General features: G+C 40.5%; 1 protein-coding gene across 3 annotated transcripts; it reads right to left on the bottom strand.

The window, feature by feature from the left end:
- Positions 1-41,416: 41,416 nt before the first annotated feature.
- Positions 41,417-47,486, bottom strand: LOC116208892 (solanesyl diphosphate synthase 3, chloroplastic/mitochondrial-like). 3 transcript variants are annotated; one of them, XM_031542460.1, is made up of 12 exons: positions 47,176-47,486; positions 46,832-46,933; positions 45,842-45,922; positions 45,638-45,709; positions 45,324-45,458; positions 45,114-45,200; positions 44,695-44,766; positions 43,981-44,066; positions 43,050-43,182; positions 42,452-42,541; positions 42,164-42,262; positions 41,417-41,971 (listed from the first exon to the last, which is right to left on the bottom strand). In XM_031542460.1, exons 1-12 carry the CDS (start codon positions 47,323-47,325, stop codon positions 41,792-41,794), a joined length of 1,287 nt encoding a protein of 428 aa, XP_031398320.1. In that variant the 5' UTR covers positions 47,326-47,486; the 3' UTR covers positions 41,417-41,791. The 3 variants fall into 3 exon arrangements, with proteins under 3 accessions (XP_031398320.1, XP_031398321.1, XP_031398322.1); XM_031542461.1 differs by having other exon boundaries at positions 46,832-46,919; positions 47,176-47,482; XM_031542462.1 differs by lacking the exons at positions 46,832-46,933; positions 47,176-47,486 and adding an exon at positions 46,762-46,784.
- Between the last annotated feature and the right edge of the window lie 24,603 nt (positions 47,487-72,089).

Raw genomic sequence — 72,089 nt, 5'->3', positions numbered from 1 at the left:
CAAAAAGTTTGGATCAATAACAATGATTAGATCATAACAAATTTATAACAGTGCAAAAACTCCTATGTGGGCTCTTTCATCAGAGAAGCTCAGCTAGCTCACTTAACCGCTCGAGTTGGTCCCACTACAATACATTCAGATTCAATCTTTAAAAACATCAAAATAGTTCATTTCGTTCAACTATGGGAGAGTACAGTTACTACATAAGCACAGACCAAACTGACACAGCAAAATACAAGAAAGATGATCAGGAACAACCATTCAGAAGATAGTCCACTGCACATGTCAAAGGTTCTATAGAACTTTCAACAATCATGCCAAAGTCCATTGCTCCATTATTAGCTACCAGAAATGAGACTCAAATAATCTACTAATCTCAATTCAGGATATTGTAACAATAAACCATTCTGTTGCGAATAGAGCTTCAGAATCACAGCATTGCAAGCCAAAGCTAAACTTCATCATCCACGGATAAGTCGCTCGCATCGTTGTCTCACTCTCAGCTATCAACTTTCAATTCCTCCATGCAAATGCAACTCAATGTCAAAACCAACCAATCATGCCTACCCAATATCCCAAATTCAACAGCAAAGAAGAGCGAATCTTGAAACGTCGAAAGTCAAGAATCAGCACGAGGTCCGAGTCAAGATCAAGGCTTTCAAAGCATGGGGGACAAAAGAAACCGCATTCAAGAAATGGGCAACGGAAAACGACCCAACAAGCTGTACCCCACAAACAACCATAGAAAACAATGACATATCTGAGGAGACCGTACCTGCAAATCCTCTAGCCAAAGTTCCGATCGGAAGAAGCAAGTGGTGGACCGTCAATCGAAGCTCGTAGAAGCAAGCAAGTGGATGGAAGATTTCGTCGAAGATTTCGTAGAAGCAATCGGACTTGAAGGAGGGAGAAATTAGGGTTCATCCGACGGGGAAGAAGGAAGAAAGGGCGGAGAGGGTTTCGGGTCTGGGCTTTCAAGTCTGAGCTTCGGCCCGATTCTGCGATTCTACGATTCAGCGCGCGATTCCACAATTTCGACTCACCCCATAGAATCTGAATCAGTAACCCCCCCTTGAATCGTAGAATCGTACGATTTTACGATTCGAATCGCGATTTTAGCAACCATGCTTACGAGTTTATTGCACTTCAAAGGTTGCCTACAACCTCACTAGGGCATTGGAGGCCAATGTTGGCCCCTCTCCACCTTAGATTCATCTGCCTAGCTCTTCTCTCCAAGAGAGAGTAAAGAGGGAGATCAAAATTGTGCCGACTCGATATTAGCGACCACTTCTCGAGTTCCGTCCCCCCGTCATTCGTCTCGACGTCTCAAAGCAGTTTCTCGAGGTTTGTCCATCTTGTCGATTCAAATGCCTCCAAGTCTAAGATCTCGGGCCTAAATTACATCAAAGAACAACATTCACCTCAGTGGAGGACATCCTCGGTGCTTCGCAGTTTGGGTTTGATTATATACTCGTGATGTACTTTATTGACTAATGAATGAAATTGAAATTTCATTCTCTTGTGCGTTTCACGAATTCATTATATTTTTGCTTTCTTCCTCAGCGCGAAGTCCTCGATCTAGAGGTAATGCTAAAAGAATCTACTCTAAGGATTTGAAGGGAGCGCGTTTCCTGCTCTCCGGAATTCGCCTTTCTTAGATCACCAAAAATCCAAACACAACATTAAAAGTTATTTTCCTTTCAACAAGTGCGTTTTTGAGACCCGAACTTGCATCCTCCTCTACGGGGGTTGAAGCTACTTAACACTCAACAATCATTTTTTTAGTATATTATCTATATCATGAATGTCAAAAACTTGATTCTGACTCTTAAAACCTTATGATTTGTCAATTTTACTTTCCATGGGAGTCAATTCTTTATAAAAACTTAAATTTGGTAGACTTGTGTAGGAATTTGAGTTTATTTAGTAAAATCAATCGAAAGTCGAGTTTTTTTCAGTTTCAATGGAGGTTCATGGACTTAAGACAATGAAATAGAAATCTTAATAACTAATAAAGGGGCACGAGTAATCTCATCAAGTATTGAACCTAGAACTTCTTGGTTACTAGGCGAGAGCATGCGCTACACCTTCTTTTGATGTCAAAACTTGAGTTTACCAAGTCAAAAATTGAATTTATTTATTATCAGTTTCATCCCAATTTAAAGGGATAGATTAACTTTTTAATTCTTCCATGTTAAGAAATGGATAACTAAGCAAAATAGTCTAAAAATTACGACTAGTAGGAAATGTATGTTGATCTTGAATTTGAAATTAAATAGGGCTATTATCCATAAAAATATGCGAAAAATTATTTTTGAAACATTATATTCATTATTCATAAAATTTACAATTTTACGATTCGATTTCACGTTTTAATTTTATGGACCCTCCATCGTTTTTGCTTAGAAACTCGATTTTGAGTACCTTGATCTACATTGTTGTTATAAAAGAGAAGCAAAACTTTTGCCTACCTTTTTTTTTCATTGCCTACCCTTAAATTAATAAGTTATAAAAATGGCCCATTCACTCATTCATCTTTTTATGTTTCCAACTTTTTCTCTCATCTCCTAATTCTTTATGCCTGGTTTGGTTTGTGAGTATAATTTTAAAATCACAACTTTAACCTAATTCTACCCACAACAAAACAAAATAATTCATACAAAGTCAAGGAGTGGGCCCCATTTATACCACTTTTTTTTCACAACAAAACAATATAACTCATACAAAGTCAAAGGGTGGGCTCCATTTATACCACTCTTTTTCAAAATCAAAATCTGATTTTAAAATCCTACTATGAAACCAAACGCAACATTAATTTGGATGTTACTTTTTCTTTTTCCGAACAAATGTATGAGCAATTTATTTATTATTTACATATAGAACGAAGTCAAAATTTTCATTAACCAAGGGCAAAATAGAGTATAAAAATACGCAATTCGTATCTAATGAGGTTAATTTTAGACAAAATAATATTTGAGAGTTTTAATGACGTCAACACGTGTCAAGACCATGTGGCTCCGTCCATGTTCACATATAAGGAGATGAGATGAGACAATTTCTATAATTTTCATTATGTAGTATTTAAATTTGGAAATTTATTTAAAGTAGCAAATGCCAACATTTTTTTTAAAATTCATAGTTGAATATCGATTTCATGCATTGGCAAATAAACAAATAAAATTATTACTTTTAATGATCTAACACATAGTGCTGGTCATTTCTAGTGTATATGCAAAATGGAACTTCGAAAGGTGCAAAGCATGCATAGTTTCCGCGGGAAAATGAATGGCCCCAAACTTGTTTCTTGAGCTGGACCACCAAACTTGCCTAACATATGTATTCATACAAGCAATTTCCTTCTTTCTTTTTTTTTTCTCTCGAAGAAATAATTGCCTAGACGCAAGACTTTCGTTCCCCATGATAAGGGGGAGCTTCTTGCCACGTGGCACGCCCTCAATGCTCGTAACGGCACGGCCTTCTCACGGTCTTCTTGTCTCAAGCCCCATCCTCCTAGCTTCCTCTCTCTCTCTCTCTCTCTCTTTTAAATATTTAGTCCTAACTGCATCCATTATACTTTCGTTAAAACATAATGGGACTTCCTCCTTTTAAATAGAATAAATGGGCAATTTCATCTATGACTTTCGCAAGTTACATCAATTTCGTCCCTAACTTATTTTTTGCATCAATTTCATCCTCGATTTTGTACTTTTGCATCAATTTCGTCAATGAATTTTCAGTTACATCAAATTGGTTCCTGACTTTGCACGATTATATCAATTTAGTCATCGACTTTGCACGGTTACATCAATTTGTCCCGAATTTTCGCAACACAAGTCCCTAAGTTTTGACGTAATATCAAATCGATCCTCGATTACATCAATCTAGTCCGAGTGGCTAAGGGGCAGATGATGTTATTGTTCCGTTAATTAGTTCATGGACTGAATTAATGTAACTCCTAAATTAAATGATGTTCGTTACATCAGTTACAACCTAAAAATCTGAGGGTATGTTTTAGCTCTCCCGCGACCCAAAAACCCGACAACTTTCATTTATTTCCAAAGATACGTTAAATGCTTATATTTCCAAAACAATCCTAGAAAATTACTGAAAAAGAAAATTGAAATACGAGTTATTAGGCACAAAAATCAGTAAAAACGGAGATCGGAGCGTGTCACGCGAGTCTCCCGAAGTTGTTGGGTGTCACAAGCACGAACAACACTGGACAACCTATCAGGTCAACTTCGAGAGAGTGTTTCTATCTCCACAGGACTCGGATTTCTGTATTCTAGGTGTCTGTGGAAACCTCAAACAACAGACTACAGTTTATAATCAAACGAAAGTGAAAAATATGGAGAAAACATTATGTGCTTCAGATTGCAGCCCAACACGTATTCAAATTTTCGGGTCCAAACGCGCATCCTAGAAGACTCCGGAACAAGAATTTAGCTTAATTAGATATTAAGTTTTATATATTGCTATAATATAGTTTCTCTTAATTAGATATTATTTTCTTTATTAGCTTGAGTCAGTAGTCTTAAGTTACATATTTCAGATTGTTTCCTTATTCTATTTTAAGAAAGTAATCTTGAGAAGATTAGATGTTAGTTTCCTATTCTAGAGTTAAGGGAGATGCTTTCCCTCGATATATATATATATATATATATATATATATACTAGGGGAAGATCTCAGAAATACCAATTGATGAATATTTCGAATGAAATTGCCTAGAGCGTTTCCTCTATTTTCTTATCTAAACAAATCTCTTGTTTAGTGGCGAAAACTCGATTCTTATCGTTCATCCTTGAGCGTGGCGAATCAAAATAACTTTTCTTACTTGTGGTTAGTTATCTTATCGAGTGAGTTTAGTTGGTTCTACCCTCCACCCTTCTTTCTTATTCAGTTATGGTTCGTGAGCCTATCATTTGGTATCAGAACGAATGTTCTATTCTTGTTGGCCGAGTGAAACACATGAAGGAGTGAACACACATGTGATTGAATGGATTTTGCTAAATATGCGAAAATAATGGCTAAAGGCAACCCCGAAAGAGTTCTAAGAGGGCTTACTTTCGAGCAAGACCTGCTCCTCACATTCCAACGAAGAGAAGATGAGATTTTTGCATGGCTCGAGTGAGTGACCCAGGCCCTCGAGACTTGCGGTGGAATAAGAAGACACCTATAGGTGAATGAGGATTATCGCCCAAAGAGAATCCTGACTTTCAATGGAATCATGAGTGCTGAGGAATTCCTGGCGTGGATTTCGGATGTGGACCGATTCTTCGACTACTACGACATCCCCGATGATGGAAGCCGAGTTCATAGAGTTGTTTATCGGTTAAGGGGTAAAGCTTCTACTTGGTAGGAGAAATTGGAAAATAATCATCTTCGATATTGAAGGAATTTGGTATTTACGTGGAGGCGTATGAAACAACTTTTAAAGGTCAAATTCTTTCTTTTGGGATATGAAGAACGCCTCTATGAATCTGAAGATGGTTTCATGAAGTCTACCTATCCTCTTAAGAATGGAAAAAACTAATGCTTTTCCTATGACGATTGTTGATGTTGAGAAAAAAAGTACAGCTTGAAGAAGCTTCTATGATGGGTGACAAATTAAAAGAAGAAGAAATGGAGTCCACGAATGAAGCAGCTCAAGCGTCACAAGATAATAATGTTCTGGCCGAGAATGATTTAGCGATTGGCAAGATTCTTCAAGAGGAACTAATTTCAAACTCTACAGAGAAAGTCCAAGCTGAACTGATTTTAAACCAATGCTAGATGGAGGTTCAAAGAGAAATTGCCATGGAAGATTTACTAGGGGTCTTAAGTCTAATCGAGCCAAAGTTAGCCGAAGTATATATGACTCAATCGGGAAAGTAGCAGCAATTCAACCAAAGATATGGTTGGCGAGGAAGCAAAAATAAGTTGATCTATGATAGAGAAGTTGGTCATTAAGTGGCAAGCTAAAAAGTATCGAAACGCACACATGACCAGGAGAAGATCGACAAAGACTCGAGGACACGTCTTTTTCCAACCGAGAAGGGATGATGTGATTCAGATTGTAGTCCAACACGTATTCGAATTTTCGGGTCCAAATGCTCATTTTAGAATACTCCGGAACAGGAACTTAGCTTAATTAGATATTAAGTTTCCTATATTACTATAATATAATTTATTTTAATTAGATATTATTTTCTTTATTAGCTTGAGTAAGTGGTTTTAAGTTTCCTATTTCAGATTGTTTCCTTATTCTATTTTAGGAAAGTAATCTAGAGAAGATTAGATGTCAGTTTCCTATTCTAGAGTTAAGGGATGTGCCTTCCCTCGATATATATATATGTTAGGATAAGATCTTAGAAATACCAATTGATGAATATTTCGAATGAAATTGCCTCGAGCCTTTCCCATTTTCTTATATGAACAAGTCCCTTATTTAGTGGCGAAAACCCCGATTCTTATCGTTCATCCTTGAGCGTGACGAATCAAAACGACTTTTCTTTCTCGTAGCGAGTTATCTTATCGAGTGAGTTTAGTTGGTTCTACCATCCACCCTTATTTCTCATCCAGTTCTAGTTCATAATAAGACATATTACAAATGCATTATATTTTAGTTAAAATATAATGACACTCCATCCTTTTAAATAAGACATATCACTCTTCTTTTTGCTGATGCAACAAGTTACTTGGTGCCTCGTATGTTCATTTGTTAACATGTCGTTATTTTTATCTTTATTTATTTTCCTAAAATTTAAAACTATTTGAAAATTTTTGAATAAATGGGAAGTCGACAAGTTCCTTCCCGATGAGAGGGCGGGAACCCTACTTGTCGGTACTAGCTTCGCGGGTGAGGTGGCTGGCAGGCAAGTCCCTAACACCCAAATATTGAGAGAACTGAGATCTTGAGCGACATCGGGTCTCTCTCAATCCAGGGTCGAGGACACTCCCCATGGCCACCACTCCAAATTGATGAGGTCGATGGTGGCCTTTGATGGGTAGGTCCTCGCATTCCAGGATTAAGAAGATCTCAATCCAAAGTCCCTCTCGTTCCTGGGGTTTAGGGCTTACTCGCTAGCCTGCACCCTCACGGGTGGGGTTGGTGGCTGGCGAGGACTACCCCTTTCCCCCCACATTGGAAGGGAGCTGCTGACTTCCCAACACTTTTTCTTATATTTTCAAGATAATTTTTTTTGGAAAATAAAAGATAATGACATATCCTTACTAAAAAAATAATTTCATATCAGCAAATGGACACATGTGGCGCCAAATATCTGCCACGTCAGCAAAAATAGGTGTGATATGTTTCCTATTTAAAAGGAGGCGTATTCTTTTCTTTTAAAGAAAGTATAGGAGTGTGGGTTAAATTTACCATTTTTCCTCCTTGTCCCTACGCTTTGCACCATTATCCAAGTCCAATAGAACCCGGTTAATTCAATGTGAGTTGAGTCAATCAGTTAGAGGTAAAACTCTCATAATATAGATTTTATCCATAAGCGAAACTCAAACTTGTAACATTCTTTAGAGGGAAGACGTATCAAATAACATGAACCAATCCAGATTGATGTTCCTTTTCTTTTTGCAAATTTCAAGCAAAAAATGCTTTAGTATCTTTCCTTGATATAACATAAAAAAGAAACTTGTCGGAAATTAAGATATATAACTTTCAAAATCGTGATGTTTACAGTCACTTTTTTAACTTTCATTAACTTTTTCATTATTTTAAAAATGCAGAAAATAATTTTAGAAAATAGTAAACTGAAAAATTAAAAAGAAAAATAAAATGAAAAGAAAAGATGATCAAAGGGAGAGTGAGGGGCCACAGTGGGGGCTCGACAACCATCACCACCATCTGGGTTTGTCTATTTCTCCTGATGGAGAGAGGGAGAACAAAATCATGGCATGTGGAATTGGGCTGACCGGACAATCAGAAGAAGTCATTTTACGGGCAATTCTTGGATTCAACGGTTGATTATTCAGTCGGGAACCTCATACGAAATATTATTATTTCAGTATGAAAACATTTCGTACAAAACATTAGTTAACTAATTTGTACATTCAGTCGACATATTATTTTGTATGAAACGTTATTTTTTAAGTACGAAAATATTTTGTACAAGGTGCAGCGACTGAATATTCAGACGCTTGACTGAATAAATATTGTGTCTATTGTTCCTTTGTGTCTTCCATTTATTATTTTTTTACTCTTATTTTTCTTATACTATCGTTTAAAGAAAACAAAGAAAGGCTAATGAAAAGTAGATGGAAAAAAGATTTTTTTTTGGAAAAATGAAAAATTTAACAAAAACAAAAAATTGATCCTAAACAAAACAATTTTGAAAGGATACGATTAAATTCCTAGCTGTTTTCGGATTTTGCTATATTTAGCAAAACAGAATGAAATAATTTATCAAAATAAAAGAAAGTGAAATAGTTATTCTTTTTCTCTTTTAAATTAACCGCCTTTTTTAAAAATTTCTTTTCTATCTCATTCCTTTTTTGCATTTCCTCATAAGGGAGGAAAAATAATTTATAGTCGAAGCCTTTGTATGAAACGATATTCTCCAAGTATAAAAAACATTTAGTTCGGGATGTAGTGACTGAATATTCAGCTGTTGGACCCAATAACTATTGTGCCCTACTGTTCCTTTGTGTCTTCCATTTATTATTTTCTGACTGTTATTTTTCTTACACTATCGTTAAAAAAAAAACAAAGAAAGGCTAATGAAAAGTAGATGGAAAAATCAAAATTTAATGGAAAAATGAAAAAATTGACAAAAACACAAAATTGATCATAAACAAAACAATTTTGAAAGCATATGATTAAATTCCTAGCTGTTTCGGATTTTGCTATATTTAGTAAAAGAGAGTGAAATAATTTACCAAAATAAAAGAAGTGAAATAGTTATTTTTTCTCTTTTAAGTTAACCGCCTTTTTAAAATTTCTTTTCTATCTTAATCCTTATTTGCAATTTCCCCATTAGGGAGGGAAAAGAAAAAGGATGCGGTTAGTGGATTACAGATTTATATGATGAGATTTTTTTTATTGATTTTTCATCATATAAGATGAAAACTTTTTCAAATAAAAATTAATGGACTTACAATTAGGATGCAATTAGCGGATTAAAGATTTATATGATGAAAACATCTTATTAATTTTTTGATGATATTATTAAACCAAAATATTTTAAAGAAATATAGGATAATAATAACGAAAACGTATTAGAGTTAACACCTACTCGCACCTTGATGTGCTTCAGATTACAGCTCAACATGTATTCGAATTTTCGGGACCAGACACTCATTCTAGAAGACTCCATAACAAGAATTTAGCTTAATTAGATATTGAGTTTCTTATATTGCTATGATATAGTTTCCCTTAATTAGATATTATTTCCTATATTAGCTTGAGTCAGTAATCTTAAGTTTCCTATTTTAAATTGTTTCCTTATTATATTTTAGGAAAGTAATCTAGAGAATATTAGATGTCAGTTTCCTATTCTAGAGTCAAGAGGGGTGTCTTCCCTCTATATAAATAGGCACCTTATTGTAAGAGAGGAAGACAGACGAATTTGATGAATATTTGAATGAAATTGCCTAGAGCGTTCCCTTTATTTTCTTATCTAAACAAGTCCCTTGTTTAGTGGCGAAAACCCCGATTCTTATCGTTCATCCTTGAGCGTGGCGAATCAACCCGACTTTTCTTACTCGTGGCGAGTCATCTTATTTAGTGAGTTTTGTTGGTTCTACCCTCCACTCTTCTTTCTTATCAAGTTCTGGTTCGTGAGCTTATCACACCTTAACCTGCTGCCAAATACATCAATTAATCATTGTATATACTCCCAAAAAAATATAAATTCTTAATCTTCGAAATTTTGAATAATCCATAATCTTCACTCAAGAGGCTCTACATACATAAAGTTTCTCCTTGATTCCCCGATGATTTCCATGACAGATCGGTTTATTATTTTTTTCGTTCATTCTTTGTTTAAATTTGTGTTGGTCATTTATGATGAGCAATCATAACTTCAATATCTTTTCCTTTTTAGTAGGATCGATGATGAACGATCATAATTTTAATTTGATCTACTCGAACAACTCGTGGCAATCATAATCAAGTCAAACTAAAATATTGTTATCATCATAACCTCTATATTTGAGGTTAAAAAAGAAAAAAAGGCTATTGTGATTATATAGTCTAATATTTACTTCATGAAGAAGAAACATGCAATGCAATGTTCAAGGTATCAGTGTTCCCTTGAAGATATTGACCCAAAAAAAAAAACAAAAGATTCTTTTTAATGAGAACATTAAAGTCTAAAAGTTGCATCACAAAGTCCCTTTTTGGTAAAGTCTTTCTATTTTAATGTATATTAGAATTTATCTTAATTTATGTATCCAAAGAAGTCTTCCTATACATTTAGTTTGACCTGATAGTATTTCCAGCAAAGGGGGGCAAAAAAGGGAGAGACCTAATAGTACCAACGTGGATTGGATTATACTAAGAGGTTTGAAAAAAGGATGTGGGGGAGGTTAAGGGGGGAAAAAACTTCATAATTTAACTAAAAAATCTATTTAAGTAGAATAGGATACGAGAGCATATACACCGAAAAAAGGAACTTCATAATTTAAACTGAGAGGTTAAAAAAAAAAGTAATCTCAGTCTTCCTCCCTCTGAATCCTTCCATCCAAATAATCATGATACTATTGACGTACATTCAAAATAAAATAGAATGTCTATGCATGCACAAAATCCATTAAATGGGGAAGTGTAATATACTTTTGATATATTTTTGATAGGTTTTTTTTTTGATAAGTTATATACTTTTTATATATTAGATGTGGGAGAGCTTTAGAAAATTAGAATAGCTATACGTAGAACTAGCCTTTATTTTCTTTTTAGCTGAGAAATAAATGGCAATTTCCAACCGACCTGCAAATATCCCTCCCCCCGCCCCGGTCTGACCCGTTTGGGGCAGGTTGAACCCGACCTGTGCTAGGATCATGGCGGGCCTGGGTATTATCTTTAAATAATAATTGGTATTTATTAATTACTTTAGTATTATTCTTAATTCTTAAATTATCTATCTAATATATATTTATAATATAACATAAACATATAGCTGTTATTTTCACCTAGATCTTGCTATATGAGTAAGAATATATATATATATATATTTAAAAAAATTATTTTGCTCTCCAAACCGGGGCGGGCGGGTCACGAGGCAGGCCACAGGCGAGGATGAGGCTACAGGTGCAGGGCATTAGATTCCCACCCAGGCCATTGTCATTCCTAGATTTTACTTCTTATTTCATCTTCTTTTTTATATTTTTAGTTGAAAGACTCAAATATATTCCTTTTAATTACTTGTTTATAGTGTTGATCCTATTAAATACTTACGATTTTTTTCCTTTAGACTCCTTTACTAGATACTTGAGCATAATCCGCACTATGCGTGAATAAAATATAATTCTAAATTGAAAATCATAGCCACTTATATGAAATATTGCATAAATTATTTTTTATTTCATGACTTACTAATTTGTACATGAGCTACATGTGAATTTTTTATATGCCAATTTTGTTGTAAATAATACAAAAAAAGAAAAAATAAAGAAAAGTGATTTTTCGGTAAAATAAAGGAAAGTTATTTTATATTATATTTAAGTTATGAGGGGGAGAGGACCTTACCGGAAAAAAAAGTTATGAGGGAGAGAAGCGTGAAAGTGAAATCTAATGCGAGGGAGATGTGAAAGAGACGGAATGAGAGAATTGTGGGAAGTGGGAGAAAATTGCTAAAAGAAAATGAGAGACAATATTTAGTGCAATAACATTAAATATTCAAAATGAATTTCTTTCTAATTAAGTGATTACTTTTTAAAGTGGATAATTGAGTAATTTCATAATTTTTTTTCATCAGTAACAGTTATAAAATATAACTCTCCCTTAAATAAATATATACGTATATATATATATACAAGTAATATATATTTATTACATTTTAGGAATAAATATATGGTCCTTAGATTTGCCTCGATATGCAATTTCATCCTCTCTTTTTTTCCAGTGGCCTTAAAGGCCATCGGCAACCTCGGACGATGGCAATTGCTTGGGGTTGCCCGCCGCCAGCCCCTCTCCCTCTTGGCGGCTTTATCGACATTTTATTATTATTATTATTATTTTGAAAGTTTTTATGGAAATTAAACATAAAGAAATAAATATGCTATAGATACAAAGGGTTTTACATTTGGCATCAAGTTAGCAGCCACGCTAGAGAAATTCTACTGCTATATTGATTAAAGGATCAAATAAAACATTTATCATAACCTGAAAAAATAAGAGTGAAATTACAAAGAAAAGGCAAAAGGAAGAAATTGAACATCAAGCCAAATGTAAAGGACATACTGTATACTTTTCTTTTTTCTTTTTTTTTTGCTGAATGGACATACTGTATTTCATTGTATTTAGTTTGATGCTAACTATTCTTTAAAAACAAGGGAATCAGATTGATAAAAACGAGAAATACGAGGGAGATAATAATAGACATAATGGACCGCTGTGAATAGAAAGTTAAGGCACACACAAAATAAAGCAAAAGAAAATCAAGATTTAATTGGTCGATTTAAATATATCATAACAAAAGAAACTATAATTGCATATTCTTCAATGATGAAAAATGGGGTAAAAGAAACTAAAAAAGTTCTCTACGTCTAGGTTCAAGCTTCAAGCTTCAACCACCCCCCGCCCCAACAAAAGGAAAAAGAAAAAAAAAAAAGAAGGTTCCATACGACATTATCTCCATTCTGCGTCAACATGCAAACAGGCTGTACCAAAAATTTCTTAATTGAAAAATCAAATCAAGTTGCGTCGATTTCCAATTTCTCTGCGTATCAAGGTGGTAATTTGCTGTGCCTTCACAAGGGCCTCAGAATAGTGTGGGACCAATTTGAGAAGAAACTTAGATTTAGGTGGGCCCCGAAGGAGACCAAATTGAGTTGAGTTCCCTTACAAGTAGGGCAAGGGAGGAGGGGACCGACAACATCTTTGGTTCCAATTGGGTAGGCATCAATTCAGAATTTGGGCACAAAAGCCTTATCAAAGCAAATGGCAATGGGGCACTAACCCTTTTGTTTTTTTATCTTTTTTTTTTTCCACTTTTCCGGTGTTAACTTTATTATCCAAAAGTCTAATAGGTTCTGATTAATCTAATTGAGTCGAATAAGCTCACTAAAAAGTAAAACTCTCATAATTTTTTCATTAATAAAATTTGAATCCGAAACTTTATTTAAGAAGAATAAGTGTCTAATCGCTTAAATTACTCATGTTGGTGGGGCACTAACCCTTTCGCTTTAACCCCACTGAAGTTATTATGTTTGCTCAAAGACTAAACTAGAAATAACCCTTTTCCTTTTTCTCTCTCTTTTTTTTATACTACAAAAAAATGCTGACGATGGTAATAAGAAATAGGAAAAATAACAAATAAAATGATAAAAAATTTTACATTGGTGAAAATTCAATATGAAATTTCTTAATTTACCGCAAATTACGAATAACTGCATCGGGTACACTACCTTTTGTCAACATATAAGTCAAATATAACTTTTACTTAGAGAGAAAAATATGACTCGTCTAGCAAAACGTTAACATCATCGGAAGTGCTTGATGCCTGCATCTTTGCTGGATATTGCGTTTGGCATATAAAAAGTAAATTTCAAACCTACCATGAATATGACGTGTTACATACGAAGGTATTATAATTTTCTTCTCCTAAAGGCTGTGCGATATTGTGTATAGGTAATTAGTGACAACTTTTTTTTATATATATTTTTGGCCTCTAAAGTTCTAATTTATTTGACTCATCTTATTGGGCCACTTGCACGGTCTATGACTAGATTGATCTATTTCGTAGACTTGAAGGGTATTCATATGAACAGTGGGATTAATTGGACAAAATTTGAACACCTTCTTCGTAAAAATAAAAAAATTAATTCTTTACTTTCACTTGTTATTTTCACTATCTTTCTCATCTATCATATTGAGATCAACCAAGGTGTCGCGAAGAGAGAAGAATTTGCATGTAATTTATAAAGTATGTACGTATATATAAATATATATATATATATATACATAACAAAATCCTAACTTTCCGTTTGGACGGTGGGAAATTGAGGTAAAGGAAGGGAGGGGAGGGAACTTTGTATCTCCCTTTCCCGCCATTGTCCTTCTTTCCAAGCATACTATAAGGAAAATATCCAGAGGAAAAGAAGGTTGGCTGCGACTTCTTTTTTGGTAATAATGATGAAGAGTACAAAAAAGGGGGAATTATCTCATGGCACGAAGGAGTAAACTAATAGAGCAAACTCGAACTCTGAAAGGATCTCTTAAAATCACAGAAAATACTTGCCCACTCATTTCATGAAAGCTCTCAATACATGTATATAGAATACCGATTTTGTCTCAATATAAAAGTTCCTCTTCTTTCTCTGTTGATAATATCTTAAAATGCAATATTCTCGAGATATCGGCCACCCAAAAGAAAGATTTAACTCCATAGAAAAAGGGAACTGAATTCAGCTTAAAATTCAAGATACAACTGAATCGGAGCACCAACCAGACCACAAAATACACATCATCATCTGAACCCCTTGTTATCTTCTCTAAAGCCAGACATTGATCCTTGTGATGTCTTCAAACTTTGACGTCGAACTTCATTGAAGTCCTTCAGATCTGAGCCAACCGTGAAAAAGTGTGGTATGCGAAATATCCTAAGGGATTTGGGAATCACCACCGCCTATTGTTTGGAGCCTAAACCAAAGGTCGATTGGAAACCTACATTTTATTGACTCGGTCTTGAACTTAGAATCAGATTTTACTATTTTGTTATATCAGGAATAGCTTTTCCCGGATACTCTTTTGGTACTCTTGTCTATGTCCATTTTATTGATTTGACGAGTTTGTTTCATAATTATTATTACGAATTCATTTTTCATGATTCCAAGCAAACAAACATTCTATTGACTTCATTTCCACGTTAAAACGGTTTTTGGAATGAAATTTAGTCCATCCTTTATAACGTTAAATGATTTGGAAGAAATCCTAATTTAATTCCTTTTCAACGTTATATATTTTATGAAACCAGTTTTGTTTAAGAAAAATCAATCCGTTCAAGGTTAATCAATCAGTTGGATTTAATTAAAAGTTTAAAAATTTATTCATGTTAAGACAGTCTTTGATGGGTTACTAATCAGTTCACATAACACGATATCACCCGTTCTATCTGGGATATATTTCTACATTAAAACGGTTTTCAAATGGGTTAATCAGCCGAGTGATTTTAGGAAATTCATGTTAAATGGTTCAAATATATGTTCTACTTCCACATTTACAGGTGATAGATTTAGGGCTTTTTACCTTTGTGGGCCGGCCTATTAGGCCTTTTTCTCTTTAGCCCAGCCCTCTGCTCACAAGCCTGGTCCATATCAAATTTGCTTAGCCGCTTTTTATTATTTAAAAGCAACCTTTTCTTTGTTAACTAGCGTTCAAACCCATGTGTTGCACAGACTTATTTTTAATAATTACTTTTCCCAATTTTTAAAAATAAATTTACTTCTTATAATTAGAAGAATTAAAGAATTTCCAAATAATAATCTTAATAAATTAGGCATTGTTAATATATGGTACATAACTAATTTTTTTAGCCTAAAATATTCTAATATCTATTTATTTTTTTATTGAGTTAATTTGTTGTTTTAGGATTATGACATATTTTTTAGGCGAATAAAATTTGATATGATCATAAGCGATTTGTCAATTTTTTTTTCTTATTATTTATACTTCTATACTATATATAAAAAGTACAAGGAGTTTCTCCAATTTTTATTATTTCAAAAATACCCTTATATTCTCGTGACTTTTTTCTCGCACTTTTTTCGACTCATGTCTGTACACTTTCTCTTACAATTTTATGTTTTGATGTCCTTTGGTTCACGCTTATGCACCAATTCACTCTTATGTAAATAATTACAACCCTTAGTTCTCTTTACCTCACTCTGTCCCATTATAATTTCTGTCGCATATATTTGGGTACAAATTGTGAGAATTACGAGTAAATTGTGATTTATGAAAGAAAGCCCTTGTACTATGTAGATAATACAAAAGGTTTCAAAGAGTTTATAAGAAACAGACTAATATATAATTGTTCATTATAAAAGGAGAATTAAACTGTTAAAGTTGTTTTTTCGAGAGAAAATATGAAATAATTCTTAATCACCCACCCACACACACACACACACATATATACATTTAATTAAATCGTCACATATTTCAATTTTCATTATTTCAAAAATACCCCTATACTCGTGATTTTTTTCACACTTTTTCCACTCGTGACTTTTGGTCGTACACTTTCCCTAATAATTTTATATTTTCGTGTCCTTTCTTTCACGCTCATGCACCAATTCACTCTTATTTAGAGCACTACAACCCTCAGTTCTCTTTACCTCACTCTGTCCTGTTATAATTTCTATCACATATATTTGGGTATGAATTATGAGAATTACAAGTGAATTGTGACCTACGAAAGAAAGTCCTTTTACTACATTGAGAATACGAAAGGTTTCAAAGAGTTTATAAGAAACGGACTAATATATAATTATTCATTACAAAAGGAAAATTAAACTGTTAAAGTTACTTTTTCGAGAGAAAATCTGAAATAATTCTTAACCACTAACATATATATATATATATATATATTCAATTTAATCATCACAGATTTCAATTTTCATTATTCCAAAAATACTCCTCTACCCTTGTGATTTTTTTTCACACTTTTTCGACTCGTGACTTTTGATCGTACACTTTCTCTAACAATTTTATATTTTGGTGTCAAGTTCACGCTCATGCACCAATTCACTCTTATTTAGAGAATTATAACCCCCAGTTCTCTTTACCACACTCTGTCCCGTTATAATTTCTATTTCATATATTTGGGTATGAATTATGAGAATTACAAGTGAATTGTGACCTATGAAAGAAAGCCCTTTTACTACATTGAGAATACAAAAGGTTTCAAAGAGTTTATAAGAAACAGACTAATATATAATTGTTCATTGCAAAAGGAGAATTAAATTGTTAAAGTTGCCTTTTCGAGAGAAAATCTGAAATAATTTTTAATCACCCACATATATAAATATTCAATTTAATCATCATAGATGGACTAAATACAAGTAATTTTGTATTAATTTATTTTTATAGATCATTATTGTTTCATCAAAGGATGTGTTTGTGCCCTAATGGGGCATAGCTACTCGAAGAGTTGTGTTTGTTCTTATTTATAAATATTGCAATTTTTCAAGAGACATGAAATAAAAGAAGAAAAGCAGTTGAACCCCCCTCCCTATCTAAAATTCTTTCCCAAATTAGTTTTTCATAAAATGTCTCGAGACAAATTCTCATACTTTGCAGTTGAAAATCTCAAAGGTCATGTCATTCCCATATGTAATGTTATATTAGTTGATCTTTCAACAACTTTTCAGTATTAAGGGGACATTAAGGTAAAAAAGGTAATCTTCACGCCTTTGACTATAACTTCCCACTCCAAAAGATGTGTCCTTTTCTTTCCTTTCTACTTTTTTTGCTACATGGCTTGCTTGATTGTTTATTACCCCTCAATAATTTTCTTGAGTGGGCATTTGGAAGGAGCACAAGAATGGCGAAGTACGACACATGGAATATTGTCAACATGCTTTTCCATCCCTTCCCCTGTTTCTCATTCCTCAATGGGTGTTGAGTTTTTGTCCTATTTGATCAGGTTTCCCATATTGATTAATCAACTAGCAACTGTCAAAATACATACATGTCTAAGAGTACTTTGTTTCAATAATAGAGAGACAAATGGAATATATGTTATGAATCTTTGTTTCAGGATTCGAAACATCTAGAGTGAAACATAATCATGAAAAGAAGCCAAGTGAATTCTCTATAAACTGCAAAAGAAAGGGATCTCATAAAAGCATGCAATTTGATGCGATTTTAGAAGCAAAGTATGTTAGGAAGAGGTTATGACATTGTCGATCAAAGATCAACAAGAAATTCTAATGGAAAAATCAGAATTCCTCTGGTCCCACCTCCAATTGGCACCAATCCCTTTTCCTTTTCAGTTAAGTTATTTTTCCCCATCTATATATAGATATATATAGACATAAGATTTAAGCCTAATTAGACCCAATTGACCTCAAATTGACCCCAAATTAGACCAAATCATCACATGACTAGAATACTATCATGACTAATTAAGCATGATTTAATCCAATTACTACCTAATTAGCACATGTATAAGTTAATTACAATTAATTACAGCTAATTACACACAAATCAACTCTAGTAGCACCAAATCGAGCTCACGCAACATGCAATTAGTCTTTTCTTGAGTACAATCAAGATTAATTAGTCAAGTTTGATCCTAGTTAAACAAGATACAACTCAATTAATCCTAATTAAACTCTAATTCACACAATTTACCAACCTAGTCATATAATCTATACGTATTTAAGCTAATTAAGCACATAAACAACAAGACATGAGTTAGAGAGCTCGGCCTCAGCTATGGACAGAGGTTCAAGACCTCCTCTCACTTTAGTTTAGGCAATGGTTTGGACACCCGAGCTTGCAAATAGGAGAATAGGGTTCAAACTCTTCAAATCCCACTAAACTCTTCACCTTAGTTACTAGGGATTTTGGGGTTATTTTGTTAGAGTTTCAATACATGAATTGTCAAAAGTCTTTTAATGCTGAAAATGAACTCTTATTTATATGCATAGGGGAGTCGGGGGCTGTTTTGCAAGTACTGACCATTTAGGGACTAAAATGCCATTTAATTTTTAAAATTTGAGAGCTCCGGACTGGTCCAGCTGTTCGAATCTGTTCGTTGGGATAGCTGGCCCACAGACGCGGTTACCAACCGCGTGAAGCGACTAGTACCCACGCCTCTGTATAGGGACGCGAGAACAAACCGTGCGCCTGTCCTAAATATCCACCTCGGTGAGAGCTCACTTGAACTAGTTGAATGGAACTGGTTTGGTCAGGAAAAAATAACATATCTACCCTCAAACTTTCAAAAACATACATTTTCACAATTTTGGGGATTTAAAAGTACATTTGAGCGGAGAAAAATTATCAAAAAATATCCTCGAGTTTAGAAAACATTTTTAACTAGGAACCCCCCGACATGAATATTTTTGCCACGTGACAATATCAATTTCTTCGTCTTGAACCCTTGTTCGGTTGGATAAAATATATAAATAAAAGGGTTTTAACAAAAGAAAATTTATCGTGCCTTTTTACGTGAAAAAATATCGACAATTATGTTTAAAATAAGGTCTTCGAAGAATGAGTGTCACAATTCGAAATCCGTTTTACGCGCGTATCCGGAGAAAGAAATATTGTTAATTAACTTATACAAATTTTGAAAATAGACATATTTAGTCGAAATTAAGTACTCAACACTCGAAAACTAATTTATTTATTCCCGATAGTCCGTCTTCTACAGCAATTCTCAGGTGCTTGGTCGATTCTCGGATTTGACGTGTTTTCTGAACGATAATCCTAGCCCGGGCCGGAACGAGGTGCTTATAGCTGCCCTTCTTTGGCTCCCCGTTCGTGGAGCGATGGACCAAAGATGAAAAGGACCCGTTCCAAGGGTCGGGCTGGGCTGGTCATCTGCTCAATATTCCCGTGTCCCTTTTCCTTGAATGGAGGTATCATTCCTGATGGACTTTTGAAAATAAAATAAGAAAGCACACGTAGCGATTTTAAAGAGACTTAATTGAGTAATTCAAGTATGGAACGATTTGGAAATTTAAGTGAAAATGGGCTACGTGTGAACACGCTTTTAGAGAGTCACGCACAAGGGCGATTTGAAAAACAATCACATGTGAAAACGATTTTGGAAAAGTTGCAAAGAAAAAAAACTTTGATTCATGTGTGAATCGCGGTTTTAAGATCACATTCACGCATCAAACGATTTGGTCATGCACAAGGGCAGTTTGAAAATTAGCCACGTGAAAACACGACTTAAAAAGGGTCATATGAGAATCATGATTTAAGTTACGTTCGAGGACGGTTTAAAACTTAGTCACATGTAAACACGGTTTAAAGGGTCACGTGAGAACCAAGATTTAATCAAGCACAAGGGCGGTTTGTAAATCAATCACTTCTAAACACGGTTTAGATCACATCCAAAGACGGTTTTAAAAAGGTCACGTTCTTAGAAACGATTTGATCACGTCGAAAGATGGTTTGAAAGTCCCCAAGTCTTGATCATGTTTTCATAAATGGTTTGGTCACGTTTAAAGATGATTTGAAAGTCCCAAAGTCTTGATCACATTTTCATAAACAGTTTGGTCGCATCTAAAGACGATTTGAAAGTTCCCAAATCTTGATCACGTTTTCATAAATGGTTTGGTAACGTCTAAAGATGATTTGAAATTCTCATGCATAAAGTGATTCTTTGATCATGTTGCGAAAAATGGTTTGAATTTCTTTCAAATCCTTTGTCATGTCCAAAGACGATTTTGAGATCCTAGTCACGTACAAATACGATTTTGAACACACAATGTGATTCTGTCAGATTGGAACACAATTTTATCACGTTCGAAGATGATTTTATCACATTTGAAAACGATTTTATGACGTTCGAAAATGATTTTGTCATGTTCGAAAATCATTTTGTTAAGTTCAGAAACGATTTTGTGAGTTTGAGATTAACTCCCTTGAGGTTTTCAAAAGATCTTTGAATCTAAATCTTCTTGGGGTCGATCGCTAGAGCTTTGATGATTGTTAGTGAGAACGCCTTTCCTTGGCGAATCCTGACATGATGATCTCTGACCTGTCGAACTTATTTGTGAGAGTTGCAATTCCAGTCAGACGTGAGAGTGGACTGACTGGTCAACTAGTCAAGACGGAAAATCGACATGGCACTCACGGCGTCAAGAATATAATATTTTATAATCCCGTCCATGTAGCTCAAGCAAAACGACACCGTTGCTCAATCTTCCATGCACCCTCATCGGACGACGTCATGTTTTGCCACACTAATACCATAAAAAATGGCACCGTTGCTCTCTTTCCCCTAATTCCCAAATTTTGTTTAATCAGAAACCCTAATCCCTAAATCCCGACATCAAAGAGCAGGGAGAGAAGAACGGGGAGAGAAGAGAAGACAATGCGATCGACAAACGCCATTATTGCTCTTTCTCCCCTAATTCCCAAATTTCGTTCAATTAGAAACCCTAACCCCAAATCCCGACATCAAGGAGCAGGGAGAGGAGCATTGCGATCGACAAATTGGCGATGACCACGAGTTGGCACTCTCAATCACCCCGCCAGTGTTGTAATCGAGCTTGTGGGTGTGATGATTTTGCTAGAGATTCGACCTCTTACTCAACGAGATCTCCCTATAGCAGTTCGACCATCTCCAATGAAGGTATCATCTGTCACTGTGGCCCGAGAGCACTGAGGATTACTTATAGGACAAAATTGAATCATGGAAGGGCATTTTATAGATGCCTACTATGGAGAAATAATGCATTGAGCTGGGGCTATTTTCTTTGGGAGGATCAGCTAAGCTTCTCAAATGAGAGGTTGATCGATCAGCTTAGGATGAGGAATGTTTCCAACGGAAAAGAGCTGAAGGCGCTTAGGGTTCTATGTTTAATTTTGTCAATATTTGTTGTTGTATTAGCTATGAAATTATGGAATTAGATAGAGTTTGGTCTTTTGGCAGTGGTGGAGATAGTGGTATGTTGTATTAAAGCAATTACAGTAGGATTGCTGATGATAGTTGTATGCAGTTAGTTGCTGAAATGAATTGATTGTTGTGTAAACCTTGCAATTTTATGTAATGAAGTTTGGGTTGGCATCATTTGTTCAATATCATTGTTTTTGGTTTATCGTTCTATTGGCCAAAACATTTGGCATAAACTTTACTTGGCAAACCTGACATCAACATTACAAATAGAAGTGTTCTGACTGCACAACCTGAACATTACAACTTTACTTGGCATCAATTTGGTGTGACTGCATAACTTCAACAAATAGAAGTGTTCAAACTGACCTGTTCAAACTGACTGCATAACTTGGCAAATTGACTTACTAACATGTTCAACTTTACTTGGCAAGTTGAACATTATAAATAGAATTTACTTGGCTTCAACCTGTTCTAACTGCACAACATATACAAATAGAAGTGTTCAAACTGTTCTGTTTTCATATATTGATAGTCACAGATATAAGTGTTCAAATGGTCAGATAACCATTTATAAGACCTCAAAATGAAGCACCAACTAGTCTACAAATGACCACTTGACCATCACTACAGTTGCACTTTCACCAAGTAATAGATAGTGACTTATACAAAAGTAGAAGTAACTAGAAGTATACAAAATCACTTTTAGTCACTTCATCCTGAGAATACCAAAAGTTGTTTGCACATCAAAGTTTTCAATCTATACCAAAAAGCAACCAAAAAGTGTTCATTAACTCTATCGTTCTACTTTTGCTTCCTCTAAACTTCTTTGTTGCATGACTCCTGAGTTGAGATGTTCGTTTTTGCTTTCATACTCCTTATCACCCTTGAAACTCCCTGGAATGTCTGTCTTACACCAATTGAAATAGATGGTGCTGGAGGTCGCATTACTGTTGAGGCATGAGCTGGAGGTGGTGCTGGTAGCTGTGTGATTGGTGCACATGTTGGAGGCCTGCTTGGAGGGGGCCTTACCGCAGCTCTACAAATAAAGCTATAAGAGCTTTGACCCTATTTGCCTATAGGAGGTACTAGATGAGCCATATTTGCCTACAAGTGAAGGTACAGTGTATCATAAACCTACTTTAATATTACATTTCCAATGGAAACTGGTTGTTGTACACAAAATATCAATTATACCTCTTGTTGAGCAGTAATGGTAGGAGTTGGTATGAAGACTGGTATGTACTCTGATGGCTGCCCTGTATTCCAAGTATGAATGGTTGGAGTTGGTGTTGAGATCTGATCGGTCTGCACCATTGGCTCATAAACCTATTGTGACTGCACAATTGGCTCACTAGCAACTCTATCCTGTCCTTGACCTTCGGTCACAGATTTGCCCTACCCAAAATAAACAAAGAGGAAAGGTTATGTCCATAGGGTCCGAACCATCAATCTAGCTTGTTAGTGATTGTGATACCTTATTCTTTCTTTGCTTCTTCAGCTTGTCTATTATACCCAGTACATGATGTCTTATTATGGCCTTTTTTACCACACTTGGAGCATGTGGTGGCTTTATACTTCCTTTTGGCCTTGAAAGGATTAGGAGGGACATCCTTAGATTTATTGCTTTTCTGTTTAGGTCTACCACCACCCTTGCCAAACCGTGGTGGTAGGATTGGCTCCTCTCTAGTCTTGTCCCAATGGATTTGTCCCCTGATTGGCTAAATGAAAGGTCTATAAATACGTTCCCATGCATCCTTTGAGTAGTATGCATGAACAAATCTTTCTGGTTGTAATCCATTGTGGGATATACAAGCCACTGCATGACTACAAAGAATACCACACATATCCCACTCCCTGCAAGAACAACTAAACTCATTCAACTTCACCACATACTTCTCACTTGGCCTAAAAATATGTATCACTTGGAATAATGCACCATCTGGATCCCTAACCCACATTGGATGCCACATGTTGGCATGCAACTTGGCCTTCTCAAGCCTGTTCTGAGCTGCAAATGTGATTGGTCCATTGTAGCTTTCAATCTCCCTCCTTGACTTGTTCATTTTTTGCATCAAGTATTGCCTAATCTCTTTTAGCATTGTGATGATAGGCTTTCCCCTTAAACTTCACTATTATTGCATTGAATTGTTCCGATATATTATTCACCAACACATCATTCTTCGAGACAGGACTGAAAGTTGCTTTGGTCCAATGCTTTGGATCAATATTTTTTAGGTAAACCCATGCTTCTTCATTCAACTCTTTCACCTTCTCTAGATTCTTGTTGAATTCATTCAATGTCAATGACTTGGCACAAGCCCACAACAATCCTCTCAGTTCCTTGTTTCTCCAGTGGCTCCACAAGTTGGCCTCCAAATGCTTTACACAATACTTGTGTCTGGTTCTTCAGAGAGCTTTTGCATTGCTGGCAATAGACCCTACAATCATAGATACATATATTTGATTAGAGTCATAGATTTTATGGCTTATTTATACAAAAGTGAATAATAGAAATAAATAAAAGTACCTTCTGCATATCAGAAATGAACTCCCAACCAAATTCATAAGGATATCCTATGTCCTCAAATAGTCTTGTTAAGAACCACTTCCATGTCTCTTTTGATTCGAGCTCCACCACTGCATATGCAATGACATAGAATGAGTTGTTTGGATCTTGTGTAACTGCTGCCAAGAGAGTGCCTCCATAATATCCTTTTAAAAAAACATCAATCAAGACCTATGAGGGGTCTACAAGCAGCTAATGCCCCTTTCTTGAAAGCCTCAAAGCATACGTAAAATTTATCAAACCTAGCAGGACCACTCTGATCTATCATTTCAACACTTGATCCTGCTATTGTCCGAAGGTTGCTTCTCCTTAACTCTGCACAATAATCCCATAGCAGAGCATATTGCTCATTCTCAGAACCTTCTACTACCTCTCTAGCAATGTCCAATGATCTATACAGTTTTATCTCAACCAACTGAACTTGACAATTAGCAGCCATATCTTTGCATGCATCTTTGGCCGTCATACTTGGGTGAAGTCTCAAAGCCTCTACTAGCTTCTTCCCAACCCATTTTCTGTTTGCTAAAGGATTTTTCAACACCCTGCTGCAGCTGTGGGTGAGTCTGTAAGTCTTTATCTGAAAACCACCAATAGGCTTACACCATGAACAATATATCTCTCACTCAAAATACTCCTCTATAGAACTGCCTTAACCCTAATCTTGTCATTTTTTACAAATTTCACAACCCTCTCAAGATATATATTGTAGTCCCTGATAGTTTGTTTGAATTGTTTTAGGGCTGAAAATACCATTTCCAACTCCAAATGCACCATACCAAATGGAGCCCTATCAATAAAATCTACAGGCCTATTCTCATTCTCTTCATCATGACTGACTCTAATGCCAACATATTCATCTTCTTGGTTCACCCTTTCAACTGTGCTATCAGCCCTATTAACATCATAAACATCTCTACCATCACTACCAAACCCTGTCTCATCATATTCAATACTCTAATTACTACCTTCAGCCATTAAACTTGAAAGCCATTAAATGCAACCATGTTGAAAATCAGCTCAGTTTGATATTTTATGCATCTCCCACCAACTGGCCAACACAGAAGCAACAAAAGCACAAGAAAGCATTCAATAATGCAAGCATATCGACCACAAGCTAAGCACATAGCAGCAGGGACCACATTGAAATAAAAAAGGAACAATCTTTACAGAAATTTCACCAATACAGAGCACACTGACCTCGTTTTGTTGCAAATTTGATTGATGGCACCTTCTGAAGATGGAAACCTAACACGATCGCACCTTAAAACCTAACTCGATTGTAGCTTCTGCAGATTTCTATTACTCTCACCATCACTTAGCTTCTGCAGATTTCTGCAGATTTTCGCGCCAATCCGTGCTTTTCATGTCTTCCATTCAACGTCGTCTTGCTTGGGCATAGAGGGAGACTCCAAAACGGCGTTGTTTCTTTCATCAGGTGTCTTCGTGTTAACGCCGTGAGTACCAACTCAGGTGCCATGTCGATTTTCTGTCTCGACATTTAACGCTGGGACCAAACTGAGAGACGAAATGAAAATTAGTGGACTAAATCGATGCAAACTGTAATTTGAGGACTAAAGTGATGGCGTCGAAAATATTCGGGGACTATAGTGATATTGGCCTCTTAAATTAATATAAGATGAGCGAGGGATTCGAGAATCGCTCTTGTTCTCATCCCTGATGCTTTGTTTGGGGCAATGCACTTTACTTTGTCATGCAAAAATACTTCAAGGTTCCTTTTGTTCGAAAAATTGTCTAAAAACATTTTCGTTGAAAACATACTCCACCTGCGAGATTTTTGTTGGTTTTCAACCAATAAGAACACTCCTGCATATCAAAAGAGGTTGTTTGAACCAAGATTGTAAAATGATGCCTAGTGGTCCACCTTAGTAGGTAAGGATCAGGGAAAATGCCATTTGCCCTCCCACAGACAGAAATGGTTTTGTTTGCACTATTCTCTCGTGCTCTTTGTGCAAAGATAATTCGTCTCGTCGAGCTATCCTAGATATTGGGGCCGCCTTGCTCACCATTAGTAGGATGGCTCAGCCCTCATACTTGCTTTGGCGAGGTGGAACCTTCTCGCAATCATCCCTCAAATCTTTGAGTTTATGAGGACATTACAAGAGCTTTCGACAAGAGTGCCTTAGCACAACTTTGACATATATGCACACGACCAATCATAGGGGTCTTTAGCGTGTGTGTGCGCACCCGAATTTCATCTCGTCGGGGCACGCATGCGCGCGCCTAAATGCAACGCGGCTTGGGAGTGTCCACCTTCCCTGGGACGCGCGACGGACGCACGTGAGAAGGAGTCGCCACTACTTGTTTACGACCCGAAGGTCGAGGGCCGGTGAGTTGCCCGGGTCTAGGGGTACGGGGTACACCTAATTGCTAAGGCATATGGTCTGCGAAACTCGAGGTTCCGAATTCGGGGGTTCTGTTACATGCGAGCCTATATCTCGCATGCCCTATCGGTACTCTAGCTTGTCTAGGCTTGCCATTTTTTATTTAATTACCGCTTAATTAAGTTCCGCTCATCTTACGCGTTTTGACACCGTAAATTCGAATATACACTTGGACCGTCCACTCTCCGACCGGGATTATTACATGAATAAATATGCATCATAAAACCCTTACATTGTTCTCTCAAATAAAAGATAAATTACAATGACTGAATCCCGGTCGGTTCGCGTTCGACCGTTATTTCACTCATGCTCACCGTATGATTTTGGAAAAGACCGGAAATTAAATTAAATGCGCACTCGGTGTATGGGGGCATTGGACCCCGTGATCGAAGGTTATGGACATTGGACCCAGTGAATCGTATCCCTAAGGATCGGGCGCGAAGTTCGAAAAGCGATAAAGATGGATACGAAGTCCTGGACGCGAAGTCCGAAAAGCAGTAAATGTGGACACGAAGTCCTGGACGCGAAGTCCGAAAAGCGATAAAGATGGACACGAAGTCCGAAAAGTGATAAAGATGGACACGAAGTCCTGGACGCGAAGTCCGAAAAGCGGTAAAGATGGACACGAAGTCCTGGACGCGAAGTCCGAAAAGCGGTAAAGATGGACACGAAGTCCTGGACGCGAAGTCCGAAAAGCGATAAAGATGGACACGAAGTCCTGGACGCGAAGTCCGAAAAGCGGTAAAGAAGGACACGAAGTCCTGGATGCGAAGTCCGAAAAGCGGTAAATGTGGACACGAAGTCCTGGACGCGAAGTCCGAAAAGCGGTAAAGATGGACACGAAGTCCGAAAAGCAGTAAATGTGGACACGAAGTCCTGGACGCGAAGTCCGAAAAGCGATAAAGATGGACACGAAGTCCGAAAAGCGATAAAGATGGACACGAAGTCCTGGACGCGAAGTCCTAAGAACAGTGAATGCGGACACAAAGTCCGAAATGCAGTAGATGGGGACACGAAGTCCGAAATGCAATGAATGTGGACACAAAGTCCAAAATGCAGTAAAGATGCGGACGCGAAGTCCGGAAGGCAGTAAAGATGGGCATGATGCGAGAATGCAGGGAATGTAGAAGCAACGACTAGTGTTAGGGAATGGCGCGGGGCGCCGAAAAGGGGCGCTTGGCATTGGGTCGTGGCTTTGTTGGAATGGTGTAGTGGTAGACGTGGCTTGTATTGCCGCCGGGGTGGTTGTGCTTTGCTGGAGGCTCGCTTTGCCCCTCGGGCAGTTGTGCGTCTGATTTGTCAGAAGTCGACCCTGCTGTTGGATTGATTGTTTGTTACTCTTGCTGGCAGCTAGTCTCGCCGCTGAAGTGATTGCTTGCTGGGAATGCCCCGGTCTCGCCATTGTGACTTTTGCTTACGAGGCGGTTGCTCGTTGTCCGCCTGGGGCGGTTGCTCGTTCGCCGGTTGGGCGGTTGTTCATTTGCTATGAACCGGCGTCTTGCGATGCGGGACTCGAGCTCTGAGAGCGCCTACGTACCCTCTTGGACCGGGGATCAGAGTCTGCCGTAGTTCTTACATTTGCTGTACCTGTGATCCTGGCATTGTCAGTAAGTCATGGGGTTACAAACAATGCATAAGTATAGGTAAAAGGATGTGTTCGCAACGCATGTTCTTCAGTTTCGGGTCGCCTCGGCGACTCGTGGAGAGTTTTTGCTTTGGGGATACGAATGAGATCCCATTTTCGAAGGCCTCAATGCGAGGCCTCCAAGGCTCCTGTTGGCCATGTACGAGCATATCGAGACATTCTTAATGATAACCTAGCGGCTCTGTCGATTATTCGACGCGCCCGTCGGCTTAGGACCCTTCTCGTCAAGGTACCGTAGGGCAGCTGCGCTTGTGACCCGCGTGGGGATTTTTCCTAGATTTGATCAGACTCGGTCTGACCATTTCCAGAATGCTATGACTAGACCTCAGAAAGGAACGTCTGGGATTTCGGCTTTGTGGTAGCCTGTTGAAGGGTGGCTATGACCCATTCTGGAGTTATGCAAAGACAAACAGAAAAGAGAAAGCTTAGGGGGAACGCGTTGCCCTAGGCTAAAAGGATACACGAGTTCACGCTTGTAGCGAGATGTACCCCTTTTCCTCTGTTCTTCTGTTGTGTAGGCTATATCAAACTGCCTGGATAGCATGCTCGATTTGCCCACTATGCTTGAGAAGGAATCCGCGCTAGACGGTTGAGCTGTGTTGGAGGGCTGATCGAGGATCATGTTGGAGTAGATAATCTGGCCACTTCCGTTGAGGATCCCTAGTCCGCACGATGTGTGAGAGACTAGGGGGTCAATTTTATCCATATCTCATTTTGCTCTCCTTTTGCTACGGTCACCCACCTCGGGGCCGCACCTCTCAACCTAAAGGGGAAGAGCTCTCCTTTTGCCACGACCGCCCGACTCGGGATTTTCAGTCGTGCCTCTCTCTTGCCCTAATTTTTGCCTAGGTCGCCCTGAGGGGTTTTCGACCTAGCGGGCTCGATTCTTTTGTCTCTCGAGTTTGCAAGGGCGAAGGGTTCGAAGGATTCGACCTCCGAGTGCGTTGCGTTCTGTCTCCATCGAGGAGTTGCATCTGCTGCTCCCCTTTTGTCGGGGTTTGTTGATTTCTTCTTCGAATTGGCGTTGCCGGAGTTTTAAATCTCGGGGTGCCTTGTTTTGTTCATTGGCGGGTTTTTCCTGCTTGTTTTGCTCTGTTTTTTTCTTGCAGCTGGGGTTTGTTTTGTGCCCCATGTCTTTGTTTGAAACTTCACGATTTTGCATCGCCAAGGCCGCTTTGGTATGCTTCGCCTCGTGGAGACTTGTTGTGTGTTACTAGCCCTATTTTGTGAGGACCGACTTTCTTGGAAGTTTGACTCTCGCGCACTCGGAAGTCGAACTCCGTGTCATTTGCCCTTGCAAGTATTGTGAATTTCCCCTGTTGTCTAGGAAAAGAAAATGTCAAATTGCCCAATGTGGAATAGGGAACCGAGGTTGTCTCGGCGCGAATGTTGAACGGGGATGCCCCGGTCTTCATTTGTTGAAGTGGCCCGTGGTAGGCGCCTGGTGTGATGTCTCCGGTCATCTCTTGTTGTTCTTTACAGCGCGTGCCTCTTGGAGGGTGCACGCTGTTGAAGCCATTGGATGTTCGAGAAAGACGGTTGCATCAATGCTGAGTGATTCGCTCGATTGTCCTTGATTTCGACTTCACAGGGGGGGTACCTCATCGTCGGACACCTCCCTCGTCAAAGTATAAGGAAAGGGTCCGAGACAAGTTCTCAAGGAAGAGTGAACTCGTGCATCGCTCTTCGCCTGTGGTCAATGTGCCCCTGTGAAGGATGACAAAGAAGATAATGCATTAGGCGATTATGCGGGGAATATGTGGTAAGAAATATGAGGTGGTCCCATAGGAAAATCACGTGTAGGTGACATTTGTTTATGGGAATCTAGTCATCACTACTCTGGAGTGGTTAGACCGTGACTAAAGTCACATGAGCATATTTTCCCTAGTTGCGAGTAAGCATGCGCAGTCGTCCTAGGGAAGGCTCGAGGAGTCGAGTCCCATGAGGACAGGCGAGTCGAACAGGCCCAACAGCACTAATAGGGCGTCGCAAAAACTGTCTTAATGCTCCATTGAAGGATTTGTTCATGTCGAGAGCCCATTTGTGGGAATGTATTTAACTTAGAGTAGAAGAGAGTTTAAAGAAGACTGCGGATGTTGCCCCCGTATTCAATCGGCGACCACAACAGAGGTGAATGAAATCCATTCTTTGATCAAAGGCATGATCGTGCTGGTATCTCCTACGATCGGGAGTTGGGTCATGCTCTGCTTATGGAGCTGTCACTTCCGGTCTTTGCAGCGAAAGGATTAGACTTGCTCCTCGAAGTATCGCTTGGGTGAATTTGAATCCAAGTCGATTTGGATTTCAGATGAGCCTGAAAGCAGTAGATGCGAGGTGTCAAAACCTAAATGTAATAAGTGCTGGGTCGGAACCCAAAAGCAGTAAATGCTGGGCCAGGGCCCGAAAGCAGTAAATGCAAGACCGAGGCCCGATATGGGGCCGAAACCCGATGAGGGGCCGAAGCCCAAAAGTGGGGCCAAAGCCCGATGAGGGGCCGAAGCCCAAAAGTGGGGTCGAAGCCCGATACGGGGCCAAAACCCAAAAGCGACCCAAAAGCCTGATGCAGCAAAAAGCGGGGTCGGAACCCGATGCAGGGCCGAAGCCCGCTGTAGTAAATGCGGGGTCGGAGCTCGATGCAGGGCCAAAGCCCGATGCAGGGCCGGAACCCAATGCAGGGCCGGAACCCAATGCAGTAAATGCGTGCTCGATAAGAAAGTGCAAGAGATGCGAAAGGAAATGTCAATGCTGAGGAACAGTGCAGGGCACTGCAAAGCGGTGACTCTGATTTTTCTTGCAGTCTTGCTTTGTGGAGCAAGGATGGGGACTTAGTATTGAAATCCCAAGGAGCTGGATGAGAGACGTTTGTTGTATCAAGTGTGGTCACTCAATATTCGGGCTGTCTTCTTGTTGAGAATTTCCTGCAATGGGAAAAGAAAACAATGAAAGAGGATAAACTGTTCAAGATTTCAATGTAAGAGTGTAGGGAAGCGAACTAGCCTGGTAGGCGTCGTACAAGCACACCAAGAGACATGCATTGATGCGTTGAGCATGCGTGTATGAGTTGATGTGAACATGCTTGGACATGTGTGAGGCGCGCTTAGCCGTTAGTAGATGCACAGGGTCTTGCGAAGAGATGTGCATCTGATCACGCGATGATACTCTCTGCGAAGAAGGTCTTCACTCACTTATATGGTGAGATGTTAGCTAGTATACAAAACAGTAAATGATTACGATGCATGCGATGCGTGAGTTTTCCAAAACTAATGCCGTCATTCGTATTAACTCCGAATGGTTCAAAGTGCAATACAAATTTTCAAAAGATAGTCCTAAATCGGTCTTCTAACGTGCCCGAGGTGCAAGCGATCGTCGCCATGGAAAGGACCGGTTCCAGGTGAGGGCCTGGTAGAGGTGTCTATCCTAGGATGTGCGTGGACCTCCACGGGCCCTCTTCCTGGACCTTTCCAAAGCAGCGTTCGTTTGCGCCAACTCCTGATCACGCCTCTGCAGTTGGGCGCGGGCCTGGGCGAGCTCTCTCTGTAGTTGGCGCTGATCAACAAGTTGCTCGTCCTTCTCTGCGACTTCTTGACGAAGACGATCTCTTTCGGCTCTGAGATGAGTGAGCTCGGCTTGGATGGCCATATTCGGAATGGGAGTTGCGCCGGGTGACCCGCCATCTCCGACTCGCGGAGAGTTGACGAGATCCTCGTGTGCTGCTGGACCCCATCGGTAGAAGCGAAGGATGTATTCTTCTGTAGCCTGGAAATCCCGCTCATCAAGGGTCGGATGCTCGGGGAAGTATGGACGCTCGGTAATCACAGTTCGCCACGCATCCAGGATCTGTTTGACGTTACTTTGGCGATCTACGGGTGTCTGATCCTCCCGCCAAGTATGTTCAAATCTAGTTCGCGCCGTATCCTCGGGGACCGTCTGTAAGCCACCGAGCTGCCTCACTACTCGCGCCGGAAAATAAGTGGTGGACCCCGCATGACTCATGAGTGGGACGCCATAAAAATCAAGACACCTAAGGGCCATGGGTCCGGGTGGCATCCACGCGGCGCGCCATTTAAAGCCCTTTGGTGCTATTTTGCGAAAAATTTTGATCCACTCGGAGACCTTGCGTTCCTCCACACGCAACAGAGGTAGTAACCGCGAAATGATAGACTCCGGACGTGTGAAAAACATAACCGGGCAAACAAGGCCAAAGGGGTTTGCATGGCTTTGGAGCCAAATTTGCAAAAGGATTGGGGACCCTCTCAACCTTCAATCGGTCTTTCTTGTAACGCGATCAAGGGACCGTATGGTCTCGGCCAACAAGGCCACCTCGTATTCGCGGCCTCCAACCACTTGGAGGACAACGCTAGCTAAGGCTGCGTCAATGTGACCGGCCGAGCGATGGAATAATAGAGTCCCGAAAATTAATAATAAGATTGCATGACAAAAATTCTTTTGTAAAAGATCCCCTTGAACCTTGCGCGTTCGTATTTCAATAAAACGGAGTAGTTTCGCGGTGACTATCTCTGTGCCACCGGAATATGCAAGTTCGGCTTGTAGCTGAGACCTATGCACCCCAAGTAGACGCGATACCAAAACAAGTCGGGTGGTGTGGAAGTTAGGTTCCACAATGCTGCGGGTGGCTGCAATTCTTCCGACGAGAGTGCGATATTCCTCGATGGTAGGTGTGAGCTTGGTACCTTGGATGTTGAAAACGGCATGGACTGGGTCCCAAAATGTCACCGCTGCTCCCAAGAAGTTCCAATCCACTCGGCACATAGATAGCATTGGTATATCCCCAACAAAGGTACTGATGTAATCGCGGTTGACCTGATGTAGATGAGCCCAGATGTGACTGATTTCCTCAAGTGGTGGCGTGACCCTGTCGAGGTGTGGAAAGGAGACCGAGCGCGCCATCTCTTACCAAGATGAAAGGAAAACCGATTTAGGACTAGTTAATATAAATGACGCCTAATTTTGAAATTAGATGATGCATGAGTACAGAAAATAAATGCCCACGGCTTAATGTATACAACGTACATCTCTCTCAAAAACAGAAAAGGACTTAAATGGCGCGCAGGTCGACTCGATGGACTGTTACTGAAGTCGGGTTGGAATATGGCGTGGAGCTCCTGCAGTATGCATGGTTTTGGCACTACAGGGACCGTGCTACCTAGGGATGGGGGCCCCCGACTCAAGGGTGTCAATTCCTTGAAATCGAGCGGGATTCTTTTCAAGGCCTAAGCGACAGTCGAACTGCGCGCCGTACCCCTACTTCGAACCCCTATCTAACCTATGCTCCTATTACCGGTCGTGGGACGCGACCCATAGGTACCTAGAAGCTAGTATGATATGCAATGCGTGTGCGGGAAATAAAAATGCATAAAGTAGATAAGCGAAAAATTGCGGAAAGCGATAAATAAACAAGCAAACAAAGCAAGCGGAAACGAGCCCGAACCTTCTAAGTGTCCCCAGTGGAGTCGCCAAGCTGTGCGCACCCGAATTTCGTCTCGTCGGGGCACGCATGCGCGCGCCTAAATGCAATGCGGCTTGGGAGTGTCCACCTTCCCGGGGACGCGCGACGGACGCACGCGAGAAGGAGTCGCCACTACCTGTTTACGACCCGAAGGTCGAGGGCCGGTGAGTTGCCCAGGTCTAGGGGTACGGGGTACACCTAATTGCTAAGGCATATGGTCTGCGAAACCCGAGGTTCCGAATTCGGGGGTTCTGTTACATGCGAGCCTATATCTCGCATGCCCTATCGGTACTCTAGCTTGTCTAGGCTTGCCATTTTTTATTTAATTACCGCTTAATTAAGTTCCGCTCATCTTACGCGTTTTGACACCGTAAATTCGAATATACACTTGGACCGTCCACTCTCCGACCGGGATTATTACATGAATAAATATGCATTATAAAACCCTTACATTGTTCTCTCAAATAAAAGATAAATTACAATGACTGAATCCCGGTCGGTTCGCGTTCGACCGTTATTTCACTCATGCTCACCGTATGATTTTGGAAAAGACCGAAAATTAAATTAAATGCGCACTCGGTGTATGGGGGCATTGGACCCCGTGATCGAAGGTTATGGGCATTGGACCCAGTGAATCGTATCCCTAAGGATCGGGCTCGATCTGCATAACAAACAAGTGCAAAAAATGTAACAAGCAAGCTCAAATAAATAAACAATGGGGTTTTCTTTTTTATCGCCGAATTTACGTGAATTAACTGATTATTAACCGGAGTACATTAGCATATAAATCCTACCTTAAAACAAACAAAAAGGGGTGATGGATAGGGTATGTAGCATCCGGCATTATTTTATCGGACTCGACAGACGTGATGTCCATAGTCAAGTCTCGAATGTGTGGGTTATTTTTTAGATTATTCTGTATCGCGACAATATGGCTTTTACCAATTAAGAGTGTTTTTCACCTAAAAACCCAAAACCTAACCCTCTATTTGACTATTTGACCATGTTTGATTAAGCCGAGTTTGAGGTTAATCCGTTTTCCCATGTTTTAACCCGTTCTAAACACAAACCTACACTAGAGTGACGGCAGGACAAGAACCGGTAATCATGCCCTTAAATCGGTAAATATGTGTGTGCATGAAAATCAAGATTACGTTGTACGTATCTCGGTGCTTTTGAAATTGTGAATTTTGAAAAAGGCATGATTAACAGTTCTTGAACTGTCGATGCGATTACAGGTAATTAAATCGGTTCGTGCAATTCATTTAAAAGTGTCAAGTGATTTAATTTAACCAAATTTAACGTCCCGATTATCCCGTATGTAGAATTTTAGGTTAGTTAGAAATTTGCCGAATGCTTTAGTCTACGGCTTTCGAGCCGTCGAGATAGTCATTAATTGACCGCCCGATAAACTCTAATTTCCGACATAATCACGTAATTACAAAAATGAAATATTTAAATGGGGCACATGCATTGTCGGTGGGTGATCTAAGTAGAAAAGGGCCGGATATTTTAGAAAATGTCCAGGGGACTGAATTGAATGATTTTAAAAGAGCAGGGACTGATTTGAAAATTCTAAAAAAAAATTGGGAACTAATCTGAAAATTCTAAAAGATTGGGGACTGATTTGAAGATTCTAAAAATGGGGAGTGTGTAAAAAATTACTGAAAGTGTCCTAGGGCTTATTTGAAATGAATTTGAAAATCGGGACTGATCTGAAAAATAAAAAATGGCCCCAGGACTAAACTGAAACAACTCGGAAAGTTCTTTGGGATGCTTGAAAAATTCTGGGAATTCCAGGACTGATTGGGAAATAGTAAAATGACTGGGACTTGATTGAAAAGAAATTTTGAAATTCGGGGCAGATCCGAAAAGGGTGAAAAATGGCCCAGGGACCAAACTGAAACAACCTGGAAAGTCTTTTGGGACGCTTGAGAAATTCTGAAAAATCCAAGGACTGATTGGGAAATATTAAAATGACCGGGACTTGGTTGAAAATAAATTTTAGGGTTCGGGGCAGATCTGAAAAAATAAAATGAGTCCTCTGGACAGAAATGTAACAAAATGGAAAGTTCGTAAAATCGAGTTCGGGACAAATCCGATCACCCACGCGACCCAAGAACACTCAATTCACATTATATCCATCAAGCAAGCAATAATATTCAGGAAATGAGTCCTAATCATGCCACTAAGTCGAGGATTTACCTAATCCGGAAAGTTGAGGGGCTTCTCTGTAAATAAAAAAAATCGCCGGACAATCGGGTCGAATCGGACCGGATCGGAGCGCCCGCCCAAAGGATAAACCGCCCGGAAGAGATGCTGGGCTGGACTGGGCGTTGGGCCTGAATGGGCCAAGCTTCCGGGCTGGGCCTGCAAAGAACGAACTGGGCCGAAGCCCGTTAGCCAAGGGTAGTCGGGATCGGGCGGTCAGCGGCGGCCACGGAGCTGCGGGCGGCGGTTCTCGCCCCTGGACGCCGCGATGAGGGCCGGAATGGACGCGGGAGATGGCTCTGGGCACCGCTTAGGCTTCGCCGTGGTCGATCGGGGCCTCACCGGCGTTTAATCAGTCGGAATCGGGGAGAATTTTGGGATTTTCCGGCGAGGGTATTCCGAGTTCTCCAATCTCCAAATTCCTTAAAACGGGAGCAAATTTTCCGATTTCTCTCAATGGGTCTTGTTCCCCCTAGCCGAATTCCATTTCTGTTTATTTAATTGCAATTTCTTCCTCGTTTCCGTTGAGATTTCAGCCGATTTGGAGAAAATCGCGGAAAACCGCGATTTGGGGGCAGTTCCGGGCCGGCGGGGATCGCGGGCAGCCGGTGAGCGCTGCCCGGCCCTGACCGGCCTGCTCGATAAATTTTTTTTTTTTTAAAAGCCGGCGGTCCCGGGCAGCCGGTCAACGCTGCCCGGCCTGCCCGGGACTCTCCGAATCTTTTTTTTTGTACATATACAATTTAATTTAATTAAAATTAATTTAATAATTTTTTTTAAAGAAAATGTGGTTAATTAGGAAATGACAATTTTGCCCCCCTCGGAGCCGATGGACCGAAATTAGGTGCTGACAGTGTGGGAGACGTGGTCGATTTGGGAAGCAAATGTCATGTGAGAGAAAGATAGGCTTTAGTTGGATTTACACTATCATGCTCGACGGTTGCCCCATGGGTCACCCAACTGTTACCCCTCTCTCTGATGAGTTTGACTTTCAACAATTGTCTCTAAACCCCAAAAAAGATGTCAAAAATCTGAATGGTCTTCTTAGGATTGTAATGAAGGGTAGGCTATGGGTCAAGAAAGACATTGATTTTATTGGTTGAAGTTAATAGTAAAGTAAAATGAAATTAAAATAACTAAAATAAAATTAAAAATATAAACAAAATAAATTAAAAGTTTTTAAAATCTAATTTGAAAAATTAAATGCAATTTAAAGATAAGAGAAGGTAAAAAAAAAATTATCTCAGTGACCCTACTGTCATTTCTTGAGGAGGAAACTACTACCAGAAAAGATGCATCGGTTCCAATTGCCTCAACGAAGCTCACAGGCTTCACTATTAGCTGGGAGTTTTTAATGTGAGATTAGCCAAGTCGTTGTGAACTTGTAGGAATTGATTGATACTAAACTAGCCTCAGATGAGGCCAAATCTTAGGAATGAACTGTCTTGGACTTAATCTGGGAGGCAAGAGCAGGATAACTAACTGGAAGGGGGTCAAAATTTTAATTTGAGCATTTCGTACGTATATTTAATCAAGAGAACAATTATTCCTTGAGATCATCTTTCTCTTTGCTTGTCGTGGTCACTCTCTACTTCCGTTACTCTTTATTGGCCACTTAGGATGAGCTCGAGATATCACTTCCCTAAACCAGCCTTAACTGATGTTGGTTTTGTCTCGATCAATCCCAACAAACTCACAAAAGTTGGGCTAACCTTGTCTTTGGAACTCTTCGTTGCTACCAACTTGCCAAGCTTGATTCATATCAATAATGGTTGACATAGCTTCCTCAGTCGTAGTATCGTCGTCGTAGTATCGTCTTAGAGGATAGTACCATGGTCATAGAAATAGATTTCTTTTCCATCCTTCAATTTGTTTTTTGTGGACTTCTATTTTTATTTTTTATTTTTTAATGAATTTTATTTTTTCCATCCTATGGATTTCTGAGTCCATGTTGAACTAGAATTCTGAATTCAGGGCCCTATTACGATTTTATGACTCGCAAATCAGAGTCTCGCTTGAATAGATATCCAATCCAACGATTTATTTTCTAACTTGCCCAATTTTATGTTTTAATGTCCAGTTGTATACCGTAATGGGCCAAGGCCAATATATATATCCACCCCTACAAGATAACTTGAAATTTGAAGAAATCGAGTCAGATGAGTCGGGCTTGGCCCAATACATCAAACCGGCTGAATGGCCCAAAGATAGAGTGGACCGATGGCCAAAGGTGGGCCTTGGCCCGAAAATCGAAAATGAGCCTATGGTTCCTAATGGAGGAAAATTCTTAGTCCATTTTTCCTAAGTCTATTCGATTTTATTCATTTTTATCTTTTTGCTTTTTTTTTTGTCAATTATGTTAGGCCAAAAGGATTAATCATCTATTCAAGTTAAATCCCAAAAGGTAGGACTATATTTTTCTAAGTAATATCATTTTCTTCATCCATATTTGCTATTATAATTCATTTTCAATTATCCTTAATTTGTTATTGTATGCACAAATATTTGAATGATTTCAATTTAAAAATGTATATAACTTAATGAACATTTCAATCATGATATCAAAGTTTTTAAAAATCCATCTAAAAAGAATCACTATATCTAATAACCTGTGCATCACACAGGTAAAAAAGGTAATTATAAATAATGTCATTAATTGAAAAATATAAAAAAGAGTTTTGAGAGGCCAAAAATAATTTAATTGATTAAATTTAAATTAATGTAATTAAAATGATAAAAATTAATTAAATATTTATTTTATTTAATTTAATTAATTTCATTAAGTTTAATTAATCACTTAATTCAACTAATTATAATTATTATCATAAAATATTTAATCTATATAAGTACATAATTATTCATATATATAATTTAATAGTGTGTGGGCCCCTCATTGACACCCAAAGTGAGTGTCAACCATTGGAGTACAGTGGCACAGGCTATTGCCTGTTGACTTGGAAGTTACAAGTTTGATATCTAATGGGATTATTCGTGCCATTTTATTAGTTATTTATGATTTTTCTTTCATTATACTAGGCCCCTAGGACTTCCTTTGTAATCGAAAAAAAAAAAAGTGGGTATGAGTGCCTTGCCATTTGACGTGGAATATGGCACTTGTGGGGGCCGAAGTCGCACCCAAGAGAGTGCCTCCCATTGAACTTGCCCTAACAGATATGGATCAGAAGGTGTTACGGGTTATTATGAAGTGCAAGGACGATAAATAGAGGAGCGAGAAGATCGAGGACTATTTTGAATACAACCTTTATGGTACTCCAGAATTTTGTACGTAAATCGACAAGTTTGTCCGCTGAAGAGCCATAAACCGTGCTTGTCAAATGTTTCAGCTACACAGGTTCGGTTGCACCCCCAGTTCATGTGCACTCCATTCCTTTTATCAAAGATAATGATGCTAATCGAGCTTTAATGAGTTCGAATATGCAACGTCAAGCAGTTTCACTTTCCCAGTTTGAGAAGTGCATTCCACGAACTCGCCTGAGCGCTTCTTGATCTCCCCTCCTTCCACAAATCTCTACTGAGGAATCTTGTTGAGTGAATCAATCTCTGTTTGGAGCTTTCCTACAAGGGGTCTAACGGAGTGAAGGTCATCAAGGGCAACGAAGTTTTACGGAGCTGATAACCTCCTTCCTATCACTCGCTTGCATCCACATGCAGTTCTTCCACACAGTGCAACCGACACACTTGCCCGTCGAGCTGACACATAGCGGGGTAACAACTGAGATAGCTTCCACCATTGTCAGGGCTATGGCTGTTGCCATTACCCCCGGGCATATAAGCACGGCCATGGAAGCCAGTATACATGTCACCCTCGTGACCTTCCTCCACGATCAAATACTCAGTCCTCAAACTTCCCTTAAAACTCATTTGCATTTACACGACGTTATAATGAACATATATAATGCTCTTAGGGTTCTTTCAGGGTACGAGTTTTACAAGAAAATGAGGAGTATTTGATCCCAGAGGAAGGTCACGAGGGTGATATGAATCATGGCTTTTTTGGCTGTGCTTATATGCCTGGTCATGATTGCAGTAGCGGCAGCTCTGCAGCATTGGGGGCAGCTTTCTCTTGTGTCATCTCGGCTAGTAATTGGCGTCGACGCTCTGTGGAAGAACTGCGTGGATGCTCTTAAGTGACAGGAGGTTATCAGCTCTATATAGCTATTTTTCCCTTAATGAATTCAACATTAACACCATTAGACACCTTGTAAGAAAGCTTGTAACTAAGATCAATGTCACTCATTGATATAATTGATTCTTCAATGGATCGGGACGGGACGGATCCATGAAGAGCAAGTATAGAAAAATCAATTGTTTGCACATTTTGCGATCCCAAAAAAGGGAAAACTCAAAAGGAGAAAGCACAAAAAACATTTAACAGAGAAGAACACTAAGATAAAATAGTTATGGATAATACCAAGATGGGTTAGTTCAAGCGATTCGTGTGGCGATTGTTCCCCTTAAATAGAGCTCGGGTTTGATTCTTATGAATGAAAAATTCTATGCTGAGAGAGTTTTATCATTTAGTGGGCCGACTCGATTCAAACTTAATTAGTTGGGCTCATTGGGCTCCGGATATCAACGTACACACTAAAAAGAAAATAGTTATGGATGATGTTCACCTTGGGAGGAGTTATGTAAGTAGCTTGTCCAAAAGAAACATTGGTTGAGTGGGGGGAAGATAGAAGGATTTTCTAGTGATGGGTTTTGTGGATTGAGTGCTCTCCTCATTTTCAATTTATATAAATCTATTGATAACATTTAGGACTAAACTAAAATGGTAAGGGAAAATTCGGGTATGTTGTTTCCTAGCTTGTGATATACGTTACATGCTATTATTGCACTTATTATAATTGTTATATTATCGAATCAGACGTTATATATCATATTAATTACTGGACTTTTCCCCAATTTTTAAATATGTGGATAGCACGAAAATTTTTTAGTTTCACGAGTCGAAATCCATGTGGGTTGAACATAAGAGCTCGACTTTTATCAAGAATACAAAGAAAATTGAAATGATACAGATACTTAAACAAATAAAATGCTTGAGATTGACTAAATAGAGGTTATAATAGTAAACATATCTACCAAAATGCAATTATATAATTTCAAAAGTTATTTATAAAATTTGAAGTGTGAGTGTTATATTGTTAACAACTTTTTAGAAATCTCGCAAAGCATCTTGATCAAAGAGAAGCTAGAAATCAATATGAATAGCGAAAATAATATAATTCACATTCTACTCCATACTTCTCATTTAATGAATTATGAGTTGATCGTCGAGAACTCTTATTCAGTGTTTAGCTCGCGATTTGCTCATAATACCTCGCAGCTTCACTTATAACTTCATAAGAGAAATTGATCAGCAGTTATTTGAGGTACGTAGAACTTTGCTACCTTTGAAAATGAAAGTGTTCAGTAGAAGAAGAGCATGAAACATTGGATGTTAGCCTTCCTTCTAGTCTACAACAAGGAATAAATTAAATTACAGTAAGCCTCCCTCGACCTGAAGAAAAAAATGAAAATAAAATAAATAAAAACAAAAATAGTAGAATGGTGCCTAATCTTTTCGATGAAAATGCTTTATTGGCATAGGGGAAAAAATGGATTGAAAAAAAAATTAAGAGGGAAGCAAAATTTAACCCCCTTCTGCTGGAAATGAACTACGAAATGGACAGAACACAAAGGGTCCAGTAAAGTGTTGGTTTCACAACATCAGAGACTTCTGCTCCGGGTATGGTTTGCTATCACTTGGCTCTTGTAATGACGATGTGGGTGAGAGCTATGAGGGCTCGCCTCGATCTCCTCACTTCTTCATCGTCGCTATCTGGTAGAGAATCGATCGCAGCAGCCGCTCGGTTGGCATGGTCTTTTGCTAGATCCCTTGCCCTCTGTATTCCGCGGCTCTTCCCAAGGTACTCTAGGGCCTGCAAAATATGTTTACGACTAATCCTTTATCTTCCATCGTGCCCCAACAAACCGATGCATGAAATGATGATATCCATGCACCGGAGTTGATGAACTGAAACAGCTAAAAGATGCTACAACTGCAAGTGTTTCTCTGAACCATGCCATGTTTTACATATAACAAAGAATAAATAGATGATCTGGACACTTACAAGATTGACATTTCTAGGATCTTCAAAGCCCCGCTCGACGACTGCACGCAGTTCAGGAAATTCATCCATGGCAAACAGTATTGGAGCGGTCACGATTCCCTGCAAAACAGCATAAACAATATACAATAACGACGATGAAACAAATGATACCCGAAGAAGTTATAAAGCTATACGCAATCATAGATAAGCCCTCACCAAACAAGAAGTGCCGCACATATAAGTTACTGCATAATTTTCTTAAAAGCATTACATATCCTCATAAATTTCATTTAGAAAGAGATGCATTACATGGCTGATGTCAGATAAAGAACCCTTCCCAAGAGAAGCAGACGTGCCAGTAAAATCAAGAACATCATCTATCAATTGAAATGCCAATCCCTGCAGAATGGAGGATAACAGATCATCAGGACCATTAAACAGACAAGAGACAGATGGTCTGTTTATATGCGCATGCATGTCTAAGAAGTCGACCAGATTAAACAGTGAAATTCGAGGATTCTTAATCAAATAGTTATGTTGCATTTGTATGTGTTCATCAACTGTGTGGTTAGTTAAAACATTCTATAACTCTTCTGTACTCCAGGCACTTGAAGGAAAGTGATTCGTAGAGATAGACAACTCATTGCAATCTAGAATGGAGAAGATTTCTTAAAAGTGTTACCTAAATAGATCTTAGAATTACAGCTGACGTTAGCCGGAAAGTTTAGCATTTCTTATAGCACAAAAATTAAAGAAAGATTTAACTAAGAACTGGTGTAATGGGCAATTAATTCGTAATTAATCACAATGAGAACTCTTTGATCGTTAAAAGGAGATTGCAGCCCTGAATTATTCTAGTTTCTACATGAAACAGTTTCCAATCGAGAATTCCAATAAAAATACTAACCAGATTTCTGCCATAGTCATAAGCCAAAGTTGCAACTTCAGCTGTGTGACCAGCGAGAAGAGCAATAGCCTTGCAGCTGTTTGCAATCAATGATGCAGTCTTGTAATACGTCTTTTGCATATAATACTCCATGCTGCATGTATAAGCAACAATTCTCACATTCTATCTATTGTAAGATCCACGCTGGAAATTCACCCATAACACAAACTACTATGACTACAATAATCACATGTAGAGAAAGTCGATGTAAACAAAATTGTGTCATCACTATGTAGGCTTCTTAAGTTAAAAGCTTCTTCACATATTTGATAAGTAGTACATATGAGTACTTCAAATTAGTAATTAAAGATCATGCTACTCTCCATTGATAAATGAATGATCACAAACAGATATTTTACTTTCCTGTAATGCCTTCTGCTTTTCATTAAGAAAAGTGTCCTACTTGGTTTATCTCATTTTATTGTCAATACTGCAGTGCTACTTATAAATCAGAGATCAGACGAAGCTTACTGGTCAGAAGTTCAAACATAGAATAGCCCTGCCGGAGATATTAAACTCAAGAATTTCAATTGTTAACTTTTGATAAACAACAGCAATTGCTGAACAAAGGTAAAGCCTCCGAGTCACAGTTACAAAAGACAAGGTGAAAAAAATGAAGCAGCATGATGGGAGTACATCTACTAACAATAAGGAATTGATTTCCCAACAATTAGGATTAAGATCCAATAATGAAGAGGAGAATGAAGAAGGTTGCAAAAATAACCCAAATGGTGACACGTACATCTGAAAATACTGCCAAGTGGGCACACGCTAAGCATCGACAATGATAAACTGCGAATAAAGTGCTACAAGCAACACAAGAAAGGTTGAAGGAGCGGAATTAAATGCTTGCAGCATGCCATCGGAGTTGATTAGAGAATAAATCACACACCTACACCGTTGGTCAACAGATGTAGTCATTTGCATGGTTTCACCTGTAACAAGTTGCTCTATGACAGTTGCTAGCAAGGATACAACCTGTGGAAAAATAGCTATGAAAAAGAGCTCCATGGACAGATAAATAATGTAGATTTTCATGCCTTTAAGGGATCATGTCGAGAGTTATCGCAGGTGCAATTAATATAGATTATGAAATTGCAATATCTATTTCAAGGTTTTCTTGGCATAGAGAAGAGCGATAGGATGCAACTGACAACCTTTCCATAGGTACCAAATTCTGGTCTTGGATCAGTAGGGGTGGTGGACGCGTAATTTCGCAAATGGAGACCTAAGACGTATTTTGCAGGGTTTTGCAATTCAGAAGGCTTGTAATGAGTGCTATGGAACACCAACAACTGAATCATATGAGAGGGTGAAGGTCGGGGCTGAAGAGACAGACACGCAAGGAAAGAGGAAAAGACAATGGAATGCCCGCTAATTCCTATGTACAGTGGCAGTTTGCATTAAAGCACAAACGAGAATCTTCATCACCCATAAAGTCTCTTTTGTTCACTTCTAATAGAGACAGATAGGTAGAAGCAAACTCATAAATCTATATATATATATATATATTAAAAAAAAAAGGGCACACTAACAAGCAGGTCAATTGATCTTCATAGTATTCATAAAACATCTGATGGAACTTGATAATTCAATTAAGACATACCTCTGTGTTCTTTAAGGATGCAAGTGCTACACAAGCCCTCGAGAGCAGGAAATCTCCAGCTAATACTGCTAACTGCATTACACATTAAAGAAACTAAATTAATCTCAAGCTGGAATTAGATAGAATGTCCATTATACTTAAGATATACACAAAAAAAGTGTCAAAATGCACCAAAGCTAATATGTATCCCATGAATCCACACCTACAAATATTTTAAACGTTAAAGAAGGGAAGTATTACAGAATATGCAGCACAGAGTCGGTAACTCATCATTTATGTAAGCATTCATTGAAAATGTGAAACCATGCGCAGGACTGTGCATCTAAATCATACAATGCTTAAATGCATAAAGTATAACTTCAGATTCCATCATAGAATATGCAACCCCAGAGGAGGTACACATGGACAGTGATTAGCACCTTGTTTCCCATTACAAAATTTAAAGAACTGATCCCACGTCTCGTATCCGCGTCATCCAAGACATCATCATGAAGAAGACTAGCGACCTGAAATATAGAAAAACATTATGCAAGGATATGAGGAGCACTGAAAGAAAAGTTTCCTTAAACACATACAAACACTAGGAGGCCACCTGATAGATGTTAAATGATCCCAAACTACTCACTTACATGAATCATCTCAGTGATCTCAGCTATGGATTGCTGTCTTACACGTAGCTCTGCTGTCATTGTATCTCCCATAATAGTATCGGGAGGTGGTTTATGTATGGATACATTCAAAGCAGTTGACATCAATAATAAGACCTACAGAAGATTCAGATGGCACGCCAAATGTGAGGAGATGAGAGACATATCCACGGTGTAGCCCAATCATTGAGCAATAAATGAAATCATAGAAATGATTTAATTTGCAGATGGGGAAAATTCGACGATGAGAAATGAAATTCAACCACTAAACGGAAGACTACTCTTAGGTGGCTTACCGTGGGACGAAATCTCTTCCCTTCCACCCCCATTCTGAAGAAGTATTCAGCAGCAGACGCTAGTTTAGGAACCTAACCATTGGACCAAGATAAGATAAAATTCGACTTTTCAGTGAAGTTTTTCAAATGAAAAGTTATTTTATTACTCACATATAGTGATGAGGTAAAGGATTCGAAAAGTAGATATACAATGTCATGTCATACCTCAGCAACTACCATTGCTCGCAACCTATTAGCAAGAATTGATAGCTCATCCGCAACAAGTGAGAAAGGATCAAGTTGCTCCTGAAACAGGAAAACGTTGATGTTACAAAAGCAGTAAATGCTACTCCAGGAAAAAAAAGTGCAGAGATTTAAGGGTCAGGAAAGGGAAAAAGAACCCAATCTGAAATGGTTGTATAAGTAGAATCTGGAACATGGTCGTTAAGAAATTAGACAGGTAGTTGACAGAATGCATAATCTTCGTTACAAAAACATCTGCAACTATGTAAAATCTTGTAAAATAAACTCTAAAGGTGTAAGCCTAATTCGTCTTGTTTTTATTCATCTGTTTCTCTTTAGTTGCGCAGAATTATATAGCCTGCAGAGAAGATTACTAAGTAACTCCACGATTCCTCGGGATGGGCCAATCAAGGGATCGAATCCTCCAGGAGGTGAAAGGAATATTCTGACATAGCATTTAGACATTTAAAGTAATTCTATCCTATATGAAGATGAAAAACAGAAACCAGCTGGGTTTCCGAGGGACTAGGATCTACAGGTCAATCCAGCACGAGTAGAACTTTTGAGCAATCTTCACTGTGCCACTGATATGTTGTAATGCTAAGAGCTAAACTGGCTGCTCACCACTCCCGCAATCCTAATACATGGCCTTTCTTTAAATAGATTACTGGAAGTTCTCGTTAGTTCAAAATTCAAGTCAACCAATCAAGTATAGTCCTCATAGCTCCTTACATATTGCCTTTATCTGCTAATGAGAGCAAAATTATGAGGAAAGTTTTTCTGAGTACCAGTAGACTGACGGCCTGCCTTAGTATAAATAAAAGGAAAATGATAATAACTATAGAATAGTATCAGGGCAGCTGAATTGACCAACATGCATAAGCAAAGTTCCGAATTCCTACCTAGGACCCAATATCTCCAAGAAAAAACATTGCCCTTTTCAGAGAAGAGAAGAGAAGTGCTTAGTGTTACCTCGACAATCGAAGCGCTGTGATGATGAATGTGATGTCTAATACTGTACAAGGCAGCGGGCAACCCCCAGCTCCAGGAGCTAATATGTCTGCAACCCAAGACCTACCAGTCACCAGCAGCAAAGTGCGGAAAACTTCAATAATCACAAACAAAAGCAAGCAACCAGCAACCGTGAGTCTCAACTTGAGTTGAGTCTCCACCGAACCATACAATCCAATCCCATCATACATTTACATCACCATCAAGCAACAGAAAGAACCGCCGCACCCCATTTCCCTTCCCCACGTAAGAGCTACACAGTTCAAAGTAGCAAGTAGAAAGATTAAGAGATGGGTGTGAATTACCTTCAGGGACGGATCATCACCGAGGGAAGAGTCGAGACAGGGGAGAAGGTTGCGGCAAGCGGTGGCTTGACGGTGAGAGAGCGGCTCACCGAATATCTTCCCCCGGAACCTCCTCGAAGCTCGCGACAATCCCCTGCTAACGTACATCATCTCTAGTTGGTTCCGAGAGAGAGAGAACGAGATAGACAGGAGTGGAAGAAATGATTTCCGCTGAGATTGGAAGAAGCCGAAGAGCGGCAGAAGGGGGGGAGAGAGAGAGATTTGGGGTCAAAGAGACGACGGCTCCATACCATAACCACACCCTTTTTTTGACTTCGCCATAATAATAATAATAAGGAAAAGTCCAAAAACATACTTATGATTTGAACTTTTTTACATATTGGATGTCGTGATTTTTCAAGGATAAATAACATCATGCGATTCACTTTTATGAGATATAATAGATCTCATTGTTAATTGTTTCGTCACTTTTGATCTTCAAATTTTTTATTTTAATATTATTATCCTCAAACTTTAACTTTATTTTCAATTTGGTCCTAAAATTTGAAAAAAAAAAAAAGGGAAGGGGCCGCGATCATTAGTTGGTGACCCCGACCCCACCACTGAGGTCCCATGCACCCACAAAGGATGTCGTCAACCATGGATGTGGGGTCGAGGTGTAGATTGGCGGCCCTCGCTCCCGAATCGACTGGATCTTGAATCTCGAACTTGAGATCCAAGTCGATTCGGGGGCCAAGGCAACCAATTAACGACTCTGACTCTACTCGCGAGGATTCTGGCGTCCTTTGTGGATGTCAGCAACCTCGATAGTGGGGCCCAAGCCCCTTCCCTATTTTTTTTGAATTTTAGGACTAAATTGAAAAAAAGTTGAAAGTTTGAGGGTAATAATGGCAAAAGGAAAAAGGTTAAGGAACAAAATTGACGAAAAAATTAACGGTGCAGTCCATTATGTCTCACGAAATGAACCACAAAATGTTATTTGTTCATAGAAAAATCACCGGATCGAATTTGTTTCAAGCTCAAATCACAATGGAGTTTTTGTACTTTTTCCTAATAATAATAGTAACATAAATAATGATGAAACTCTGCCATGATACCAACGTGACTTGATTCAAGAGGTTCGATATTTGTTTCTTCACGTTGGGAATGTTTTACCCTTTAAGTGGTCGACCCAGCATTGAAAGGATTTTAAACAGACTTAATTTTTCTTCCATTAGACAGTTTTCTTGTTTTACATAATTTTTCCTTTTTATATGTTACAATTATAATAAAGTTAAAAAAACACTTTGCTTCTTAACCTTAGGGGGGAGAAGGTTCGCCCCAATCTTTAAAGGTTTACATGGTACCTCTCAACCTTATGAAAAATGAGTACTTTGTCCCCTCCATTCACATTTCCAGCCAAAAACTATCATATGGGTGACACATCATAGAGGCAAATACGACATTTGACCAAATAAGAAATAAAAAAAATTGAAAGGAAAAAAAAGAAACAAACTGATTGAAGAAGGGGCATGTGGACACCCTCGCCGGCCACCCACCCTTTGATGGTGGTTACCGACAGGCTGAGAATCCCCAACGACCCACCCATCGACGACCATGATCGAGGGGTAGGGGCTCCCCCGTCGGCTATCCACCCCCCGTTCTATGTCATTGGAGGGGTCAAAGTCCGTCGGAGACGAGGGTGAGTCTACTAAATTGAGGAGGTGGGGGCGCCCCCACTGACCACTCACCCCTAATCGTGGTCACTAGCAGTAAGATCCCCTCCACCTTTCCCTTTTGTTTTTTATTTTGTATTATTAATTTTTTTTATTTTTCAAATGTCAACTTTGCCCTTTGAGGGTGTCATGTGCCACACACATGACTCTTTTGGCCTGAAAAGTGATTGGAGATTTGAAAGAGCAAAGTGCTTTTTTTCTTCCATAAGATTGGGGGCACTGTGCAAATTTTTAAAGGTCGAGAGCTAACATTTCCTAATCTAAAAGCAAGGGGACAAAGTCCTTTTCCTCTATAATAAATTAATAGATTAAAGAGTTAAAGGTAGATTTTACTATGTGATCCCAACTTGTGTTTAAATTTGCCAAGGGTTAATTATCCAAAAATGCACAAAGTTATCATATTTTATCAATTCTAACATTAGTTTTTTTCTCAACCTGAAAATGCACAAACAATTGATTTTTCTCAAACAATTAAGTGAAAGTCTCATAAACATATATATTTGTATGAATATAAAATTATTTAAATATAAGTATGCGGACTTAGCTCCTCTCCCACCAATCTTATTTATTAAAATTTTAAATATCCGTTGTTAATTATTTGTAATAATTTTTTTCATTTAATCAAAACTTGAAAATTTTCAAAGACTATCTGCCTTAATTCCTCGATGCAAGAATTTTTAATCATCTATTGTTAATTATTTGTAGCTTTTTTATTTATCAAATTCAAAAATTCGTGAAGACCATCTGACTTAATTCCTTTTTTCATGAAGTTATAAAAAAGAATTGTTTAGATGATTATTTAATATTTTAGGAAACTTAATTTCATCATTAATTAGAACTTGGCGACTTCTTGGATGATTATTTTTTTCTTTTTATTTTTCTTTTTTCGGTTCAAAGAGAGAAACAGGGAGATAATCCTTGTGGGTGAAGCTATTTTCATAGAGTAAATGAGAAGCCATGTAATAGAGAGTTGAGAATTTGAGACATGTAGCGAAGCGAGGTTGGACATATGGAGCGACGTGGGGCTTGACATGTGGAGCGACTTGATTAATTTTATTTATGTGACTTCGACTTAATTAGTACCTTGGAGTAACTTAACAAATGTCGGTAAAAATAAAAAAGAGTATCTCGGGATAAAGTAATTAATTTTTTTAAAGATAGAAATATATAAAAATTTATTGAACTTAATTAATCTTATTTGATTCTACAATTCAATCTTAACATTTCTTAGTCACTAAACATATAATTCAAGGGTCGTAAATTGTATAATAAAATTCAATTTGAAAAATATATGATAATTAATAGTTTCAAATAATTAATACAAGCCCTCATGTGCGTGCGCGATTGCTTTCGATTTCGGTGCAAACTCGAATATCGATTTAATAGTCCAAATCATTGTTTTGAAACCTATGAACAAACTCGATTATGGGATTAACAGTATAAAATATTACATTATTTCCATTTACAATTAATAGCTCCTCAAGTTTGAACGGAAATCCATAAATAATTGCTAGGCACATTGGGACCTACATTGTGCTTTTTTCATCATTAAAAGGATTTGTTGTACAGGCCGTGGTGTGCCTTGCAGACACATTCTTTTTTTATTTTTTTTATGAGTAAAAATAAGAAAAAATAACAATAATATGTTTTGATCAATACAATTATGGAGTTGCAGACCCGCGTCATATATATATAAACACTGTGCGGACCCAAATGTGCTCTTGTCGGGGCCCGCATGCGCACAGCTTAGGAATCGCCTTCCCGGGGACGCGTGACGGACAGGCGTGAGAATGAGTTGCCACTTACTGTTTACGACCCGGAGGTCGAGAGCTGTTAAGTTGCTCGGGTCTAGGGGTGGTACGAAGTACACCTAAAATGCTAATGCATTGGTCATAATAGAACCGAAAATTTTGAGTTCGGGGGTTTTATTAGATGCGGGCCTAAATCCCACATGCCCTTTTGGTACTCTAACTTGCTAGACTTGCCATTTTTATTTATTTACCAAGTGGATTAAGTTGCGCTCGCCTTACCCATTTTGACACCGTAAAATTCAATGAACCAAATGAATTGGGCCGAGACACCGAGAGAGAGGTAGGCTCGTGCGTCGAGGAATTGATTCGTTATCCTCGTGTTACGGTTCAACGGACCTTAGAGGTCGAATTCCTGCGCGACCTGAAAACCGCGAGGCCTCGGGGTCACATCTCCCTAGGTAGCAAAGACTGGCTCGATTGGTTCAGCACTCGGATCCCTCGCTCATCGACCATGATCCTTACAACGAACGAAATGAATATACAAATAAATGTTCTCACAATGCGCTCTCAAATAGTTACAGAATACAACAAAATATAGTACATGGATCTCAATCGGCTTGCGTTGGGCCAATATTCCGCTCCGGTTCACCGTGTGTTTTGAATGACCCACAAATAAATTAAGGTAACGCCTCAAAGAGCTGAGGGTCGGGTTCGACTGGACCGACGGGTGATAAGAGAACCGATTAATTCTCGAGATGACCGTTGGAACGGTCAAGCTCTCGGGTGATGCCCAGTCGCAGTTCACATGCCCAATCCAAGTCGTCTTCTGCATAGACATTACTCAAAGCATGGGGGTGACTCGGGGCTAGACCACATTCCGCACTCAGGTTGCGCGCTCTCGATGTGGTGAGGACGTTGGACCTCGTGCAATGCGTGACCTATGGGTTTGGGCTCGAACTGCAACAAATCAGCAAACAACAGTAGAAAGCAAGAGAAAAACTGATAAAACAGATTAAAACAGTTTAAAACAGACAAATACAGACAAGTTGTGTATTATGCCAAGTTTATGTGATTTAATCAATTATTAACCGGGGTTATTGGTAAACAATTTAACTAACCTAGGCAAACAGAAGAACATGCTAGAATCCAGTACTAGGTTAACTATATATGTGTGGGTTTGTTTTAAGACTTTGTTCTGTATGTGTCACTACGGTTTCACTGATTATGCCAAATACGTGTTTTGACTCTAGATTTGAAACTCTATCCATTATCTAATATTTGGTTAAGTCGAGTGAATGGTTAGTCCGGTTTTACATGTTTCGTGACAGAAGTAACAGTTCTAATTACCGAATTTATGGTAGGATGACAGAAATACTAAAACCGGAGAAAAGAGGCTATGCGAATAACGCTCATCCGAACGAGCAGCCCGCCTTCAACCGTGGATCAAGGTGTTTTGGTCTCCCTGATACCTAGAATGTCGGCGATTTACGAAACGATGGTTATGCCCTTGAACTGAAAAGTGCGTGAGGTGATTATGTGGAATTGAGAACACACGACACGAAGTAGTACAAAGAAGACTTGCACACTCCAACTTGAGCCACCTCAAATCGGGCCCGGATTCGAGTAGAGGCACAGTGTTCCCTAGACATGATGCTACGCATGTTACGTGTCTCGGTGCTTTGAAATTGTGGGTTTCAAAAGGGCGTTTCCGACAGTTCGTGATCCGTCGACACAATTACAAATTAGTAGCCGGTTCGTGCAATTTATTTAAGTCGGATGAGATGCTTAGCCGGATGATTCGTCCCATTTTCCCGTGTGTGGATTCATTAATGGTTATGGCCTTGAACCTTGAATGTTATGGGTTAACGGAATCGATTTGTGACACGGGGACCAAAACGGGTCCTTGAAGGCTAAGAATACCCGGTTGATGACAACCAATGCACTCGTAGACCCTCATGAGCCCGAAATAATCACCAATACCCGAATCCATGCATAAAGCTTAAACTAACGTGCTAAACATACCATTTATCGCGTAAATAACGATAAAACGGAAAGTATAATTACAACTAATCCGAGAAACGGAATTCATCGAGGTAAAGAGGTCGTCCTTGGCCTGAATAAGGTCAAGGAGCTCTAGGCCCTCTCCCCTAGAGGATGGTCGTGAGCCTCCTTGAACCATTTTGGGTTTTGGACGGTCTCTTTAACCCGATTTCAACTATTTTTCGCATGCATAAGATATTAACACAACAATGACATTTATTTATGAAATCGGTGCCGCCATGCTCTCGGAAACGCAAACAAACATTCAAGCATGCACATATATGAAAATTTTAAGGAATCAATAAAAACGGCACTAACTCATGGAAGGGAAAAATACAAAAATACGGGAATCGACAAAAATTGAAGAGGAGGAGACTACCATGGATCGGAATGGTCCATGGAAGCTCTCGGCCACCTCTCTAAAGAGAAGACCGTGAGGTCCCTTGGCTCATATGGGCTATGGGAGTCTCCTCAACTCCGATATCGATCGTTTCCCAACACGCATATAAACGACACTACAGATCGAAATGATGAACAAAAAGCGACAAGAACGAAACACGTAAGAAAGTCGGTGGAGGATCGCTTTATCACCCCACATCATTCAAGAACTATGAGACCTAACTTCTCTAAGTCATTTAGAGTGTTATACCTAGCTCCGGGATGCGAGGAAAGAGTCGGTGAAGGATTAGGAAAGTCAGGTGACTTGGTTGCACAGAAGCTGTCACGGGAAGAAACAATGGGCACCCCGGTGAAAACTGGATGGCTCAGGTGGCTCTGGGTGTCCTCTCCGAACGGGCACAGCCGTTTTCTACTCCCAAGAGGATGCCGAACAAGCCTGTGAAGTTTCACGCAAAACACACGGGTAGATTTTCTCGAAATTAAGGAGAAAGAACCGTGAAAAACAGTGAAACCGAGAAGGAAACAAGGGAGAAAGGGGCGACTGTGCAAGGCAGAGCTGTTCTCGGGCTATGACCACCTTGTCACGGGGGAGAATAAGGGTTGTGAAGAACCCTTAGAATGTGTAGGCACAACTCGCCTTAGTCGTGGAAGGAAGGAAGACGACTAGGAACCGAGAATCGCCTAAAGAGCCCGATTCTAGACTGTTTCTATGATGGGACAAAACGAGCTATTGGAGGCTTCAAATGTAAATACTAAGCTTGGAAATGGACTCGAGAGGTCGAAGACATATGGGGTATGAAGTTTGGTTGGAGCTCGGGTGAGTCGGATGGTGGAACTCGCCTAGAAACCGGGAAAACACCTAAGTAAACTGTTTCTGGTCAGTGCTGGTTCGGTGAGCTGGAGGCTTCAACTGCTAAAACTAACCCCAGAAACAGACTCGGGAGGTCGAAAACATGTGGGGTATGTAGTTTGTTTGAAGCTTGGTTAAGTCGGATGAATGGTCGTTAGAAAACGGTTAGTTTTCTAGTAGAAATGGCCTTGTTTTTGGGCAATGCTGGGGCTATGCGGGCTGAGTGTTTCTGCTGGAGCTTGGGAGGAATTTGAGAGCTTTTTAGAGAGCTAAAGGCTAGAGAGAAGTGGCAAGATGAGTTGTGATTAAAGTGTCATGCAATTAGGTATTTATATGATGCTTTAATGAGTTAGATTAGTGAATTTAAGTGCAATTAAAGGGAGGATTAAGAGGGCATCCGAATTTGGGTGATTAGGAAGGGGAAGTTGTCTTCCAAAAGTGATGGGAGTTGATGGATGAAACAAAGGAAGTGATGGGGTGTAAGAGATATTTTGAAATTGTGTGGATGGCGGAGACTTGGCTTGCTTTTAGCCATCCATAGAGAGAAGCCATGGCTTGCGGCTTGGAGGCTGGCTCGGCTTGGCTTGGTTGGCTGGTGGGTCCCACTTGGTTATGGAGAAAGTTGGGAGAAGTTCGGGGCTCGATTGGTTGCACGTTTGATCTCCGCGGCTCGCCTGAGCAACGAATTGTCAATATACGCGCGAATGCGATGTTAATGAGCCCAATATTGCCATGCTTCGTATAAGGAAATGCTAGGGTGGCCTGGGAACTCGAAAGCCGGTTTTGCTCCATTTGGATGATCGAAGCAAAATTAACTGTTTTTATCGCCTATTCACGTTTTTACGTGTTGTACCACTCGCATTGGCGTGCTTTGTGCTTTAAGCGGAACATTTGACTCGTCGACCTAGAATGAAGATCGGGAACCAGAGACGTCCTAGGGATTTACGATCGGAGCTTTCTTAGTGTTTCCCAAGTGTTCTGATATGTTCAGAGATCAATGTGTTCTCCGTTTGTCGGAAATGGACCCCGAAGGTTAGCTGGGGGACGTTTGAGACCACGTTAATGCTACTCGGGAGAGCTTGATGATTTGCTTGGTCCGAGGCGAAATGATTTCCTGGGCCTAAGGGGTTATAGGGAATGGGTGGTGCGAAGCTCAGGTATTAACATTTCGCAAAACAAACTCCGAGAGCTAGATTCCGTTTGAAAGGGGCCCTTTTTTTTCTGCCGGAACGGTACTTGGGAAACCTAAATGAGTCATGCAGTGCGGTTAGTGTTTGTTTCTCGGGCCCTTGAGGTCCCTAGGATTGATCACCACAGATTCTATGCACGGACGATTCACTAAAAAGGTCTCCGGCTATGTTTTTATGTAGAAAGAATCATGTTTGACTGGGTTTGGATCCACTCGGGAGATCAAAATGAATTACGAAAAACAGTTTGAATCTTGTTCCCTGGTCCTAATGACCCTCGGGTGTGGACAGGTCTATTCCTGGGTGCCGTTAATCCTTCCGTGGAGTGGTCGTCCCAGAAGTCCCGTTAGGAAGGCGTCATAATTGGGAGAGGTTGGACGAAACATACAGGTGGGAGCTGCTTGTGTCATGGCAGCTATTTTACCTTTATGCTCCATCTTGTGGACTAATATCTCAGAAGCCTCCCCCGAAGAGTCAGAAGACTCGTGGGAGATTGAAGGAACGTTCGGAAATGTCCGGGCTTAGGCATATGATTTCTGAAAATGCGCTCGGAGATGACGTTGGTCATTTTGGCACTAAGAGGGATTTTTAGAGTTTCATATTGGATACCTTCTGATGCTCCGGTGATCTGACGATGAATAGTGCTGTCGTGCCGGCTTTTGTTATCCCGAGGTTTGCAGCTTGTTTGCTCCTTCTGATTGGTTGTTGCGGCCCTCTGGTGGCCCTAGCTTCTCCTCCGTAGTCCCTGCCCCGTGACTGTGTGTCTGTCCCTACTGGCCCGACTGTGAATAGTAGCCCAAGCTCTTCTGTGCCTTCCTCTATCGTGCTTGTCGGGCTTTGGCCAAGGTAGTTGTTGGCGTTCTCTGCGGAGTCGATAGGTCAGAATGGGATGCTGACACAAACTATATGTAATGATTTTCTTTGACTTTCCAGCTAGTAATTATACATCTACAGAGAACAAGAAACACAAATTAGAGAGAGAGAGAGAGAAAGAAGAAGCGATTTATGTCATACGGGGGAGGTTAATGCATATTAGCTCGAGAAATCTGTTCAAACCTTTCTTTTTTCGCCACATCTTGCGAAAATTTTCAATCAAAACTTCTGGGGCTAAAACATTTAGATTAGTTGTTATGCTCATTTTTTTGTTAGGAGTTGTTATGTTCTTTTTGCTTAAATATAGACATTCCCTTACAATATATACGGATGAAAAATAAACAAAGACATCGATAAAACGAGAAATTCCTCTGAAGAAAATCAATGATGTTCCTTAATTTGCAGTGCTATTTTCGATGGACCGGTTGGAAGTAAAAGAGAAAAGATCACATCAAGATTTATTTTAGGTTTTGATTATCTACTGAATAGTAGTTTACTATATCTTAAGTTGGCTTAATAACATCCATGTGTGTTAGTTTCTTGTATAGGATTATCAGGAGAGGATGGTTTTCAACTCAAGCTTTTGAGCCACTTGGTAAGTTGTCATCCGTATATTGTTGCTCTTCTTCTTTTCGATAAGTATTTGACATGCCATTTCTTATTATTATAAGCAATCGTGCATTACATTAATATTGAGGCTGCGATCGGATTACAGTTTGTTGTATATAAAGTTGCTTGACGTCGGACAACCCTTTTCATATGACAGCATACCAGATCGAATTCATGAACTATGGCAAGAGGACGACATAAATTCCACTAGTACAATAGGTATGTCGGTGTGGGCATACGACTCATCGTCCAACCCTTATAGGCACTTCATGATGAGCAAAGCAATAACATTGGTTTCTGGACTAGCCATTATTAAGATGATGGTTAGTCCGGAAACCAATATCATTGTGTTGCTCCTCACAAACCTCTTATAAGAGTTAGACAATGAAACATATGCCCACACCCATATACCTATTGTACGAGTGGAATTTTTATTGTCCTCTTGCCATAGTCCGCGAGGTGGATTCGGGCCTATGCGCACCCGAATTTCGTCTCGTCGGGATACGCGTGCGCGCACCTATGCAACGCGGCTTGAGAGTGTCCACCTTCCCGGGGACGCGCGACGGACGCACGTGAGAAGAAGTCGCCACTACCTGTTTACGACTCGAAGGTCGAGGGCCGGTGAGTCGCCTGGGTCTAGGGGTATGGGATACACCTAGTATGTTAAGGCAATGGTCTGTACGGAACCGGAAATTCCGAATTCGGGGGTTCTATTACGTGAGGGTCTATATCCTACACGCCCTTTTGGTACTCTAGCTTGCTAAGCTTGCCATTTTATTTATTTACCGCATGATTTAAGGTTGCACTCGACTCGCCCGTTTTGACACCGTAAATTCGAATAGACACTTGAACCGTTCACTCTCCGACCGGGATTATTACATGAATAAATATGCATCATAAAATCCTTACATTATTCTCTCAAAAATAAAAAAAAATTACAATGATTGAATCCCGGTCGGTTCGCGTTCGGCCGTTATTTCACTAATGCTCACAGTATGATTTTGAAAAAGACCAAAAATTAAATTAAATGCGCACTCTGTGTATAGGGGGATTGGACCCCGTGATCGAAGGTTATGGGCATTGGACCCAGTGTGAATCGAGTCCTAAAGGATCAGGCTCGATCCGCATAACAAACAAGTGTCAAATGTAATCAAGCAAGCTCAAATAAACAAACAATGGTGTTTCTTATTATCGCCGAATTTGCGTGAAATAACTGATTATTAACCGGGGTATATTGGCATACAAATCCTACCTTAAAACAAACAAAGGGATGATGGATAGGGTATGTAGCATTTGGCATTATTTTAACGGACCCGACAGACATGATGTTTGTAGTCAAGTCCTAAATGTGTGGGTTATTTTTAAATTATTTTGTATCATGACAGTACGGCTTTTACAGATTAAGAGTATTTTCACCTAAAACCCAAAACCTAACCCCCTATTTGACTATTCCCTATGTTTGATTTAGCCGAGTTTGAGATTAATTTGTTTTCCCATGTTTTGACCAATTTTATGCACAAACCTACGCTAAGATTATGGCAGGACAAGAACCGGTAGTCTTGCCATTGAATCGGTAAATATGTGTGCGCATGAAAATCAAGATTACGTTGCACGTATCTCGGTAATTTTGAAATTGTGAATTTGAAAAGGGCATGGCTAACAGTTCTTGAACTGTCAACGTGATTACAGATTATTAATCGATTCGTACAATTTATTTAAAGAAGTCAAGTGATTTAATTTAGCCAAATCTAACGTCCCGATTATCCCGTATGTAGAATTTTAGGTTAATTAAAAAATTTGCCGAATGCTTTAGTCTACGAATTTCGAATCGTTGGAATAGTAATTAATTGACCGTCTCGTCGGGGTACGCGTGCGCGCGCCTATGCAATGCGGCTTGGGAGTGTCCACCTTCCCGGGGACGCGCGACAGACGCACGTGAGAAGGAGTCGCCACTACCTGTTTACGACTCGTAGGTCGAGGGCCGGTGAGTCGCCTGGGTCTAGGGGTATGAGATACACCTAGTATGTTAAGGCAATGGTCTGTACGGAACCGAAAATTCTGAATTCGGGGGTTCTATTACGTGAGGGCCTATATCCCACGTAATAGAACATAAAGAACACACATTGTCATGTTATATACATATAATTACTAACACAAAAATATTTGAGCGGGGCACACGCGTCGGGAATCCAAGTAGGAAAGGATTAGGTATCTTTAGAAAATGTTCAGGGACTGAATTGAATAATTTTAAAAGAACAAGGACTGATTTGAAAATTCGGAAAATTCAGGGGGCTGATTTGAAAGTTCTGGAAAATTTCAGGACTGTGTAAAAATTACTGAAAATGTCCCAGGATTTTTTTTGAAACGAATTTGAAAGTTTGGGCTGATCTGGAAAGCGAAAAATGCTCCAGGGACTAAACTGAAATATCATGAAAAATTCTCGGAGTAGGTTTAGAAATTCTGAAAATTAAGGGACTGATTGGAAATTGATAAAAATGGCTGGGACTCGACTGAAAATAATTTTAAAATTTGGGGCAGATCTGAAAAAGGCGAAAAATAGCCCCGGGACTAAATTGAAACAATTTGAAAAGTTTCTTTGGATGATTGAAAAATTCTGAAAAATTCAAGGACTGATTGGAAAATAATAAAAATGGCTATGACTTGGTCGAAAATAATTTAAAAATTCGGGACAGATCTGAGAAAATAAAAATGCGTTGTCTGAACTGAAATGTGACAAACAGAAAGTTTGTCAAATCAAGTTCGAAAAGAAATCCGATCACCCACGCTACCCAATAACGCTCATTTCATATCATATTCATCCAAGCAAACATTAATATTCAAGAATAGAGCCCTAAACATGCCACTAAGTCGAGGGTTTACCTTGTTTGAGAAGAATAGGGGCAGATCTGTAAATAAAAAAATTCGCCAGACAAGTTGGGCTGCTGAGAAGTGGGCCGAACTGGGCCAAAGGGCTGGACTGGGCCGACGGGATTCGGACTGGGCCGAGTGGGCTGCTGGGCCGAACGGACTGCTGAACCGAACTGGGCTGGGCTTCGGGCTGGATCGGGCCGAACTGAATGGAATTTGGGCCGAGTGCTACCTGATTTCGACAAAAAAAAAGAGACTATGGAAGTCGGGTATCCGTACGGTCTAAACAGACCCGACTGGGATGGAAACGCCTGGAACGGGAGCTTGCTGGTTCGTGCGGCTCGAGCGGCTGGCCCAGGCTGACGACGATGCTTCGGGCTTCCGAGAGGCGACCGGAGGTGATCGAGGGAGACTCCGATCCGGCGTGTATCTGCTTCGACCCGGCAAAGAGAATCAGACCTGGTTAGAAATTCTTTAAAAAATTTGAAACGAAGCAGAGAGACGATCTGGTCTGCGGCTCTGGTGATTCGGGTGTCGCGATTTCCAATTCCGGGTAGTCGTTGGAGACGGCCTCAAGGTTACCGGTTGACGTGCCCGACGACGGAGAGAATGGAACGAGTCGAAGAGGGAGGATAAGCCGAGCGAATCTGGGAGTTGTGGGCGTGGGAGTTATCGAGGAAAAATCCGGGTGAGCTGAGGGGTCCCGGTTCGTGGGAGCTGAGGGCGAATGGGAGCTTCGGGATTTGGAGATCGGCGAGAAAGAGCTGAGGGAAATTTTCTTTTTTTGGGTGAACTCAGAGAGCCAGGTCGGGGATGTTCGGAATCGGGGAGCTGTGTGCGTCTAGACCAAACGAGCTCCGGGTTTCTGAGAGGATAAACGAGCTGAGGGAGAGCGTGAATCGTCCTCGAGAAAATATCGAGCTCCGACCGTGAGCTATGGGATCCTTCCGAGAGTCCCTACCGCCGGTTCCTTTCGTTTCCCTTCTTTTCTTTCTTTTCAAGGCGACCGAGAGAGGGAGCCCTTAGGTTTTTTTTCCTTTTCGGCCATTGAGGGAAATCCGATTAATCCCCGGAGAATCAGCTGGGAGTTACCTTCTAGGATTCGAGGAAGACGGGATCTACGGGGTGCGGAAGAGGAAGGGGAGGAAGAAGAACAAGGAAAGTCAAACTTTGTTTGACTTTCCCTTTTTTTTTTGCGTGGTGCAGCGGTCGGTCAGATCAGTTCTGACCGACCCTGCTCATCCGTCCTGTCGGTCAGACCAGCTCTGACCGATTCTGACAGACTTGACCTTTTTTTTTTTTAGAAAAGGTGATAAATTGGAAAATGATAATTTTGCCCCCCTCCCAGAGCCGATGGACCAAAATTAGGTGCTGACAGCTTGCCTCTCTTTGGTTGTATGCTCAGATAGAGGATGCAGCCAAAGACCATGAGAAGCACCTTGTTTGGTCCCGGCGATTGTCTGGCCTGTTGCAAAATAGTAAAAACCATAAATTAGTAAATGTAAACGCATACTTGAAGGACATTAAATGTGGAAAAGAAGTCCGGAAAGCGACATGGACACGAAGTCTAAAAAGCAGTAAAAGTGGACACGAAGTCCAAAATGCGATAAATGCGGGCACGAAATCTGGAATGTAATAAATGTGGATATGAAGCCCGAAACGAAGTAGGTGTGGACACGAAGTCCTGAAAGCAGTAAACGAGGACACGAAGTCCGAAAGTGGTAGATTCGGACACGAAGTCCGAAATGCAATGAATGTGGACACGAAGTCCAAAATGCAATAGATGCGGACGCGAAGTCCAAAGTGCAGTGAATGCGGACACGAAGTCCGAAAAGCAATAAATGAGGACCCCGAAGTCCGGAATGCAGTAGACACGAACGAAGTCCGGAATGTAATGAATTTGGATATGAAGTCCAAACTGCAATAGATGTGGACGCGAAGTCCAAAATGCAGTGAATGCGGACACGAAGTCCGGAATGCAGTAAATGAGGACACGAAATCCGGAATGCAGTAAATGAGGACACGAAGTCCGGAATGCAGCAGACACGGACACGAAGTCCGGAATGCAATGAATGTGGACACGAAGTCCAAAATGCAATAGATGCGGACGCGAAGTCCAAAATGCAGTGAATGCGGACACGAAGTCCGGAAAGCAGTAAATGAGGACACGAAGTCCGGAATGCAGTAGACACGGACACGAAGTCCGGAATGCAATGACTGTGGACATGAAGTCCAAAATGCAGTAAAGATGCGGACGCGAAGTCCGAAAAGCAATAAAGATGGACACGAAGTCCTGGACGCGAAGTCCGAAAAGCGGTAAAGATGGACACGAAGTCCTGGACGCAAAGTCCGAAAAGCGGTAAAGATGGACACGAAGTCCTGGACGCAAAGTCCGAAAAGCGGTAAAGATGGACACGAAGTCCTGGACGCGAAGTCCGAAAAGCGGTAAAGATGGACACGAAGTCCTGGACGCGAAGTCCGAAAAGCGGTAAAGATGGACACGAAGTCCTGGACGCGAAGTCCGAAAAGCGGTAAAGATTGACACGAAGTCCTGGACGCGAAGTCCGAAAAGCGGTAAAGATGGACACGAAGTCCTGGACGCGAAGTCCGAAAAGCGGTAAAAATGGACACGAAGTCTGAAAAGCAGTAAAGATGAATACGAAGTCCTGGACAAGAAATCCGAAAAGCAGTAAAAATGGACACGAAGTCCGTGGACGCGAATCCGAAAACCAGTAAAAATGGACGCAAAGTCCGAAAAGTAGTAAAGATGGACGCAAAGTCCGAAAAGCAGTAAGGATGGACGCGAAGTCCGAAAAGCAGTAAAGGTTGGCATGATGCGAAAATACAGGGAATGTAGAAGCAACGACTAGTGTTAGGGAATGGCGCGGGGCACCGAAAATGGGCGTTTGGCATTGGGTCGTGGCTTTGTTGGGATGGTGTAGTGGTAGGCGTGGCTTGCATTGCCGCCGGGGTGGTTGTGCTTTGCTAGAGGCCTGCTTTGCCCCTCGGGCGGTTGTGTGTCTGATCTGCCAGAAGCCGACCCTGCTGTTAGATCGATTGTTTGTTACTCTTGTTGGTAGCTGGTCTCGCCGCTGAAGCGATTGCTTGCTGGGAATGCCCTGGTCTCGCCAATGGGATTTTTGCTTGCGAGGCGGTTGCTCGTTGCTGGTTGGGCGGTTGTTCATTTGCTAGGGACCAGTGTCTAGCGATGCGGGACTCGAGCTCTGAGAGCGCCTACGTACCCTCTTGGACCGGGGATCAGAGTCTGCCGTAGTTCTTGCCTTTGTTGTACCTGCGATCCTGACATCATTAGTAAGTCATGGGATTATTAGCGATTTGTAAGCACAGGTAAAAGGGTGTTTTCGCGTCGCATGTTCGTTAGTTTCGGGTCTCCTAGGCGACCCGTATAGAGTTTTTGCTTTGGGGATATGAATGAGATCCCATTTTCGAAGGCCTCAATGCGAGGCCTCCAAGGCTCCTGTTGGCCATGCATGAGCATATCGAGACAATCTCAATGATGCCCTAGCGGCTCTGTCGATTATTCGATGCGCCCGTCGGCTTAGGACCCTTCTCGTCAAGGTACCGTAGGGCGGCTGCGCTTGTGACCCGCGTGGGGATTTCTGTGCAAATTTGGTTAAACCTCAGTCTATTCATTTCCAAAGTGTTATGACTTGACTCCCAGAGAGGAGTGTCTAGGATTTTGGCTTTGTGGTAGCCGATTGTAGGGTGGCTATGACCCATTTAGAGTCATTTATGGGCCGAGAGAAGAGAGAAAGCATGGGGAGCACGTTGCCCCAAGCTAAAAGGATCAAGGATTCACGCCTTCAGTGAGATGTACCCCTCGGTTGGTGTTGGCTATCTTAAACTGCTTGGATTGCGTGCTTGGTCGCCCGCTGTGCTTGAAGAAGAATCCGCCTTGGACACTTGAGTCGTGCAGGAGAGCCGATCGAGGATCATTTGGAGTAGATAACCTGGTCACTTCCGTTGAGGATCCCTAGTCCACGCAGTGTGCGGGAGCCTAGGGTGACTGTTTTGTTTATCTCTCGTTTTACTCTCCTTTTGCTACGGTTACCCACCTCGGGGCCGTACCTCTCAACCTAAAGGGGATTAGCTCTCCTTCTACCACGGCTGCCCGCCTTGGGATTTTCAGTCGTGCCTCTCTCTTGCCCTAACTTTTGCCTAGCGGGCTCGATTATTTTATCTCTCGAGTTTGCAAGGGCGAAGGGTTCGAAGGATTCGACCTCCGAGTGCGTTGTATTCTGTCTCCGTCTAGGAGTTGCGTCTGCTGCTTCCCCTTTTTTTCGGGGTTTGTTGATTTCTTCTTCAAATTGGCGGTGCCGGTGTTTTATATCTCGGCAGTACCTTGTTTTGTTCATTGGCGGGTTTTTCCCGCGTCTTTTCTCTCTCTCTCTTCATTGGCAGGTTTTTCCCGCTTCTTTTTGCTCTGTGTCTTTTTTCCTTGCAGCTGGGGTTTATTTTGTGTCCCGTGTATTTGTTGGAGAGTCCTCGACGTTGCATTGCGTGGTCGCTTTAGTGTGCCTTTTCATATTTTGCGAGGGTCGGCCTTTCATGGAGATTTGGCTTCAGGATATTCGGAAGCCGAACTTCGCGCTGCTCGTCCTTGCAAACTTTACAAATGATTTCCCCTATCGTCTAAAAAGAAAAACAAGATCTGTCCTGGGGTGCAGGTGACCAAGGTTGCCCCAGCATGAAAGTTGAATGCGGATGCCCTGGTCTTCGTGGTCTGCGTCGGATGTCGTTCCTGACCGTGTTTTGTCGCTCCCGTGGAGGGTGCCTCCAGGAGGATAGGTGCTCTTGAAGTCGGCGTACGTGCTTTGCTACGGGGGCCATGCTTGCTATCGACTGAGATGGTTGGGTTGACAGCATGTGGCTCACTCAGTCGTTTTTGTCTTCAGCTTCGTTAAAAGGGGGTACTTCCGCATCAAGCCTCTTTCCTGTCGAAGTATAGGGAGAGAGACCCGATAGGAGTTCTCGTGGAAGTGTGAACCCATGTATCGCTCTTTGCTTGTAGCCGGCGTGCCCCTGTGAAGGATGACAAAGAAGATGATGTATTAGGTGATTATTCGATGAAATATGTGGTAAGAAATGTAACGTGGACCCATGGGAAGTTCCCTCATCCAGCGCACGACCCATGGGTTATCGCGCGTAGGGGACACTCAATTCCGGGCGTTCGGTCATCGCCACGCTAGAGCAATTAGACTGTGACTGGGAACCACAGAGTTGTATTTTCCCCGATTGCGGGTTGGCATGCGCAGCCGTCCTAGGGAAGGCTCAAGGAGCCGGGTCCCAAGAGGACAAGCAAGTCGAACAGATCCGATAGAATCAATAGGGTGTCTTTGGGACGGTCCTAGTGCCACTTGAAGGGTTTGTTCATGCCGGGAACCCATTTGTGAATGCATATAAATGTAAAAGAGAGTTTAAGGAAGAGTGCGTGTTGCCCCGATGGTTAGTTGATGGCCACAGCGGAGGGTGGGTTGGGCCCATTCTTCGATCGGCAGTGTGATCATGCTGGAAGCCCCGTGGCGAGTGGGCTGGGACATGCTATGTTCGTTGGAGCTGTCGCCTGTGATCTTTTGTGGAGGGAAGGTCGGTCCTCAGTGTTTGGAGTCCAAGGAGGTAGCAGAGAAGTGTTTCCCGTCTCGATTTTAGAATTCAGATTGCCTTCTTGTCGGTTATTTCCTGCAATAGGGAAAGGGGAACGATGAAGGAGCAAACTAGGTTCGCAATTTCAACGTAAGGGCGCAGGGAATCGAACTAGCCTGGTAGGCGTCGTGCGAGCGCGCCGGAGGTATATGCATGGGTAAGGTGAAGGCACGCTCGCACGACGCGGAAGGACGCACTCGGTTGTGCTGGTGCATGTGCTCAGTTACGCGAAGAGACGTGTGCTCTTGATCACGCAATGACGCTTGGTTGCGCGGGGTTAGTGAGAAGGTAGCTTTGCCAAGGAAGGTGGATCGGCCTTAGGGTCACAGCTTGCCTTGCCGTGAAAGTCGTGATTGGTCTACCTGCGAAGAAAGTCTTCACTCACTTGCATGGTGGGACGTTAGCTGTTATGCAAAACAGTAAATGAGTAGGATACATGCGATGCGTGAGTTTTTCAAAATTAATGCCGCCATTCACATTGACTCAAAACGATCAAAGTACAATGTAAATTTTGTAAAATAAAGCCCTAATCTAGTCTTCCACCACACTTGGAGTTTGAGCGAGCTCCTTCTGAGGTTGTGGTTGGCCGATCAGTTCCTCATCTTTCTCAGCAGCTTATCGGCGAAAGTAATCGATCACGTTGTTGGTGAGGTCGACTATGGTGGCTGTGCCTGAAGTGGGGATGTCCTTGCAGGTGTGCCGGTCTTGGTTTGTAGAGACTCGGTGGGACCCTCGTGTGTTGACAGACTTTGTCGAGGCACGAACAAGAGGCCGAGCAAGGCGTTTCTTACCAAGACGAAAGGAAGACTGACTTAGGACTCATCCATATGAATGACACCCTAATTTTGTAAAACAGATGATGCATGTGTGCGAAAAAAGTAAATGCCCACGGCTTAGTACAAATTACAAGGTACATCGCTCTTGAAAATGACTCAAGTGGCACGCAGGTCGACTCAACGGACTGTTCGTCGAAGCCGGGTTGGAGGATGGCATGGAGCTCCTGCAGAATGCATGGTTTTAGTGTTACAGGGACCGTGCTACGTAAGGATGGGGGCTCCCGACTCAAGGGTGTCAATTCCTTGAAACCGAGCGGGATTCTTTTCAAGGCCTAAGCGACAGTCGAACTGCGCACCGTACCCCTACTTCGAACCCCTATCTAACCTATGCTCTTATTACCGGTCGTGGGACGCGACCCATAGGTATCTAGAAACTAGTATGATATGCAATGCGTGTGCGGGAAATAAAAGTGCATAAAGTAGATAAGCGAAAAATTGCAGAAAGCGACAAATAAACAAGCAAACAAAGCAAGCGGGAACGAGCCCGAACCCTCTAAGTGTCCCCAGTGGAGTCGCCAAGCTGTGCGCACCCGAATTTCGTCTCGTCGGGGTACGCGTGCGCGCGTTTATGCAACGCGACTTGGGAGTGTCCACCTTCCCGGGGACGCGCGACGGACACACGTGAGAAGGAGTCGCCACTACCTGTTTACGACTCAAAGGTCGAGGGCCGGTGAGTCGCCTGGGTCTAGGGGTATGGGATACACCTAGTATGTTAAGGCAATGGTCTGTACGGAACCGGAAATTCCGAATTCGAGGGTTCTATTACGTGAGGGCCTATATCCCATGTAATAGAACATAAAGAACACACATTGTCATGTTATATACATATAATTACTAACACAAAAATATTTGAGCGGGGCACACGCGTCGGGAATCCAAGTAGGAAAGGATTAGGTATCTTTAGAAAATGTTCAGGGACTGAATTGAATAATTTTAAAAGAACAAGGACTGATTTGAAAATTCGGAAAATTCAGGGGGCTGATTTGAAAATTCTGGAAAATTTCAGGACTGTGTAAAAATTACTGAAAATGTCCCAGGATTTTTTTTGAAACGAATTTGAAAGTTTGGGCTGATCTGGAAAGCGAAAAATGCTCCAGGGACTAAACTGAAATATCATGAAAAATTCTCGGAATAGGTTTAGAAATTCTGAAAATGAAGGGACTGATTGGAAATTGATAAAAATGGCTGGAACTCGACTGAAAAGAATTTTAAAATTTGGGGCAGATCTGAAAAGGGCGAAAAATAGCCCCGGGACTAAACTGAAACAATTTGAAAAGTTTCTTGGGATGATTGAAAAATTCTGAAAAATTCAAGGACTGATTGGAAAATAATAAAAATGGCTATGACTAGGTCGAAAATAATTTAAAAATTCGGGACAGATCCGAGAAAATAAAAATGCGTCGTCTGAACTGAAATGTGACAAACAGAAAGTTTGTAAAATCGAGTTCGAAAAAAAATCCGATCACCCACGCTACCCAATAACGCTCATTTCATATCATATTCATCCAAGCAAACATTAATATTCAATAATAGAGCCCTAAACATGCCACTAAGTCGAGGATTTACCTTGTTTGAGAAGAATAGGGGCAGATCTGTAAATAAAAAAAATTCGCCAGACAAGTTGGGCTGCTGAGAAGTGGGCCGAACTGGGCCAAAGGGCTGGACTGGGCCGACGGGATTCGGACTGGGCCGAGTGGGCTGCTGGGCCGAACGGACTGCTGAACCGAACTGGCTGGGTTCCGGGCTGGATCGGGCCGAACTGAATGGAATTTGGGCCGAGTGTTACCTGATTTCGACAAAAAAAAAAAAGAGATTATGGAAGTCGGGTATTCGAACGGTCTAAACAGACCCGACTGGGATGGAAACGCCTGGAACGGGAGCTTGCTGTTTCGTGCGGCTCGAGCGGCTGGCCCAGGCTGACGACGATGCTTCGGGCTTCCGAGAGGCGACCAGAGGTGATCGAGGGAGACTCCGATCCGGGGTGTATCTGCTTCGACCCGGCAAAGAAAATCAGACCCGGTTAGAAATTCTTTAAAAAAATTTGAAACGAAGCAGAGAGACGATCTGGTCTGCGGCTCCTAATTGTTGATCGCTCGAAGGGTGTTTTGTTGTTGCGTTGTTTTCCGGTGAGTAATCTGATTGTTGGTCGCCCGCGATCGTCCTCAATTCTGTTGCTTGTTTTCCGGTGAGTGGTCTGATTGTTGGTCGCCCGTGATGCTTCGTTATTATTGGTTCGATGGCTCGAAGGGTGCTCTATTGCGTTGTTTTTCAGTTAGTTGAATGCATTGTTAGTCGCCCGTGATGCTTCCTCGTTGTTGGTTCGATGGCTCGAAGGGGTGTTTTGCTGCATTGCTTTTGGTGAGAGGCCTAATTGTTGGTCGCTGAGAAGTGTGATTGTTGGTCGCCCTTGATTTTTTGGAACAGGTGCTTAGTAGTCCAGATTTTCATTCGTAAAATTGAGGGTGGACACATACAAACTTCTTCTAATTTGATTTGTTCTTTTCAGGTTTCTTCATTGGAACTTTCCCATTTTCCAAACTTGTGGAAGGAGAAGCTTGCTCCTTGTATTGTATATATCTAACAAATAGGTAATCTTATTCATTATTTTGGGCAGTGGTGGCTTTCTGTTAACATTTTTCATCATAAGTTGTTATTGCTTTCATGACGTTTGATTAGCACCTGAGAGAGTCTGCATGATCATCCATGAAGGCCTGTTAGTTGGTTTATTTCTCTCTTTCTCTGTCTCTCTCTCTCTATGCTCAAGTATGTATTTCCCATTTGTTGTAAGAAGCTTGGTTGCAACTTGCTTTGAAGAGTTTCCATTTGATCAGCTTTTGAACAAGACAAACTCTAAAGAGACACAAGTGTTCTACTATGGTTCTAGATAACACAACTTTTTTTTCTTTTATTATTTTCTGTCCCTTTTCTTTTCCAGCCTTCTTTTTATGTCTCTATTTTTAAGAGTGATACCTACGATATTTTCAAGCCTTAGATTTGGAATGCATCTTTAACAAACACATTTTTTTAGTCCCACTGATTCTGTTGTTTTATCTTTAGGATATCTAATGTGCGCTTTTGAAGAAAAACTTGATGTGACACTCGGAAGGGTTCAAGATTTTGAATTTGCTGCAAGCAGATGTGTTCTTGAAACTATAATGATGTGAGTTCATGACTAGATGCTTTTGTGTATATATTCTGCACGTACTTAAAATATGGATCATATGCAAATGCTTTTATTTACTTATCTCTGAAGTTTGCTTTGTTTACTTATCTTTGAAGTTTGCTGCTGAACTTGGTATTTACTTATCTCTGAAGTTTGCTGCTGAACTTGGTATTTACTTATCTCTAAAGTTTGATGCTGAAGTATTTACTGTGCTTGACAAGATATGTTCGTAAAATTGCTTGCGTGCATTTGGTTGGTGCTCTGTTTAGGTGCCTGAATTATGCTTGTGTGCGTTTGCTTGGTCTGTTTCCGCACAAGTGCTTGGTGCTTGTATTCTCAGCACATGTATGTTTAATTTCCTGGTCTTGCTTTTCAGATTCTTAGCCCATTTGGAATCGACATTGAACATAGATAGTACAAGCTTTAAAGAACAAAGACAGTACAAGCAGAGATAAGGACCCAAGGAATCACAAAAGATATGAGAGGTGAGGGAAGCCATTGGAGTGGGACAAAGCAATATGTCCAAAAGTCCACTGCTTCTTCACCAGTTGAGGAATCAGTCAATCTCTGTTGGTGTGGAAGGAAGCTCTTATTACAAACATCTACAAAGAAACAACGCAATGGTAGGCGTTTCCTTGGTTGTCCCTTATGGAAAAGAAGTGATCTTACATGTGAATACTTTGAATGGGTTGATAATGAGGAGCAACTTAAAGTGGAGCAGACTGCAAGACCTCGGATTGGAGCTTCTTTTACATCCCCGAAGAAACAAGCTTTAAATGGAGAAGATAACAAGCTCATGAAGAAGATGAAGAAGAAAATTCAAATGTATGAACAGGGAAACAAAATGCTGAAGATTGCATGTGGTATATTAGTTTTCGTCCTTGTTTTAGTCTTAGTTTGTGTTTGTCTTAGGAGGAGGTAACGTGTTAGCTCGTGTGAATGGGATACTGTAGGCTTGTGAGCTTCTAATTTGTATTGAGATGACTCTGTTATTGCTAATATAATATAATGTTTGGCTTTGCGTGGTCATCTGTTATTGTTGCCTATTCTGTGTGGCATTCTGTTATTGTTGCCTATTATGCATTTTTTCGACAGAATACAGAAGAAAATGCATTTTTTCGACATAATACAGAAGAAAATGCATTTTTCAACAGAATACATAATAGAATGCATATTTTCGACAGAATATATAACATAATGCATTTTTCGACAGAATACATAACATAATGTATTTTTTCGACAGAATACATAACATAATGCATTTTTTCCATAGAATACATAATAACATAATGCATTTTTTCGACAGAATACATAACGAAGTGCATTTTTTCGACAGAAAACATAACATAGTGCATTTTTTCCACATAATACATAACATAATGCATTTTTTCCACATAATACATAACCACAAACATACAACTATTGCTTTCCACAAAATACATAACCACAAACATACAACTATTGCAGGTCTTGTTGACATCTAATTAGGTGAAACTACAATTAAAATACAAACTGCCTATCAGGTCTACTAACTCCTCAAGATCTTTGACTAATGGTGTTTGATCCTTGTGATGAGCTTGAATGAGAAGTTGATGCTGAAGTTGTTGAAGCTGGTGCAAGTACTCTTGACCTTATAGGAGGGGGTCTATGAGCATGAGTACTCCAATTGCCTCTACCCATCACTGCTGCAGGGAACCTGAATGGAAATGTGCTTAGACTTTGAGATGGATTAAATGGTGTTGGAGGCCTCCAATTAGGACCTTGGTTTGCTGGTATCCCCATTCCTGAGCTAAAAGGCCTTTGTTGAATCTATAAAAACAAGATTTTATATGTTGGCATCCCTTAATAAAAAAAAATTGCAATACTCAATGTAAGTTCAATCAACCTGAGCAAAAGAATGTGAAGCTGATCGAATGGATCCCAATGAAACAGGCACGCTAGGCCCGAGGATGATAGAGTCCTGAGACCCTACAATGGGGATTGAGGGACCTAAGGGGGCTTCAATCTATCAAAAGAGCAAAATAGCTTTTATAAGACAAAACCAATTGAATTTATCATAGTTAACATAATAAACAATTGCCAAACCTGTGAATCAGATGCATTAAGACCCTCGATTGTTCTTCTATTTCCCCTTGTATTTGGAGCATCATTAGTGGCTTCATTCATACATCTTCTAATGTTGTGCCCAGCCTCTCCACATCTAGAGTAGTGAATCTCACCATACTTTCTTATTGCCTTGGAGGAGTTGCCAGAGTTACTTGCCTCACCCTCAGATTGCATTCTCCTTTGCTTAGGCCTTCCAGCTGGTCTTTTAAATGCAGATGGTTCAATTGGTGGCAGTTCAGTGCGGTACCAGTCACTTTCACCAGTAATTGGTTCAATGTACGGAATAAGTGGCTCTCCATCATTCAGTAGAATACCACGAGTGAACATACTTCTCGGGTTCCAAATTATTGTAAGCCATGCAAGCAATAGCATGTGCACATGGTATCCTAGTTAACTGCCACATTATATAACTGCAAGTTCCAGCACCTAAATCTACCACCTTGCATTGGGGCCTTTTCCACACTTGAAATTTGGAACCCTCTGCATCACCAACCCATTCAGGAGTCCAATATGAACTATCTTTTCTAGACTTGTCTAGCCTACTATGTGCTACTGGACAAATTGGACCCACAAATCTATTTGCTCTCAATCTATGCTTATTCATCTTCTCCATCAAATAACATCTAATTACTTCAAGAATCGTAATGATTGGCTTACCTCTGAACTTCACAATTTTCGAGTTAAACTGCTCACAAGTATTATTTAGTAGATTATCATTCTTAGGATAATCACTAAACCCAACTTTACTCCAAGCGTCAGGCTTGAATCTCTTCAGCCATGCCCATGCATCCTCATTCATTCTTTTCATCATCAGCATATTATGTTCAAACTCTACCATTGTGGTACTTCTTGC

The sequence above is a fragment of the Punica granatum genome, chromosome 5 (genome assembly GCF_007655135.1).
Source record: "Punica granatum isolate Tunisia-2019 chromosome 5, ASM765513v2, whole genome shotgun sequence".
Classification (NCBI taxonomy): domain Eukaryota; kingdom Viridiplantae; phylum Streptophyta; class Magnoliopsida; order Myrtales; family Lythraceae; genus Punica; species Punica granatum.
The sequence above is the reverse complement of the archived record's forward strand: the minus strand, read 5'-3'. Positions and strand labels throughout refer to the sequence as shown.

Coding starts and splice junctions, on each gene's coding strand:
- LOC116208892 (XM_031542460.1), bottom strand. CDS start 47,325: ATGATGTACGTTAGCAGGGGATTGTCGCGAGCTTCGAGGAGGTTCCGG. Junction 46,934..47,175: donor GTGATGATCCGTCCCTGAAG/GTAATTCACACC, acceptor GGTGACTGGTAG/GTCTTGGGTTGCAGACATAT. Junction 42,263..42,451: donor CTTTATCTGACATCAGCCAT/GTAATGCATCTC, acceptor GCTGTTTTGCAG/GGAATCGTGACCGCTCCAAT.